The following is a 72,089-nucleotide window of genomic DNA, read 5'->3' on the forward strand; positions in this document are numbered from 1 at the left end:
GTCGCCCTATCTGGACAGAGGAACCCACTGATAACTCCTGCCAACACTATTGGTAGTGCTAATCCTGTCCATGTCATGGTATCCCATGCCACGTGTCCCACCCTCATCTCTAGTCCCGGATCCTAGAACACTCATCTAAGGGCATCCTTGTCTCCATCTCGATCGTATGGAATCAGCTCCCCATCGATCGGTATCCGCAGAATCCTGTATACATCCTCCAGGGTGACTGTCATCTCCCCCATCGGCAAATGAAAAGTGCAAGTCTCTGAGTGCCATCTCTCCGCCAGTGCAGTCAGCAATCCCATGTTCACCCAAAACTCAGGCACATGCAGAATATGTCTCAATCCCATAGCCTCAATCGCAACTTGGTCCTCGGCTATCAACTTAGGTCACAACCTCTGAGTTGATGGGAATCTCTCTCGTGACTCCAGCATAGGCAAATACTCCTGCAGTCACACAAATCAATCATCTCAGTCCTAGTGACACTCACTATTCATCACAAAGTGTTGCTTCTATCCTAGTGGTACTCCTCATTCATCACAAAGTACTACGTGTTTGGCACTCCCTATTCATCACAAAGTGCTGCTCACATTTGCACTCACTGTTCATCACAAAGTGTCTTGATCTATCTTATCCTAGGGCCTATGCTTGAGTGAATCCTCTTGAGTAGTTTCCTAATTGGCAACGTATGTTCTATCATAGAATTGTCAATCCTAGCCCTATTTGCTATCCTAGTCTTCCCTAGAGGACCTGCTTGAATGTATCCTCTCAGCAGCTTATCCAATCGACAGTGTATGTTCATCACAGAACTGCCGATTTGACCTAGAAGACACAAATTCACATTTTTGGACACAAACGTGCTTTCATGACATAAACGCTCTTTTAGACCGCATAAACGCGCCTGGCACCAACGCAGATGCGCCTACACGTTTTTGACATTTTTTGGAGCCTATTCTAAGCGCATTTATTACATTACCTAGCATGCATTAATGACAACAATAAATGCATCAAAGTACAAGGAGATTTTGTGGTACTTACTGGCTCTCCTGCCTCTGCTGGCCTCTGGAATCAGCGAACGCGGTCGAATCTGTGAACCAAAGCCATCGTTGCTGACTGCTGCTGCTCTTTTCTCTCTCTGCACTCTAATCTCTTGGAGGTGTAGATGACAATGAGGATGTATTTCCCTCGTGGTCTATCTTATAGATTGCCCTAGCCCTCATTTTCCAAGTCAGACTTCATTATCCCGTGACTCTGTCATTTTATCTGGTCAGTCCATTCTAGCCTTCCTTTCTTATCGAGAGATTGTCTGCGATCTTTTCAGACATTTTCATCCAATCTCTCGAGGGGGCATATCATTCCCATCTTGGGGCAACTTTGTATCAGTTCATATTATCTTCTTTGAAACAACGCGACAAGCCGCATTGTCTCAAAGAGGGGCAAAATGTAGACACCCAAAATTGTCCAGTCTAATTAAGTAAATATTTTATTTATTTTATTACCTAAGCTTAATTCTTCTATTAATTAAATAAATCTTTATTTATTTAATTAATTCATTTATCCTCTTCTAGCCTTATTTCTCATTTAAATAAATACATTTATTTATTTAAATTATCATTTTCCTAAATTAAATAAATATCTTATTTATTTAATTGATCTCACTCCTATTAATTAAATAAATCTTTATTTATTTAATTAATTCATTAACCTTTTCTACCCATGACACATGTCATTCATCTCTTAATTCATACACTACCTACCCCTTTCATTATTTTATTATTTTCTTTACCTACCCTCTAATCATAGCCGACCTCCTTTTACACCTCTCAATCTTATCCCTCCATTTCATATAGTGTCTTCTATATAAGGAGATGCTTCCTTCATTATCAAACCCTAACTACTTGATCAATTGACTACTTGGCATATGCGATCCTACTTGCAACCACATTACGTTCTTTGTTGAGCTCTTGTGCACATAAAATCTGAGAGCAAATATATCAAGCAAGATCAATGGAGATAGGAAGAATGGAGATTCAAACCCTATTGGACATGTGATGGTATAATATTTGTGATTTCATTTGATTTGCATTGTCTTAGGTAATCTTCATATGTTATGGTGGATCTATGTTGTTGTTAGGCTAGGGTTTTGTGGTTGAATTCATTTAGCCTTTCAATATCGTTATTATTGTTATCCATTTTCACCATATACAGTAGCACATAGTTTTGTCAAGTTTTCTTTCCTCTGAGTGTTGATGCACATTTTTTTTTCAATTGGGCCAGTTGTTTTCTTAGTTTTAGTTGGTTTTATTTTTGTTTACGAGTCTTACTAGCAATGTCTAGGTTTGATTATGACTCTATAGCCCAATAGATGTTAATAAGTAGCTGGTCTTTTGTGTTTTAACTAGCAAAACACAAGTAAAGGTCATCAATAATGTTTCCATTTTCTTTGTCTTTTTAGTCTAAATGATTAATTTCTTATTCCATGTTTGCGTTGCTTAGTCAAATGTTTGTCCCAAATTCATTGCCAAGGTTTTGAAGTCTTTTGTCATCATAAAGGGTAACCACCTATGTTGCATCCTTTTAACAAGTTTTTAAAGTTTGGACTTTGTCTTTTGGAAGGAATCTATATTTGGCTCTAAGCTTGTCAAAAAGTCATGTTGCAAAGCTTTGGAGGAAAAAGATATTTTGAATGAAAGTTGTTTTTCAATTGACCAAGTTGATCTTGCTAGGTTTTTCCCTAGTTTCATTCTTCTTGTGACATATTGAAGCTTTCATGGAATGACTACACAAGGATAATACCATAGAACAGGTCACGAGGAAGACTTTTGACACGTTGTAAAATAGAAAGAGGTATAGGGTACACTATAATAGAAATACATAGTAGTTTGGTACGTTGCATAGTTAGAGAGGGTTTCATGGCACACGACATGGAGAAGGAACAGTTTGCCATGTTTGGACCCTAATCTAATCCCATGAGAGTTTCTCGTTGTCAATACGAATGATGATTTCCCTCTTATAGTGCACAGTGTTTGAATACCATTTAGTGTTGTTCTGTTGAGACCTGCATGTTTTTTGTAAAGATCATGACATACTTGGAGAAGTCACGCATGCATAAGAGAATAAGATTCATGAAACTTATAACTATAGAAAAATAGAGTATGTGGGCATCACAAGGACAAGAACCATTATGAGTTTATGGGGCTATCACAAAGCTATGAGAAAGGGTACAACTTGTAGAGTATCATAATAGGTAAGTGCCAGGAGGGACAAATGTAATGAGAAGGGCCCTGGAGGGAGTATACAAACTATAGTGATAGAGAACAAGGAAATGTCAATGACAATGGATTAATGAGCACATGAGTATGGTTTGAAGAAGGACCCATGAACATAAAAGAGAACAATAGAAATTGATAAAATGAGGATGCTAAGTTGATGCTAATGAAGAAAGTGCCAAGAAAATGATAACATAAGAACAACAAGGTACCTTAAGAAGATGTAGTGACAATGTGGAAGATGGACATTCATTGAATGATAGGGGTATGCACTAAGACTGGCATATCATAGTTACAAAAGGGTAGACCATGATATGAAGGTGAAATAGAGAAATATGATAGAGCCAAAAAGGTGAGAAATAGGTATTGTTACAAGTATACCATGAGTGCCTGTCATATGACATACCTATACAACATCTTTAGCAAACAATCATCAATAAGTAAGTAAGTGGGCAACGTGAATGAATGTCATCATGAACACAGATATGGACATCGAAGAAGCACAGGCAAAACCAATCACGATTGTTTGTGAAACAAAATAATCTAAGGTACAATCATATAGGGTATGTATACTGAGCTAGAAGATGATCACGACCTTACATAAAAATGAAGGATATTTGCATCTGATACAACAAAATTAAGACATGCGATAATGATAAATGTAAAAAAGGAGATGGGTACATGAAATGTGATGCGGGAAAATATAAGCACAAAGGTCATAGAAAGAAGTATAGTAGTCTTATATAAGGCCAATTAAGTACATGAGATAGTCTTGACATACACAATGGCAATGGATAGTGACAATCATCATCAATAGAGCTCACAATCATAAAGAATCAATAATGAACAAAACAATAACAAATGATGCAAAAATAACATGATGATGTTGTGAAAAGGTGAGCAGTCCAATGAAGATAGTGTTTATAGGTCTAATTTTGAAATGATAGAGTTCAAACTAGAAGGGCAATACACTAGCAATGCAAAAATATTTTGTTACCACAGTTGTAATCTGATGAATCAAAGTTCTTAAGCCTACGAAGAAAATTTGTGCTATAAGAACTGAAACCCCTATAATAAACCATGTTATGACCCTTGTGAAATGAGTTATCAATTTGTTACAAGTATGAAGGCACATTCATGAAGGTTACAATGAGAAAATAACATAGGTATGCAAATCTTGTGGAATGTGAGGACCTTTGTTAAAGATCTCGTTGCTACTAATATTAAAATGATAAGTGATAGTCACTTCACATATATAGTAGTAGAGTAAATAAGATGAAATGAACAACATAGGAGTAGAAAAGAGAGATGCTTAAGGGAAATAACCCTTGTCTACAACAATAAAGGTTTTAGACCAAGAACAAAGGATATGGTAACAAATGAAGGTATTTGATGCAGGAGCATCCCTGGTTCTTAGTAATCTTGCATCAACCAAAAACAATTCTTTTCAATTTTTTTGTTGTTGTTGTTGCAGTTTTAGTATTTCTTCCTGCATTTTCCTGCATTTTCTCACCGGATCTTGCAGAGCTGGATTTTTCTTGTAAACATGATTATCTTCCTTATTCCTAAGCCACGAGATGTTTGGATAATTTTTCAGCAAGTTAGCGCTTCTGAATTCCGAGACAGTTTTCTGGCTTAGAACACCGAAACCGCTTGGACCTATTTGCTATCGGTGAATCTTGCAGATCCTTTCAGTAGCTTGCGGAGCTTTAGGTCATTGATTCCAATGTTCCTTGGCATGTGGCCAACCTTCCTTCTGATCTACACTTCTTCCTTTGGATTTTCTGGAGGATTTTCATTGGCGGAGGCCGACCTGGTGGTTTTACACGTTTGATCTTATTCTTTGGCATTTGATCACTTGCGGGCTGATGCAGATCTCTCTTGAGCATATAAATCAATGTAATTAAGTATCATAATTCATTCTAGAGAATATAGAAGACATATTTTAAGATTTAGAGGTGTGAAGTTGATCGATTTAGTAATTAAGCATGTATGTAGTAGGCCAGTGAGTTGAATCTTGTAGTCTGAATGTTACCGACCATTTGTAATCAGTCTTCATGATTTAATTCATTCAGTTCTGCATTGCCTCCATCATCTTGTTTCAGAAGAAATGGTGAATAAATCGAAGTTGGAAAGATTGAAACACCCTAAGCCTTACCAAATAGCATGGATTCAGAATAATCATAAGTTGTTAGTGAGTGAACAATACTTCATGAAATTAAAAATTGGAAATTATCATGATGAAGTTTTATGTGATATTATGCCCATGGATATTTGTCACCTTTTGTTGGGTAGACCTTGGCAGTTTGATAGATAGGTAATACATGATGGAAGGAAGAACATATACACTGTTGTAGCAAATGGGATGAAACAAACCTTGTTACCCTTGGAGGAGCCTTTGAAGAGTGAAGTCTGTATGATGCTAGAATCTATTTGGTGGATGGAATGAGACATGAGAACGTGTGTTATACCTTAGTTCCTAAGAAGACTAGGAAACCAGAGCATGAAGAAGAACAACTAGAGGAGATAAAAGAGTTGCTAACAGAGTATGAAGACATCATTTCAGAGAATGTGCCTGATGGATTACCACATGTGAGGAGCATCAGTCATTGCATGGACTTGATTCCCAGAGCTAGTTTGCCTAACAAAGTTGCACATCGGATGACACCAATAGAGAATGTAGAGTTGAATAGACAAGTGCAGGAATTATTAAATAAAGGTTTGATTGGAGAAAGATTGTCCTTGTGGAGTACTAGCCGTGTTAGCACCTAAGAAGAATGGAGAATGGAGGATGTGTACCGATTCTAGAGCAATAAATAAGATCACAGTGAAGTACCAGTTTCCTTTGCCTAGAATGGATGACATAATGGATTGTTTGAGTGGAGCCAAATACTACAAAAAGATAGACTTGAAGAGTGGATATCATCATATCAGAATCAAAGAAGGATATGAGTGGAAGACAACATTCAAGACAAATGAAGGATTTTATGAATAGTTGGTGATGCCTTTTGGGTTGACTAATGCACCAAGTACTTTCATGAGATTGATGAATGAGGTATTGAAGAAATTCATGGGTAAGTTTGTTATTGTATATTTGGATGATATTCTAATTTTTAGTAAGACAAAAGAGGAACATTTGCTGCATTTAAGACAAGTTTTGCAGAGGTTGAGAGAAGAGAAGTTGTTGATAAATCTTAAGAAGTGCAGTTTCATGAAGGAAGAGTTAATCTATTTGGGATTTGTGATATCTACGGATGGATTGAAGATGGACGCTAAGAAGGTAAAAGCAATTATTGAATGGCCTCCATTGGAAAGCATTGGAGAGGTAAGATTATTTCATGGATTGGCTAGTTTCTATTGGAAGTTTATCAGAAATTTCAGTTCAGTTTGGAGCCCTATGATTGAGACAATGAGAGGAGATAGGAAAGAATTCAAGTGGACAACCAAAACAAATAAAAGTTTTGAAATGTTGAAGCAGAAGGTGATTGAACAACCTGTATTAGATTTACCAGATTTCAATAAAGTATTTCAAGTGGACTATGATGCAAGTGGGAACACAATTGGAGCAGTATTAAGTCAAGAAGGAAGAGCAATAGCTTATTTCAGTGAAAATTTGAATGATGCTAGGAGGAGATATTCAGTGTATGATCAAGAATTTTACACTATAGTTCAAGCCTTGAAGAAGTAGATACATTACCTGTTGCCTAAGAAGTTTTTGTTGTATACTGATCATCAAGCCTTGTAGTATTTGAACAATCAGAGTAAGTGTAATCAGAGACATACGAGATGGGTAGAGTTCTTGCAGAGCTATACCTTTGTGTTGAAGCATATGTGTGGAAAGTCAAACGAAGTTGTTGATGCATTGAGTAGAGGAACAAGTTTGTTGACCAAGATGAGAGTGACCAGTGTTAGGATTTGAGGAATTGAAGACCTTGTATGATGATGACCCGGATTTTGCAGAACCTTGGAGAGCATGTAGAGAACCGATTATGCTAGATAGAAGTAAGTGCTTGGATTATTTCATTCAGGATATGATGTTATTCAAAGGAGTTTAGTTGTGTATACCTAAGAATTCTATGAGGGGGAATATGATAAAGGAGAAGCATAGTTGAGGATTACTCGGACACTTTGGTATTGACAAAACAATAGAATTGGTGAGTGAATATTACTTTTGGCCTCAGATTCAAAAGGATGTAAGGAAATTTGTGCAGAGCTGTAGAGTTTGTCAAGTTGCAAAAGGTAGTAGTCAGAATGTGGGATTGTATAAACCTTTGACAGTATTGGAGAGACCTTGGGAGGATATAAGCATGGATTTCATACTTGGATTACCTAAGACTCAGAGAGGAAATGATTCTATATTTATGGTGGTGGATAGATTCTCGAAGATGGCTTATTTCATACCTTGTAAGAAGACATCAGATGCAATGCATGTAGCTGACTTATTTTTCAAAGAAGTGGCGAGATTACATGGATTACCTAAGAGCATAGTTTTAGACAGAGATACTAACTTTGTTGGTTATTTTTGGAGAACACTTTGGAAGAAGATGCAAATAGATTTGAAATTCGGTTCTACTTTTCACACACAGATTTATTGATAGATAGAGGTAGTAAACTGGAGTTTGGGAAATTTGTTGAGATGCTTAGTTGGGAAAAAAAACCAGAAGTTGGGATTTGATTCTTGCACAAGTAGAGTTTGCCTACAATAATTCAGTGAACATGAGTACTGGAAGATCACCTTTTGAGATTGTTACTGGAGCACACCCTAGAGGTATATTAGAATTGAGGGATATCAGTAATGAAGACAAGTGGATTGCAGAAGCAGAAGAATTTGTAGATCACATGAAGGCTTTACATGTTTAGGTTAAACAACATTTGGAGGATATGAACAACAAATATAAGGAGAAGGCAAATGAGAAAAGAAGACACGAGGAATTTTAAGTTGGCGATGAAGTGATGGTGTATATGAGAAAAGAAAGATTTCCAGTTGGAACCTATAACAAGTTGTAGATGAGAAAGTTTGGACCTTGCAAGATCTTGAGGAGATTCAATTCTGGAAATGCATATGAAGTGGAGCTACCAGATAGTTTGAGTATTTCACCTATATTGAACATTGTCGATCTACATCAGTATCATGACTCAAAATTCAGTGAAGATAGTGTTGCAGACTTGGAGAAGCAGTTGCCCAGAAAGGAACTAGATCAGATTGAAGACATTTTAGATAGTAGGATTGGGCATAGCACCCAGAGCAATCAATACAAGGAGTATCTTGTGAAATGGAAGGACAAACCAATTGAAGATTCATTTTGAAATTCTTAGGCAGAGGTGAACCGCCTTGGTTTTCCTCTGACCCCAGCAAAGTGAGGGACTCACTTTTTCAACAACCCCATATATTTGATGCAGGAGCATCCCCAGTTCTTGGAAATCTTGCATCAACCCAAAATAATTCTTTTCATTTTGTTTTCTATTTTGCATTTTTTAGCATTTCTTATTGCATTTTCTTGCATTTGCTCACCGTATCTTGTGGAGTTGTATTTTGCTTGTAAATGTGATTATCTTCCTTATTCCTGAGCCACAGGATGTTTGGATAATTTTGTGGCAAGTTATCGCTTTCGGATTTCAAGATAGTTTTCTGGCTTAGAACACCGGAATCGCTTGGACCTATTTGATATTGGTGAATCTTGCAGATCATTTGTGTAGCTTGCAGAGCTTCAGGTCATTGATTCCAATGTTCCTTGGCGTGTGGTCAACCTTCCCTCTGATCTGCACTTCTTCCTTTGGATTTTCTGGAGGATTTTCATTGGTGGAGGCTGACCTGGTGGTTTTACGTGTTTGATCTTGTTCTTCGATATTGATCCCTCTTGGGCCGATGCAGATCTCTCTTGAGTATATAAATCAATTTAATTAAGCATCATAATTCATTCTAGAGAATATAGAAGACATATCTTAAGATTTAGAGGTTTGGAGTTGACCGATTCAGTAATTGAGCATGTATGTAGCAGGCCAGTGAGCCGAATCTTGTAGTACGAATATTACCGACCATTTGTAATCAGTCTTCATGATTTAATTCAATTAGTTCTACATTGCCTCCATCATCTTGTCTTGCTTTCGTTGTGTTTACTCTTGCTACATGATCCAGATATATCTCATTGAGGTCCCTCTTAACCGTGACTGCACCAGTATTCACAACAATAAATGATGTTAACACTTAATAAGATGGGAATACAATAATGTAAAATACCTAATGGTCTTTGATTACAAACTAGATAAAAATAATAATGTGGTCACATAAATCTGTCCATTTTAATTAAATGAATATTTCGTATTTATTTAATTAAAAATCCACTACTCCATTAGTTAATTAAATTAATATTAAATTAATTCATCTTCAAACTTTCTCCTATTAATTAAATAAATTATTCAATTTATTTTAATTAATTCATTATACCAAATTCACAATCAATTAAATGAATAAATTCTATTTATTTAATTAAATCCCCCTTTTCCTCTTTTAAATAAATTAAATAAAACATTTATTTAAATCATTTATACCCCCACTTGCATTTTCCTACAAATGCAACTTGCACCTATTAATTGAAATAAATTAATTTTATTTTAATTAAAATCCTATTTTCCCTCACCCACCAAATCCACTTGCACTCCTAAACCCCCTTCTAAATTCTTCTAGAACCTATCTAATCCTAATCAATTAACCTAATCCATCCCCTAATTATTTGTCACATTCCTAAGCAACTTGGAGTCACTTCTCAAAGACTTCAAAGTCTTTGAAAAGCATTTAATGCTTTGTGTGTTCAACAATCTAACCTCTAAAGTCTTCCAAAACCACTAATGGCTCTTACATGACCATTAATAGCTCTTACATAACCATTTATGGTTAAATCATCTTGCACTCATGTGTCTCCTCAAGCATTTATTGCTTTGACCATGGTTATCCCTTTTGCCTTTGCACAAGAGTTTATCCATTGGATAAAACTTTTATTATTCATTCAACCTAACCTTGACCTTAACTCCTAAGTTAACTCTTAGGTCATGTCAAGCATTTAATGCTTATTCCCTCTCCTCTCAACCTATCTCACATTGACACTTGTCATCCTGAGATTAGGTTGAAAGCCTTCACATGGATTGAATATCATTCAATCCTGACCCTTGTTGAGATTACTCAATCTCAACCATCCATTGCTCCATTTTTCCTATTAATAGAGCCCATTTCTTCATAATCCAGATCCTGAAAACTTGTGTGCATCTAAGTTATAGTAAATTCTAGAGAGCATTTTAGCATAAATCACTAATATCTTGTTATTTTGGTCTAAAATTAATCATTTTAGCATCACAACATCTAATATTAGCTTTCATTCACATTTGCATAGCATTGTAGAGTAAACATTTCAATCTTGAACCTCCATAAGCATCCATAGTGCAAAAAGCTGCTGAGAGCTACACTAGTTTGGAACTTGGAGAGGAGAGGAACAAAGGAGAAGGAGCTAAGAGCGTGTTAGGAGGCATTTGGAGATGTCTCATTATATTTACTTTCCTAGTTAAATATTTTTTCATGTTTTTAGTGTCTCTTTTGATATGCCTGCTTAGATTAGTTTTTGGTTGATTAACACTAATAGTTTCTTGGTTTTGTGTGTTATTCCACCACAGGTTCTAGTCTAACCTTCCCCCCATTTCACAGTGCATCAAATAGTAAAGGAAAGTGTTTTAAAAAATCCTATTGAAGGGAAACTAAAAGAGTGAGAATGTGATGTGAAGAGCATGTTATATAAGAGCTAGAGGTTTAGGACAATCATGTGACAATCCCTTATAAGGGGAAGAGAATATAGTAGTTAGTGAGGTTAGTAGTGCAGCCAATGAAAGAGGATTGTGATGACAACATAACAAGGGATGACAAAGAAATGGAGGCATGATAGAGTTGTAAGTTATCAAATACAGTGATATATGACAGTCAAGATAGGTCTTGTGACAATCATGACCATAGATAAATGGTTTGTGGATTTGAAAGAGTTGATTGGCCTATACAATCATGATTGTCTCTGATTAAGGAAAATTAGGTTTTAAGGGACCCAAAACCCGCTTACACAATGAGAAGATAAGCAAAAAGGAAACTAGAAAGAACATGTCATAGAAAGAAAAACTGCAGAAGAACAACAGAGAAAACAACAACTAAGGAAAAGAACAGCAAAAAGCCAGTGAGAGACTGGAAACCCAAGACCAGATTACATGTCAGATGAAAATATTTATAGACTCTTCTGCATCCTTAACTAGCATCATCATAGCATTAGCTGCTTCTTTCAGGTCTTTGTTTTCCTGCATCTGATGGGTGTCTTTAGGCTTCATCTCCAGTTCAATGGTAGTTTGCCTTGTTCTCTATCTGGAGGGTTGAGGAGCATAACTGGTGGCTGACACATCATCAATGATCACCATATCTTTGTTCTGCTTGTTCTTCTCTAGACAAGCAACCAAAGCGTTCAAGTTTTGAGATGACACCTTCAAAACCTCAAGGCTATGCTCCATAAATTTCTTCAAGGCCTTCTCAGTTTTTGTAATCTGGTTGATAATAATTTCATTATCAATCTCTCCCTTGTATTTGATGATTCTAACCACATCTTCAAGATGCTTCAAATCTCCCTTAATCATATCTTTTTCCGGCCAATCCTGAATTTCTTCTTCATCCTCTGCTTCACTGGTATCCACCACAACATCCTCTTTACCTTTAGTATTGGTATCCTTAATCAATTTCTCAATTTTATAATCCAAATCTCTTTGTTTATTCTGAATACTGGAGATGTTATCAATCACCCATTTCTGGAAGTTGAACATTTCCAGAGTACTATTTCTGGCAGCATTCAAAATGGAATCCGTGTTCTCCATAACCGGAGTAGAACCCACAGACCTAGGGTTTCCCTCCTTCGTACTGTGTTGAGCATCATTCTTGCTATCCGAGACATAAACATACTCTTTTCTCTGCACCTTCTCTTCCTTGCCCTTAGCCTCTTTCTTCTGCTCACTCTCCGCTTCATCATCTACCTCCTTCCCCCGTTCCTCCTTTGAACCAGCATTCACTTCCGTGTCTTCTTTAGCTTCATCACCAACCCTCAATTTCTTATGCAGAGGAGGATTAGACGAATCTTCATCAGACTTAGAGCCATCATGACCCTAAAAAATGTGGGCATTTTCCACCAAAGGATCTTCCCTATTAGCCCTAGCTTTACCCTGCAAATACTCATAAATTAACAATATAAGGCCTTGGTGAGTAATGGGATAGGATTTAGATTTTTTGGCATGGTCGGCCAGGCTATCATTAAGGGAAGAAGCTAAATATAAGGGAAACAAAATCTTCAAGCCATGGCGAAAATGGTTTAGGATGACAAAATGGTAATTGTAAACCTTTGAAAACCTACCATCAATCGTTAGGTGTTCCATTAAAACTCTTAACATTTTATGCCAGAAAGATTTTACCTGATGAGGGAGGTAGTAGGACACATTATCCTTCTTAGTGATTCGAGCCCTTTCCTCACCACTTTTAGGGAAATTCTTGGTAGCTTCCACCGAGAACTTGTGGTCTCTGTACAATTTGGTACCTTTCTTCTGTAATCCTATAACCTCAGCCACCAAATCTTCATCCACCTTCCATGTTTGTCCGAACAGAGTGACTTTATTATTGCTCCATCCCTTGGCAAAACCATGAGACATCGACTTTTTACTCCCGTGCAGTTTTTCCATGTAATCAATGAAACCATATATGTGCAACCTTCGCCATATTTTCCGTTCGCTTTTCCAGTTATCACAGCTAGAAGGCTCATTGTGATTAAGATTACCCCCCATAATGTAATGGCTATTCAGGTCAAAACCCTCAACAAAGCATGAGATACTCAAATGCTGAAGAAACAAGATAACAGGAATAAAGCTCAGACTCTGGAACAAGACGCTGGAATCGAAAAATAGGGTTATTTCCTTATTATTCAAATAGTCTTTTAAGACATTCAAAATGAACTAGCACTTAATATGATTAGGACCGTCACACCGGTTATCATAATCACAATGCCTTAAACAGGTAATCAACTGACACTTCACATCACTCCAATATCCGTCTTTGAGATTCGAACCCAGAAAAGTAATAATGAAATTAACTTGTACCATGGACTCTATCAAATAATAATTTCTCATGGACTCCCTTCTTATAAGAAACTTCTCTGATATATTTAGTGTCCTCCTCTAAATAAACCCCCTCATTAGCTAATAAATTAGCTACCCTGTTACCTTCCCTTAGGGTATGGGAAATAAACACACTATCATAGACATCTAATAATTTTTTAGCACTCTCAATGATTTTATAAATGTTCCAAGAAGGGGAACTAGTACCTTTGATAGCCTGCATAATATTGAGAGAGTCCCCTTCAAGCCATATTTTTTTAAAGTTAAAACTCTGAGCAAGCCGAAGGCATTTTAACATTGCCCGAGCTTCTGCCACATGATTGTTTTGAACTCCAAAGGGAGAGGCAATTGCAACAACACAAAAACCATAAGAATTTCTGATGACTCCTCCCCCTCTAGCCTTCCCAGGATTGCCTTTAGCTGCACCATCAAAATTCACCTTAACCCAATCATGAAAAGGAAATCTCCAAACAACATTATCTCTCTTGCTCTTTATATCAGATTTGTAGACCTTGTGAATCAAATTCCATTAAGTGAGGATGCTTTTCTCATTATCAGTCATATTAAAATAGTTCCACTGCTTGTTGTTTTTATGAATAATATTTATGTTTTCTTTAATTGCCCTGCAATTCTTTTCAAAAACCACTTGAGATGAACACTTTGCCTCCCTGAAAATTCTATTGTTTCTCTCCTTCCAGATGTACCAATAGGTCATAGGTAGGACAAAGGACCAAAGGGTCTTAATGAGAGGAAATTTGGTAGGGAAGATCCATTGCAAGATGACTTCCTTAAGACCATTGTGCATAACCCAATCAACTTTCCATTGCATCTAGACTTTAGTCCAAATTTCCCAGGTAAAAGAACAATGGATAAACAAATGATCTATATATTCTGCCTCTTTTTGACATAACTCACCCCTGTTAGGAAACATGAATCCTCTACGAGCCAAGTTATCAATGGTAAGAATCTTGTTGTGAGTTGCAAGCCAAAAAAACATGTTAGCTTTAGGAATGAGGAATCTATTCCAGATTTTAGTCCATATTGGGTTGCAGGCTTGAGTAACAAATATTTTATAAGAAGAGGCAACAGTGAAGTTACCCTTGGGATTGCTCTTCCATAGAAACACATCATCTTAATCTTTACTAACAGAAAAGGACAACAAATCCTACTGGAGCAGCGAAAATCCAACATAAATAACATCAAGTCTAAGCCATTTATTCTCCTTCCACTAATTACAAACCATAGAACCATACCTCCTTTTGCATTCATCAATGAATTGGCTGCAATTCTGATTAAAGAGAGGTTCATCTTTAATCCAAACATCCTCTCAGAACCTGATTTTATCACCTTTGCCAAGGACCCATCTAGCTCCAGCTTTGGCAACTTTTATAGATTTGATCATACTATTCCATATGAAAGAACCAACATGGATATCTTCAGAGTAGATAAGAGAATGAATTGGCTGGTTATGAATATATTTATCAAACCACACCCTACTCCAATCTTTCTTAATACCAAAAGCCCTCCAAATCTGTTTAGCAAGCAAGGCTTTGTTAAAAGTTTTGAGAACTTTAATACCTAATCCCCCATTGCACTTAGGATTAAAAACTTTATCCCAGGAAACCAAAGCTATCCTTTTCTTGTCTTCTACCCTTGACCAAAGAAATCTTTTCAAAATTCTTTCTAAAGCTTCAACAAATTTAACCGGTATACTAAACAAGCTAAGAGCATAAACAGGAAGATTCTGAAGAGTAGCTTGAAGAAGCTAAAGCTTACTAGCCTGAGATAGCATAGATCCTTTCCAACCTACCAATTTCTTGTTGAGTTTGTCAATTAACGAGTTCCAGAAAGAGTTTGGAGGAACCAAACCAAGAGGGAGACCCAAATAAGTAGAGGGGAGCAGCTCCACCTTACATCCAATAATGTTAGCAATCCTCTACTGCCTCAATATTGGGGTGTTTACGAAGTAAATAGCAGATTTCTCCCAATTAACTTGTTGTCCAGTAGCTAAGGAATAAGAACTAAGATCACCTTTGAAAGCAACAACCTCACCAACAGAAGAATATCTCATAAAAAATGTATCATCAACAAACTGTTGGTGAGTACAGGAAACATTAGTAGAAGAGGGTTGCAACCCTTTGATGGTTTTATTCACTTTCAACTTTTGAATCAGTCTGCTCATACTTTCCTCCAATATAGTGAAAATAATAGGAGAGATAGGGTCTCCTTGCCTGAGGCCCCTATAAGATTTAAAAAATCTAGATGGAGATCCATTTATAAGAATAGATAATTTGGAGTAGATATCAACTCTCTAGTAAGTTTAATTACCTTCTCATCAAATCCAAAGACCTCCATAACCCTGAAAAGAACCTGCCATACCACTCTATCAGAGGCTTTTGCCAGATCCAATTTTATCAAGAATCCCTCTTTGTTTGCAGCATTAAGAGAGTGGATATTCTCATGCACAAGAATAATAGAATCCAAAATCTGCCTACCTAGGACAAATCCTTTTTGCTCCTCGGAGATAACAAAGGGGAGAACAACCAACAATCTGGAAGTCGTGACTTTTGAAATGATCTTGTAAAAGGAATTACAAAGACTTATTGGCCTAAACTTTCCCACGGAATCAACTCCAACCACCTTAGGAATTAGAGCAATAAAAGTAGAATTGATTTCCTTGAGAATTCTTCTGGAACCAAAGAATTCTTTGACAACATTGACCGTGTCTTTCCCAACAATATGCCAATATTCTTGAAATAAAATATGGGAAAGCCATCCAGCCCCGAAGCCTTATCCCCTTGAAAGGAAAAAATAACTTTTTTTATTTCATCAGTTGTAGGGATAGCAGATAATATCTTATTCTGGTGAGGTTCAATAATCTTAGGAATGTTATCAACTAGGTCTTGTTGCTTAACAGTGTCAATATCCTTACTACCAGTAAGGAGGTTAGAGAAGAACCTAACAACTTCATCACCAATGTCATCATCTTTGAGAAGGATTTTGTCATCAGCAATTAATCTAGAGATTCTGCTAGCAGCTTTATGCTTCATAGATGTCACGTGAAAGAATTTAGTATTTTTATCACCGACTTCCAACCAAATAGCCCTAGATCTCTGCCTCCAGTAGATTTCTTCCCAGATATATTGTTGTGTAGTTTGGCTAGACTCTCATCTTCCTTAGCCCTGCGAAACATATTATAGCAATCTTTCTGAATAGAGTTTTGAATCTGTTCTAATTCCTCCTTCGACTTCCTTTTGGATTCAAATATATCTCCAAAAACCTTCTTATTTCGAATCTTAATGTTATCTTTGGTATTTCTTAAATTTTTAGCAACTTTGAACATGGCAGAACCATCCACATTAATATTCCACCATTTGGCAATGGAATTTTCCAAGGAAGGGTGCGAAATCCACATTTTTTCAAATTGGAAAGGAAAACATTGATTGCTCTTAACAGACTCAATAATAAAAGAAATGGGATAATGATCTGATCCTATTCTGCTAATAATAGACAAAGAACATCTATACTTAAGGACCCAGTCAGGAGTGATAAGGGATCTATCAAGCCTTACCTGAATAAGATCTCCTCCATCCCTTCGATTAGACCAAGTGTAGGAAGCTCCAGTAAGATCAACATCAATAAGGGCATTGGCGTTGATAAAGTCCATAAGGTTAATCTTGCTATCTAGTTGAGCTTGAGTTCCTTCATATTTGTCAATTTCTTGCAACGAGGTGTTGAAATCCCCCATCAATCTAGCCACCTGTCCTGAGAAAAAAACCCCCTTTTCTGTTGAATTTTGTCCCAAAATTTACTCCTAGTAGCTTTAGAATTTGGGGCATAAATGTTCGTAACCACCCATTCCTGTCCTTCAGCAATACATTTAACTCTCATAGAAATAATATTACTATCTTCATCAATCATATCTCAATCAATAGTTTTCTTATTCCAAAATATGGTCACCCCACCTGACGCCCCATTCGAACTACTACCACAAACACCTCCCTGTTTGAAGAATTTTAATTTTTCAACTTTTTCCTTACTCATTTCAGTTTCCTGAACCAGGATGATGTCCAACTTATGATCTTTGATAAAATTCCTTAATACATCCTTTTGTGGAGACCATTTAGGCCTCGAATGTTCCAGGAAATTACCTTCATTTGGAAACCTGAGAGCAAGATTCCTGGATAGTTCGCTGCCTTCCATCAGCTATGTTCTGTTTACTCTCCTGGTCCCTGTGCCACTTCATGGTTTTACATCCCTGCGGGGATTTGGAAAGACCAATATCTGCCTTAGATCTGGTTCTAGTTTTAACCCCATTAGAACAACCTGTCTTCTTATTTTTCTTTTTTCCCACTCCTATTATCTCTTCGTCTTCTTCATCTTTATATGCAGGTTGCTTATTATTCCATGGTTCTCCTATTTTATGAGAAGAGGTGGGCGAAAAGTACCAACACTCTGAAATAGAGAGTTAAGGTTAACTTGAGGCGATCCAAACTTGATCTTTTTTTCAACAATAACTTCTTGACCTTCAAAGTCCTTAGGGCAAACTTTATTACTTTTCATTTCTATTTCTTGTAGAGCCTCATGTTGTGATTCATTTATGTCACCAATCTCACCCTCTTCAAGGATTTATTCTATGCTTACATTCTCTTCCTCCTAAATCTGTAATACTTCAAATCCATTGATTGTTTTGATCTCAAATCCATTATATTTATTATCTCTATCTTCCTTCTGAAGACAATTCTCGAAAAGACTAGCTTTCCTATCATCTTTGTTATATCTTTTGGGTTACTAGGAAGTCCACTTCCTCCTTCCTCTTTACCCTCCTCATTTTTGTTAATCTTCTCTTTCCATATCTGTTTAACATGATTGTTATGCTTTTGAGCATTCTTGGGGTTACTTGGGCAAGCCTTTGCCCAATGTCCAACTTTCTTACAAGAGAAACACACAAAGGGGAGGGACTCAAACTCTATGGCTTGTTCCCACTTCCCTAGTTTGGAATTTATTTCAATAGAGCTAGGTAGGTCCGTATTCTGTGAAATATTGACACATATTCTTGCATACACCAGCCTCTTTCGTGTTGCTGTCATAGAATCTATAGCCACAATCTCCCCAAAGGAGTTAGAAATACCTAAGAAAACATGCTCCAACCAGAATTCAAGTGGCAAACTAGGTAACTGCACCCAGACCGGGGTAGATTCAAAAAAGGAGTCATTGAGCTCCATATTTGGAGACCATTTCCTTAAGGATAATGAATATTTCTCAAACATCCATGGTCCTTCACTCGGGGCCATTTCCAAATCTTCCCCACAAGAGAAGGAAAAGACAAAGAAACCCCTTGACAGGGCTGAAACATCAACCTGTCCTTTCAGCCTCCATTTTCTCTTAACAAAAGACCTAACAATCTCAATATTAGGTCTGGGTCCAACAAATTTTCCCACTAGAGAATAAGCCATCAGAGAGATACTATGGTCTATTACCACATCTGGTACTACAATTACTAGTCTACCTATTTTTCTATCAGAAATATCTTCCACATAGGGAAAGGACGATTTACCAATGGGTTTGTTTGCAAATAGATTATTCCAGGGTTTGAGAGCCTTCTTCTCTGTCGTCTTTTCCAAATTGACATTCAAGATCTTGGGTCCCAACTTTGAAGAATCTTCATTATTTTGAGGAGGGTCCTGATGCCGTGGGTCCCCATCATTTCGACCATCCTCATCATCCACCGTAGATCCCAAAGAGACAAGTTGTCCTTGAGCTGCAAAGGAATCAAAACCAGAGGAACCAGCCGCGCTGTTCCCTCCATTCGTAGAATTCAAATTTCCCTCCAGCTGCGCTATTCCCTCTGTTTGCATTTTTTTCCCAAAGGGGGAGATTGCTGGCATTTTCTATACAATCATGATTGTCTTATGACCTATCTTGACTTTTTATTAGCCTATTACATGACTTCTTATTGTATCAAATAGCCATGTGAAGCAATAAATGGTTTGTGGGTTTGAAAGAGTTGATTGGCCTATACATAAGCATAACTATCTGATACAATAAGAAGTCATGTAATAGCGAAGAAGAGGGAAGCATTGTGGATGAAGCTAAAGAGCAATGTCCAGAGCAAGTATGACCATAGATAGATAGTGCAATGATATTTTGTGAAGACGTTGTTGACTATGTAAGGACATAGAAACAAAGAGGGAACTAAGAAGAAAAACATATAAAACTTTTCAACAAAGAAAAACTTTAATACTAAGTGTTGTTGAAGCATGTAAAGAAAAGATGAGCGGGTTCACAAGAAGATAATATTGGAGGAAGACAATTCAAAGATGAGAACATTTTGAACCAAACACATCTCAATTTTAAATCTATCATAGCAAAAAATGTGTATGACACATGGCAAATGTGTTGTTTGATGCGTTATTGTAAAAACACAATGAACAACCATATTCATGTATGAATGCCAATATTGTTAATGTTGTGATAATCAAATGTTCAATGTAACAGTCACAAAGGCCTTTGCAAGCATCCAAAAAAAGCAATGAATATCACATTAAAGATGTAAAGAGTAACAATAACCCAAGGCATGGAGTTAGTGCATTAATTTTAGTGACAATGGAGGTAGCTTTGGACTCTCAAGTGTCTTTTGAACTCTGTAAAAGGTGTCTATTGGGTAGATATGCGTTTAAATATTGGTTTCAAGCATTAATCACTCATTTTGGAGAAGTTATAAAGTACTTTATTGCCCAAAATTAGTTTCATTTGATCCCAAGCAGATTGGAGGGGGAAAAATCAGTTGTTGTAACATAAGGAGAGCATCTAGGAGGAGATGGGTGAATTGATCAAGTGATGGAGTAGATATAGGGAGGCAATTCTTTTCAAGGTAACTTTCTAGGAATATAGGAGCTGATTAAGGAGCCTCATCAATAGAAGAGTCCACCTTTTTGCAGCGGTTTTGAAGGCTGAAAAATAGCAATAAAAAGTCTGGATGACAAATAAGTTAACTCAACAAGTAATGTAATAAAAAGGTATTATCTTTTAGATACACACATGTTCCTAAGTGGTAGCAAGTTGTTGCGCAAATATAAAGCACAACTTTTAGGTCTTCTTTGAGATAGTTCTTGATCTCTTTTGCAAAATATTGTAGCTGTTTCGAGCTCTTATAACAAAAGCTAGTATTGTAACTCAAAGAAACAATCATCTAATGATTGAAGAATTAAAATGTAAAAGCTTATTTTCAGGCATATTTCAAGTTTTTCCAAATTTGTATTGTTGTAAGAGCTCCTTACTCTCAATAAAAAGAGTGAGTTTTGCCTTCAATATGGATTGTTTCATTGTGTGTTAATGTTATGATCCACGTGTTTTCTTGAGTTTTATTATAAAACCTTCAAAGTATGTTTCAGATAAACACCTATAAGCATAAAACATATATTCACAAGTAGGTTGCATATTGAGAAATGCAAGTATAGGGATTTTTTGTTGTGAAAAATGTATTCTTTTCTTTCAAAACAACAAGATACAAGTATCCTAAGGAAGGGGCATAATGGCGAGCTGGAGTGGGAACGACGGTAGGAGTGCGGCTAGGGTTTCTTCGGGAGAGACAAATGAATCAAGGGAAGGCAATGGCGATGGCGAGGAGGACGTTTACTACCCTCTTGTTGTTCTGCTCTCTTGGCAATGCCCTTGTTCCTCTGTTGTTTGTTTTGTTGTTTGTGGATTGTGGTTTGGTGTGGAGACGACAAAGGGTGGTTGCATAGGCGACCGAGGGGTTTTTAGTTGCGGATGTGTTGTTGGGCGGTGCTTGGGTGTTGTTGCGAAGACCCATGTATCATCTGTATTTTTTGTAGCTGCTGCGACTGTTGTGCTGCATCCGGAGGTGTTTGTGGCTGATGAAGACATCGCTCTGTCCATTATGGGTGCCCCAATGGTCATCGATTTCACCCCTATTTATGTTGCTTACAGAGGTGGATGCGGTGTGAAGGGTCTTGTTGTGGGAAGAGTGTAGAGATGGAAGTAGTGTGATGGGTTGCGCTGCCAGGTGGTTCTATTGTGATGGTATTCTATCATGTACAAGGTCTAGTGCTTTGAAGGTTGTTGGGAGGGTGATCCTCTGACTCTTGGAGGAGGGTTTTCTTGGGAGGTCTGGTGCCTCTGTGTTGATGGTGTTGCTGCCCAGCCTTTATCTAGTTGTAGAGGAGGTGTTTGGGATCCGATTGGAGCTTCCTCGGCCTAGCTCAACCTTGATCTTTTGGGCTCTTCACTCCTTTCAAGCTATTTTTGGCCCTTAGAGTGGTCTTTGTTATTGTAGGGGGCTTTTGTGTGTGGGGTCTATTTGTTCTTGTTCTGTCACCTTTTGGGGTTTCCTCTCGATGACTGTGGGTGCTCCTCTTTTTTTATCTTTTTGAAGAGGATCTTTGGTTTTGTTCAAGGTTTCTTTGTTTTTCCTTTCTCAGTCTTTCCTATTGAGGTGGATCATTCTTCTACTGAGGGGAAGAGTTGTAGGTTGAGTTCGGTGGGATGAAAACTATTGGGGGTGCTGGATGCCCTGTTGTTCGAGGGCGGATGGTTGACTGCTGCTCTCTTCTTGCTGCTGAGTTTCTGTCCATTTTCTCCTATAGAGGTGGAGATCTTGGTTAAGCTTATCTGCTTGGAGTTGGATTGGTCCAAGCCTCTTTTTCAACTATTGGTTCTAGGAGCCTTCTTAAAACCCAGCTGTCCAATAAAGCGTTGTGGTTCCGTCTCTTGGTTGCTGGACTTTGGTTCGTGGTTTGAAGCTTTGTCCTATCTGCTGATGGTTTCCATCTTTTCAGCCCCTATTGAGGTGGGTCCCTATCCTATTAAGGTGGAAAGACACTTTGCTGTTAGAGGTGTGACTATCAAATGCTTTGAGGTTGCTGGCTTCATTCTGGTGGTTTTGGGAGCCATTACAAAACCCATATCGAAGGTTAAGGGAGCCTTTCAAAACTCCCATGTTTTTGTTCAGTTCTTAATGCTTATCTTGTGTAATCTTGTCTGACTGGATGCTGACAGTTTTCAATGGCCCAATATAGACTGTGGCTATTTTTGGTTAAGGTCTAGGCTAGCTTTTAGCTGCTTGGAGTTTTTGTCACAGGTTAAGGGAACCATGAAAATCCCTACTGACTGGTTGAGGGTGCTTGTTATACCCTCGTCCTTTGCTTTTATGAGCTATAGTTTGAGGCTGTATCCTTGCTGGTGATGCTAGTCTATTTTGTAATGTTTATCTTTTGATTGTTTGGTTGGCTCTTTTTGCTTGTGGCTACGCTGGAGTTTGGCTGGCGTTTGTCAGTTTAGCTGTGTTTGGGCTACTGATTTTCATTGTTTGTACCCTTTGGCAGCGTAGTGTTGTGGGTTCCAGATCCTGGTAAAATATGAGGGTTTTGGGTCCCTTCAAAACCCGTTGTAGGGGTTTTGGGTCCCCTCAAAACCTATTTTTTCCTTAATAAAAAACAAGATACAAGTATCCTTTATAGAAATTATAGGTGCATAAAATGTATAAAACTTGAAGTTGTGCAAGACAAATAACTTTTCTTGAGTTATTGCGAGTCTACAACAACAAAGTACAAGTTTGATATAAATTAGGTGCATCACCATTATAACTTTAGGTTCAACTTTTAAGCATTTAGAAGTCATTTTTAGAGTTTTCCTCCCCTTTTCCATAAAAAAATTAGTTTAGTGTGAGTTTAGGTGATTAGGCATAGGAACCGACCTTCTTTAAAGGTTGATTTCTACCATCGAAATGTACACTCTGAGAGGTCATCCCACATGTCAATAGGTAACTAAAACCTAGCCAGGGTGCATACTTTGTTGATAATATACAGTTAACAAGTTTATTCACTTGTTAAAACTCTAGCCTTGCCTATAGTTCTAGGTAGGAACTAACAAGTAAACAAGAAAACAATACATGTTTTTTACATTTTTCTAAATTATGCGTGGATTCCTCAAATTTCTATCTGCTATGGAACGTTTGTGAAATGGTTTATGGAGTAGTCTATTGCAACTCTTTATAGACAATTGGACAATGATCTACAATATAATTCTTTTGCTAGCTCCATAAAATGCATTAAGAAGAAATTTAAGACAAATCAAATTGTATCAAATATTTGCTTTGAATTATCAAATTGAATGGTCAAATGATTTGAAGGAACATTTGATATAATATTATTTAGCTATCTACACATTATTAATTGTCAACTTCCCAAGTGAAACCTCACACTAAATATTCTAAAATTTCATCCACTTGAAACTATTCTTCAATTATGAAACCAAATATTACCAACCTCCTCCATATTTAATTTCCTAATTATTCAATTATTCAATCCTAAATGAATTTATTTTCTTATACCAAGTATAATCTTCCATATATTTTTTAATATATCCTATTTAACTTTACATTATTTCATTTTCAATACCGGAGCTGCGTGACTTTTACTTCCACGGCAAACGAATAGTAGGAGCCTGAGGCAGGAAGGCAGGATTCACAAATCACAAATCAGAAGAACAGAAGAAAGATGATAGGGAGATTCTGGTGTCTGGGCACAGGGCCTGTTATCATTCTCGGCGGCGTGGCTGCTGTCATCACAGCCGCTACATTTGCCCTAACTAATGATGTAAGACTCTCTTTCCTTTCAATACCTTGTTGAGAATGAAGACGATTTCTTTCCTCTTCAAATCACCAATATTATACACAACTGCGCTTCGATTTTTTCCTAAATGTTAACTAATAGATTGGTTAGGGTTTCCAAACAAAACTTCAAAATGCAAGAGCAGTTAAAGCTTTTTCGTAACTGCTGTTGCGCTGATCAAATCAATTATTACCATCTGAATTTATGAGCTACTGTGTTAGGAAGCCGAGAGCCAGCGGTGTGAGGAATGCATAGTCAAAACAAAACAAAAACAAAACAGATCAGCTTAAATATGAAACTACTCAGGCAATTTTTGTGATCTCACTATCCGCTTCTAAATAGTTTTTTGTTTTGTTTTTGTTTTGTTTTTGGTTCCAGTGTGCAGAGGATGCCATGATGGTGGCTAGTTTTAAACACCAAGCTCCTGCCCGTTATACTTATTTGTCTTATATTAATTTTTTTTTTTCCCTCAATTACAAGTTAAATCTCACGATATGATTTTCTTCAAGCATAAGAATAGCGTTTATTGCATAGATTGATTGGAGACAAGGCACTTTGGGCAAATACCCTAGGAAAAGACCAGAATAGGCGTTCTGGGCAAGTTTGCTAGGAAAAGACATAAATGTGAGTCTGATTTGAACGAAAGAATTCATCCAATAAACATAGAAGTACTTAAGAAGCTTCTAAAGTTAATTGTGGGTAATTTGGTAACAAAATCTTTAGTCAGTATCTAGTTACTTAATTTCCACTCATCAAAGGTGATCATAGGACATCTACTTACCTGATAAAAGAGTAAAATATTGTCCGCACCCAAGATCCCCATCATGTGATATCCATTATGTTTGTAAATAACGAGCTGTGCATTTGGCCCACTTTGCTTGGTCCCTTCGAGCGATATGTGCATATGACTAACTGTGGTGTATTCGTATGCCTAGTTCTGGGATTTCCGCATATGCTTGGCATTATTCTTGTAGCATTATCCTTTCTCTTGTCATTCTGAATAACATTACAATGAAAAATGGAAGTCCAACAAATCTAGCAATTGTTTTGTATCTTTTTTTCTACTGTTTGCATATGAGCCATATTATCCGGTTTTAGAGCGTTGTTTCTTCCTCTCAGATTCTTCATGCTTCTGGCTAGTAAGACTGGCCTCCTGCACGAGCAGAGGAATCCGAGGGAGATACTTCTAGCTTGCTTGTTGGCAGGGTTAATGCTGCTGTAGTGACACGTAATGGTGATCCATTTTATGACTTAGACAATTAAAATACCGTTGGGAAAAATGGGAAAAAATTTGAACTTATAAATTTATATTGTTATTATTATTTTTTTTTCTAGGTTGCTGGTTCGGGTTCGAAGAACCGGTACGGCAAAATTTTGAAAAGGGGTTTGGGTTTGTTAGTACAAAAACATGTAAATTTTTTTTAATATATATATATATATATATATATATATATATATATGCGCATGAATTAAGACTAGCATGTCACATAGCATTATATAAACAACAAAACAAACATAAACTTGTAATCATAGCATCATGATCATACCATAATAGCATCATATACATCATCAAAATGACAAAATATTCAAGTATCATTGTTTCAATTTTCAACAATTTAAAGTTTAATCATCAAATGGATTCTCTAAATTTCTAATTTATCCTCCTCCTCCTCCTCCTCCTCCTCCTCCTCCTCATCATTGACATTGACATTAGATGAGCGAATGCCACTTGCACTTGCACTATAAGTTTGCTCGGTATCTGAGTCATCAAGTGTTAATGCAAGAAGTTGAGAAGCGGGAGCATCCAAATCAGTATGCTCTGGCTCTATATCCCACATCTTCGTTTCCCCTTGGGTGCAGTCATGTTGTTTGTGTGAAAGAAGACGTAGGTTGGAATGCACATATACTAAATTCTCCGCTCTTTTTGATAGCAACCTATTGTACATTATTGAGTGGATGAACGAGTATGTGCTCCAATTTCTTTCTGAAGCAGATGAACTAGCAACCTATGAAGACAAAGTAAACAATTAAAGTTATACATTTATAAAATTAAAATTAAAAATTACTAGCAACCTATTAAGATAAAGTAAACTATAAATAAACTTGTGATAAATTTTAATTAATTAAACCTCTGTGATAAAACTTTGACAACGAGGGTTTGTAGGTGTTGGAAGCATGCACCATGGAAGTACCACCAACTATGAGCATCCTTCTTGGATCTATGGCGAAGAGCATCAACACTTAGACCATTCCCATTTGCAAATTCTATGAACTCATTTGTAATAGTATCTCGCAAATCATCATCGGGATATAGTCTAAGAAATGTTGCCTTGTACCCATCAGATACTTCTAGATCTCTCCATGGTGGAATCCTTCTTGGTTTATCAAGAAATTGATTGCTACAATACTTTGGTGTCAAGGCATAGGCAAGAAGATGCAAAGGAGTGGTCATCTTATTCCACCTTTCAAAAACAATTGCTTCCACTTCTTTGAAGAATTTCTCATTGGGGTCTTTCTCTCTTGCATTTATAGTGGACTTCATTTTTTCAAGCATTGAGTCAATGCCATCATAAATCTCACCAATGCAAGGCCTATCTATGTCGGTATAGCAAATCATGCTCATAATGGGCTCAGTGATACTAAGGAGATATGTCACAAGATCCCACCATTTCTCATTCAATATTTGGCCCCTAATTTTTGCTGCCCTCTCATTGCTACTCTGCTTCCATACAGTCCAATTGGTGCTAATCACCATATTGCATAGTGCCACTCTAACTTTCACATGTCGTCTTAAGATGATTGTGTTTGATGCAAAACAGGTCTCAACAACCTATAACACAAGTTAATGCCAAAATGATTAAAAAATAAAGCCAAACTTTAAAGAAGAATACACAATATAGCTTACACAATGATATTATGAACATTGAAAAAAAAAAATCAGAAAATGTAAAATTAAATTACTATTTCACTTACCTTAATAGCTCCAAATTTGAAAAGGATCTAAAAATCCCTTGAGACATGTGGTGGTTTCTGATGAACATCTGGATGTCCTCAACCTTTGTATACACATATCTGATCCATTTTATTTTAGTCCCAATCCTTTGTAGCATAAGATTAAGTGAATGTACCGCACAAGGTGTCCAAAAGATGTGATCATAGCGTTCCTCAACCAACAAACCAGCAGCTCTACAATTTTTTGCATTGTTCGTTATGACTTGGACAACATTGTGGGGTCCCACTGACTCAATGACGGAGATGGGAATATCTGCAATAAATTGGCCATCTTTTACTTGGCCCTCACAATCCACAGTTTAAAAAAATATTGCCTCTTTAGGGGACACCGCTATGACATTGATTAAAGGACAATTTTTAGAATTTTTCCACCCATCTGAAACAATTGATACTGTATACGATGAAAAGTGATGATGATAAACTATTGTAAAACCATAAAGATTGAACTACAAACAATCTAGGTCCTACAATGAAACATTCACCAATACAAATAGAGATACCTAAGATCATACAAATCAACAAAATAAAACAATATTACCATTCACATGTCAAGTAGTGTTTCAATCTCCATTGTCTTCTATCTCCATTGATTTTGTTTGGCATATTTGCTCTCAGATTTTATGTGTGGACAAGAGTTCAACAAAGAACGTATTGTGGTTGATAGCTAGATTGCAGGAAGGCTTGATTGGATATGATTGTTGGTTGAAAATTTTGTACACTTGGGGAAATATACAAAATTGTGGTTTCAACCACAGCACATGAGCAAAAAATCTCCTAATTAAGGGAAGGCTCCCCCTATCTAACTACAACTTGGAAAATAAAATGGGATGGAACAACAATCTTTCTTCTTTTTTCAAGAAAGACAATATCCTTTTCTCTTCACAGAAAAGGATAGCGATTGAATAACAGCAGTAACCACTTTCAAGTGAAATAAGAGAAAGGAAATGAAGTTTCCTGAAAGCACAAAGACTTCCGTCACTTCTTTCGGGACGGGACAACAATATCAAGCTCAAAGACTTGACTATTGGAAGTCCTATCTACCCTTTGCTATACTAAATTTTTACAATGAATAAAAGATAACAACTCAAAGACTGAAAAAATCTATTCTTTTAACACAAAGACAAGAATTAATGCAAGCTCAAAGACTTGCTGCTATTTCTTATCAAACAGTAATTTTTCATCAAGAATAGACGCAAGCTCAAAGACTTGCTGCTCCTTCTAGAGATTTTCCTATTTTAATTAATCTTCTCTACTTGTAGCTCAAAGACTTCAAATCAGATTGGACTAAGCTCCTTTATAAACACTTTGCATAGAGGAAATAAAAAGATTCAAACTCAAACATGTAGCTCAAAGACTCAAAACTTGAGTAATCCTTCTTTCTTATTCTTCAAAATCTTCAATTCACATACATAAGCTCAAAGACTTCTTGCTGTAACTTTGGCAGAGTTTTTGCTTGCTTTCCAAAAGATAAAAATTACAATAGACTCCTCCAGTATTTATAGAAGAGGAGCCTTGAGAAAAAGGTGGGAGGATCCTAACTAACTTGAGAGATTCTCTCAACCACCAAGACTCATTCAATAACTAACTAAGACTTCATTAACTAACTAAGACTTATTCCAACTACAGTCCTAATTGGACACAACTTGTAGTTGCCTTACATGTAATTACAAAAGTGCAAGTAATGTGTAACTTGCATTTTACAAAAATTACTTTTACATGTAACTTGTCAAAACAAAATTACAACTAAAGATTACAAAAGAGGGAAAATTCAACTAAGTGTTGAAAAACACTTAAGTTGCCTTTTGTGAAGACACGAATCCTTGAAATTTCTGGATGCTCGTTTGTAGTTCCTCGGGATTTGGTTCATGGGTGTTCTTAGCAACAACCATAGTCTTCACAATAGTGTCGTGACAGCGGAGGAGCGCAGAATTGTCTTTATCCAGGATAGACTGGATCTCGTGCAAAAAGGCTTGGTGTTTCATCAATGCTTGAATTGAAGCCGCCGAGAATTGTTCGCTCCTCCATTCATTATGAATCCTCATTTGTAAATCAGCAAGAACCTCTTCTTCTGGAATCAGCTCTCCATCCTGACTTACTATATTGCAAGAGGCCCTTTCACAATGTGAGACAATACCTCGATAGACTTCATCCCAGAATCTCCTTGCATCACTGATCTCTTCAATGAGGGATTTAAGAACAAGGGTCTTGTTTTCCATGAGTTCCTCAAATTCCAAGTACATGACCTTGGAAGAGATGATGGCGTGCTCCTGCAAAACACTCAGCTGTTGTTGGGGCATGGTACGCCAGATTGCCAAACTTTTCTCAACACTTTCCAGATTCTTTTTGAAAGTGTTAGAAGTCTGATCTAGTTTCTCCTCAATGGTTTCCATCTTAGACATTATTTGAAAAATGTCTTTTACCACTTGTATACATTGATCATGAAGCTGATCAACCCAGGAATCCAGTGCTTGTACTTTCTGAGCAGCCCTTTCCACTCCACGAATCGATTCTTGGGAACCAGAAGAACCTATGGAGTTACTCCCTTCAGCAGCAGGTTTTGTGATTTTATGAATGGCTGCCATGAGCTGTCGGTTTTCTTCTTCTAGCTTGTCTTTCTTTGCAAGGAGATCGTCACACCTTTGCACTAGTGAAGCAACAGAAAACTGAGCATCATGTTTAATGACCTCATGTGTTTGCTTGCCCAATTCTACCCTTGTAACCTTATAATCAGCAGCTGACATTTCATCAAGTGGTTTATCTGCAATAGGTTCCACAATTTCAGCTACTTTCATCTTGTTGCTATCAACAGTTACCCTAGAGATAGTCTTTGCCTTCTTAGCAACTTTGGATCTGGACTGTTTGAGTTGCTGGTAGTCAAAGGCATCAGGTGAGATCTCTTGCTTCTTTCTTTTCGGGGTGAAAGAACTAAGCCATGGAGGCAAAGTCATCAACTCACTTCCAGTAGTAGCCGTAAGCAAAGGAGAAGCAGTTTCTGTTTGAATTACCGTGGTAACCCTGGGAGGAATATTTATTTGAATAGCGACCACGGTTTGCTCAGTTACCAATGGACACGAAGATTGCCTCATGAATTCTTCAAAACCAGAAGTGGAAGTATCGATTTCTGATAACTGAATGCAAGTGGGATTATCTTCAGGAACTTTCAACACACTTTCTGGTTGTTGATCAGGAGAAGGCTCGTATGCTGAAATGGGAACTGCATTCTGAGGAGACTCATCTATGAGCAAATCAGGAGGAGAAAGAGGCGTCTCAATGGAAACTGGAGGAATGACCTCGTGAGGTGAGTCTGAAACTGGAGACCTAGGCGCATCGTCAGATTGCTGCCCCTCTTCTGGATTATCCAGATCGATCACCCGAACATGGAACCATGATTTCTCCTTCCCACGAGTAGTCGTCTCCTCAGGAGGAAGCACTACTACACGACTAACTCGTAACTTGATCCTTGTGCCTGAAGATGAAGCACCCTCCTTGTTATCAATCTGAATCTCAGATTTCGGTCCAAGAGGCCCTGTAGAATCATCTTCTTTACCAACCTTGATTTTGATAAGTCTAACAGCATTACTTTTCAGCCATGCATTAGTGTTGGCCAAGATAGGCTGAAATCTGTCAAGGATGGAGACGCACTCCTTGTGTGACCATTGGATCAAAGGAAGTGGAGCTTCCTCAACCCTTCGTGAAATGTATTCAGGATCAAGTATATGCCCGTCATCGATCATCCCTTGTGGGATATCCGCCAAGTTCAAGTCAACAATTTGCTCAACAGTGAGCCTGTAGTAATCCATCTTCAGAACTTCGGCTTCCGTGCGGAGATCTACCCAGATGTCTTCAATGCGATGAACATGCATAAAGGATTTCTTGATCTTCTCCTTCATACCTCTATAATCAAAATCAGCTCTAGGTTTGAACCTCTTAAGCTTGATTTCCTGCAATTCAACCTCCATGGCCTTAGCCTTCACAGATGTGACAAGGGAGTATCGACCAATTTTCAATGGGTTTGTGCTAGAGATCCCCATTCTAACTTTGTGTCTAGCAGACTGAAAAGTATGAACAACCATGATCTGTCTTCCCAACTCCATAAGAATTATCTTATCGGTTGGGTATCTTGGAAGCATGTATGGCTGTCCATCATAGCATCCAATCCTCATATAGGTGAAGGTGGGAAATTGCAGGAATAAACACCCATACTCAAACACCTTGACCCATGCCTCATCTGATACTCTTTTGTTTCTGAGATCCACGTCAAACTGACACATGAAATATCCAAAGAATGCATCTTGGACTCTTCTGAAATGCAGTCTGCTAGGTTTCAATGGCAACTGATCATAATATTCCCAAACTGGTATAAGCGAACGATCACCCTTGGTAGAAAGACCTGGAAAGTGTCTAAGTGACGCTGCTAAATATACCAAATAAGAATTTATGAAGAAGGTCATAGTGGTAGGAATTGCTGCAAGTTGTTCGCACAAAGCATCGCTGATGATTTCACCCCATGAAATGTGATGCGACTGCCGTATGAACATAATGAATTGATACATCCATGGCTCAAAGACATTAGAGTGCTCAAGGCCCATCATCCTGCTGAGAAGAGTGATGGTGTCTCCTATCTCCCACTTGAAATCACAACGGTACAACTTTGCCCATCTTGAGAAGGAAGGACGAGGCTCTTGGATCCATCTATTGATGTGTCGCTTGCAATCTTTTTCCCTTTTCACATAATACTCTGCTGCACTTTCTTTGGTGATTTCCATATAAACAGGTGCAGGAGGTATTTTGAAGACCTTCTCGATTGTATCCGCATCAAGACGAATTATAGCTTCACCATCATCATTTTTGATGACTTTTGACTCTTTGTCAAAATGATGGGCGCATGTAAGAACAAACTCAGGTTCTAGGGCAGCCACTAGGAAAGAAGATGCATGATGGATATGGCTGTCCAACAGCCGCTGCAAGTTGTTATCCTGTGGATCTTCTACCCTGTTGATGAATTCTGCCATATCAACATGCCTTATTTCCGTGTCCCTAATGCGATCCAAAGGAGAAGAAACCTGGGAAGGTGCAACCTCATTCTGGTATTTGTCATATTTGTATTTCATTTTCTTTGGAGTTGGCGATGCTGGCAAATCTGACATTGATTGTGAACCTGGAATGCTGTGATGAAGACTTAAAAGAGTTAAGGCAACATCATAATCAGCTGCAAATATCATTTTTTTTTGATCTTTGAATTTCACGGTTTTGTGAGAGGAAGGGGGGAGATATGTAGAAATGGGAAAATCTTGACTTTGACCAATTTCGGATCTTGGGAGAATTTTCGCAAGTATATAAGTTGGAAAGGACATACATGCAATCGGGGTTTTAAAACCCGAATACAAGTATACTTGTAAATTCGAAAATGGAGAAATGGGCGAAAAATGAGATTCTGACTTGCGGGAAATGATGGAAATGGAAAGTACGGATATGGGGAATGTGAATGAATAGAAATGGGAATATCCGGGAAAGTCATTTTCATGAAAATGGGAAGAACTTTTCAACATGTAATCCGGTTTTTAAAACCCGAATTTGCAAGGGAAGGGTATTTCACACTTTTCAAGCTTGGAATTTAACCAAAAATGGTTAAATTCCTTAACCGTAGGGGAAGAACAAGAATTTCCAGTGAACTTGTAATCGAGATTAAAAATCCCGAATACAAGTTTAAGAGGGAATTTTGGGAAGAACAATGCAATTCAACAATTGCATTTCAAGGGGAAGATTTCTTTCACACAAAAACCAATTTTTAGGGGAAGAACATCACATGCCAAAAAATGCAACTAATAACGAAAAATAAAGAAAACAAGAAAATAATAAAATGAAGAGAAGAAAGGAAGAACATACCTTTCTTAAAAATGCAAAATGCTTCTCCAACAATGCAACAATTCTTGAAATGAAGAAGCAAAACCGGTGAAAAGGAGCAATCCGGAATACCAAACCCTTATCACGTTTTTTGCAAAAATGTCTTATATGGAAAAACGTGGCACCAAGCAAGAGCAAAATGTCATGGAAAATGCTTGAATGCTTCTTAAACCTCAACGCCTTGGTACTTCAAGCTAAAACGATCCATGTTCTTGAAGATGCGTGGCATTCAACACTTCTAAAATGCAGCCATACGTGGAGGAAAAAACGTGGCACTTGTTGCATATTGGAGGGCATCATTAAATGGCTCAAAACTCCTCCCAAACTCCATGCCTAGGTGAGAAAGGGCAAAACGATTTAGGAGTTTGCAGTTTGTTAAAGATTTAACTCCTTAAAATGTGGCATTAAAGAAAAACGTGGTTGCTGATTTAGGGCAAAAAACCAGCAAATGTATCCTCCAAATGGCGTGAAAGATGTCCAAGAATGCATGAAGATAGGATGCAAACCAAAACGCCTCCTTCCTCCAACAATTTCTCCACAAAATTTGCCTTGAAATGGTCAAAAATTGTTTTTCCCTTGCATTTCGGGTTTTTTGGAGCAAAAGACAAGTTCGATTTGTCAAAAATGAAGCAAATCGGGTTTTAGATAGAAAACAACAAGTTCGATTTTCACTTTTCCCACTTTCATGTCAAAATCGGGTTTTTTAAGACAAATAGCAAGTTTAATTTTTCACTTTTTCAATCATCAAGCCAAAATCGGGTTTTTTTGGACAAATGACAAGTTTAAAATTGTCAAAAATGCACTTTCGTGTCAAAATCGGGTTTTTTGGAGCAAACTGCAAGTTTAAAAATACTTGTAAAAGGGAAATAAAATCCCTACAACAAGTTAAAAACACTTGCACATATGTAATGGGGATTAAAAATCCCTATTACATGTGAAAACCATTAAAGTAGGGGTCTTTTGAACAAACTGCAAGTTTACTTGCAGTTGAGCCAAACAATCCCTATTTTAACTAAAAATGACCAAAAAACAATAAAAAGATAAAAACATTAAAGGGGAAACTTAAAATAAATTACAAGTGACATATTTAAAATAAAAGTGCACATGTAATTGATCAAAAAATCCCCTACAAAGACCATAACAATGAATATCATTAAAACTTGCAGTTTGAAGAAAATTCTCCACCTGCAGTCTGGGTTTTAAAACCCGAAATTGAAGGAAAGGCATAGCAAACGAACCCAGAATTGGACGAAATTCGAAACGTAGTTCGAGAATGGAATGAGGATCAAGCCAGTCCAAGGATTAGTCGAAATTTTGCCTCGGGAAAATTTCATTTTTTTCATAAAAATTTCACCGTAGTGGTCCTTCATTTTTGGAAACAAAAATGAGGACAACAATGATCGAATAGACGCATTGATTAGACGAGTAGGGTTGATAGTGAAGGAAGCATCCTTTTATATAGAAGACACTTTAGGAAATGGAGGGATAAGATTAAGAGGTGTAAAGATAAATGGTCGGCTAGGATTAAAGGGTAGGTAGAGGAAATAATAAAATGATAAAGGGGGCAGGTAAGAGAAGAATTAAGAGATGAATGACATGTGTCATGGGTATAAAAGACTAATGAATTAATTAAATAAATAAAAGAATTATTTAATTAATAGAGGAAGAGGTATCATTTAAATAAATAAAATATTTATTTAATTTAGGAAAAGGAGAATTTAAATAAATAAAAGTATTTATTTAAATGAGGAAAAGCTTAGAAGAGGACTAATGAATGAATTAAATAAATAAGAATTTATTTAATTAATAGAAGACTTAGGATAAAATAATTAAATAAAGAAATATAAGACCATTTTAGGTGTCTACAGATACACTTGGCTCAGCCCATGAATCCTTTATGGGTTTCAATGCATCTTCAACCCCCTTCACCTTTTTCTCCAATAATGTTCCACGTACCTTCTCATAACCTGGGCCCTTATACCCTCTTGGTGCTTCATTAACACTTTTCAACATTTGCTTCCAATATGGGGAGCGAACAACATTGAAAGCCAACCCATTTGCATATATTCACCTTGCTACATCTGGTTAGCAATGTCTTGACTCTCATTTTGAAATATGGTTTCTAAAGGCCCCTTTGTTCTTTTGCGTGTCAAGGGTGCTTCACTTTGAGGTTTGGTTGTGGAAAAGAAGGGGTCGTTTTCTACTACAACATCGGGATTAGATGGGGCTTGCATTCCCCTTGTTTTTTTTGGTGCGGTTTGATTCAATCTGTGGGCTTCTCTCTCTTCTGCCTCCGCATTCTCCCTAATATATTTCATCACCGTCTCATCTGGTATAGGTTTACTATCTTTTCTAGGACATTTTTTGATGCCTCTTCCTTTTATTCCACACAAATGGCCTACCACTCGATAATATGAACTATTACATTCTAACATCTTTGGCATCTCCAATGGAATCCCCCACCTCTTGGAAGTGGTCTTATAATGTCAACATACTTCCATAGGGGAGAATTTGGATCATTTCTTTGTTTTGATTGTTCATTTGTGCCAATGGAGGAAGAGGTAGATGCTGTTCTAGTTCCTATGGCAAGAAATAATATGAACATATTCAAAATCAAAAACAAAAACAAAATAATGAAAAACAATTAATGTTTCATGTTTGACAATTTGTGAAACAAAAATAGTTGAAAAAAATGTTCAAAAACCTACCTCTTGCTGCCAATGGGAGCTTGCAAATGTGTGGAAATGATGCTGCAACACTTGTTGAAGCTTAAAAAATTAGTCTTCAACTCCTATTTGATCTTGGAAGTCAAATTTTGTTCACTCTTTCTTCAACCTGCTAGCAAAAAACTTTTGTTTGCAACACAAATGAGGAGAAATGAGCCAAGTTTATGTTTTAGAAGTCACTTTTAGGGTTTATTTTTCACTTTTTCACTGGCGGATTTCAGAAAAAAATTAAATTTTGTACATAAAATGCCTTTTTGGGTTGGCCGGCCGTCCGGGTTCGAATTGGGTCTGACCGGGTTCGACCTAGCTCGAACCCGGCCTGTGGAAAACGGACCCTGTCTGAACCACAGCCGGACCGGATCCGAACCTAGGACTTGGACTAGGACCAGGGGTCTGAGTGAACCCGGTAAGCTAGATTTTTTTTAATTTTTAAGTGTGAATTTCTAGGGGCTTCACTGCCTTGAGGAATTAAAATTGCATATAACATCTTTATATCACTTAAATACCATTAACAAGCTATACGAAATGACACTAGTGCCATAAGCACACATGGTGTTAAACTACCCACATATCACAGATTACTATAATATTTAACAGATAATATTTGTCTCTACTGATGAGAGTGCCATATATCTCATATCCATATCCTTTCTCTAGCAACAAAATAGAAGGAACAATTGCATATGACATAGACGAAATATCATGGTCAAAAACAACAAGTAGCCATTTTCTTAATTCGACTAATCCATGCAGTAACTAGCTCTATATTTATGCCCTGACCTCCAGCATTTCCTGCATCTTCATTCTGTTGTAACAATTCTTGCTTTCTTATCACATCTCTATTCACCCTTGTTTCTTCAGTCACAGGGAGGAATACCGACTGGTTTCTGTTGCACATCCATCCACATGAGATACCTTACAGGTTCTGCAGAATAATCTCTGTGTCCTTGCAGAACAAGCTAATATCCTGTACCTTTCTCATAGTCTGTTTCAGATCTTTTATTAATGCTCTAATTTCATCTTTGAAGACATTCAAATTAACCTCATTAATCATATGAGGCTTCCCATCTACATCTTCCATTACCAACAATCTGGCATCTGGACAGAGTTGATGCACAGACACCACACCACAATGCTTGGATCCCTGCCAACGTTCTTCTTATGTTTTGGCATTGTTAACTCATCACCTCTCCTCTCTCTGCCAATTAATCTTTCTACTGTTTAAATGCTGCTGAATAACCAATTATATTTCCTTTTGTCAACTTTAAAGCCACTGCACACATGCAGTCTTAAATTCCAACATGCTTCAATATATGCAGCCTTTATAAATTATCCAACACAAATTGATTCATTACTTTCTCATGATTCTTGATCATGGGGATACCATCATAGAAATTTGCATATTTGTACCTTTCACAGTAATGATCATTTCCATAATTACATCTCTTTTTGCCATATAACAAATATAATTTCACTTTATAGTTTATTATATCAACATTCAATAACTGCTCTATGTCAATCCATTCCTCATGCATTGAGCTGACTTTATTAAGAATGGGTCTCTCGAGTCTTTGACTGATGCCATAGTTTTCTAAGCTATTCGTGACACCATCATATTCTCTATAACATGCATATAAAATATCGTCAAAATATTACTTAGCTCCAATGCTTCTTCTAGCAAACATTTAAATCTCCAATCAGGGCACACCATTTTTTCCAATTGTTGTATCACTATGGCTGAGTCTCCTTTGACAATTAACTTCTTTCAACCTATGAATTTCGCCATTGTTAGACCTTTCATTACTAGCAACCAAAAAGTTTGAACTATCTTTTACGAGCTTTCCTCTATCTTTCAACACTACTCCTGCACTTGCTTCGGCCAGATTACCATGTAAAGCTCCATCAAAATTCGTATAAAACCCCTGATGTGGTTTCATGCATTTTATCTTTTTTCTATCATTCTGCTTAGTGATTGTCCCTTGAACTTTCTGATGAAACTCAAAATGCCAAGATTCTGTTATGCTTGTCCAGTGATTGAATAGCATTTGCTATAATTGAAATTTGAATTTTATGCATGTATTGATCCCAAGTTACACCCCTATCTATGAATACTTTATTGTTTGATTCTAATCACAAAGCCCGTAGAGAATATGCTAATGCTATCTTCCGTATGAGTTATACCCATGGGCCAGCTACTTATATGTCGACTCACTGTTGCTGGATACACCCAAACCATCCCCATTATTTTTGCCCCTTGAGTCCATATTTGTGACAATGAATGAATATGTGATCCACTGTCTCTTCATTCTTGCTGCAAAATACACATTGAGACAGACTACTGAATCCTATTTTTATTGAATTATCATATAAAATTTGTTTAAAATAGAGTCCATAGAGTTTCAGAACAGGGTACAAGGGGAGCAAGGACCTAAATTTGGGGATGGCTGTGCATATATAATATACTATATAGTACTTGAAAAATTAGTTATAAAGAAAATTTATAAGAAAATAACAATTAAAATGGTAAACTACCTAATCTTAAACACAATTGATTGCACAATGAAAATGTCAAATATCAATATACTATTATATTCAAAATATCTATATATTATTATATTCAAAATGGATACACGCAAGCCATCCCCATAATTTTTGCCCCTTGAGTCCATATTTGGGACAAGGAACGAGTATGTGATCCACTGCCTCTTCATCCTTGCTGCAAAATACACATTGAGACGGATCACTGAATCCTCATTTTCTTGAATTATTATATAAATATTTGTTTAAGGCAGAGTCCGTAGAGTTTCAGAACAGTGTACAAGGGGAGCAAAGGACCTAAATTTGGGGATGGCTGTGCAAATGTAATATACCATGTAGTACTTGAAAAATAGCTATGAAGAATATTTATAAGAAATAACAATTAAAATGGTAAACTACCTAATCATAAACACAATGGATTGCACAATGATAATGAAAATGCTAAATTTGAATATACTATCATATTCAAAATGGCAATATGATGATTAAATTCAAAATTGAAATATTATTGGCCAATGCCTCTAATCATCATCCCCAAAGGTTATGGCAAACTCCTCATCACTTGAACTGTTGGATCCATCTGGCTCAAGCTCCTCCAAATGGACACCGACCAATCTTGTGCAATATGTACAACTACAAGCATCTGTAATATACCTAACTAGGGGTAATTGAAAAATGACAAAAACTTCTGCAAACTAGGGCACAGAATATCTGAAAATTTACTTGCATAAAAATATTTTCATAACAACCCAGAATTCTGATGAGATCTGAGAACTGATTTAAAACTAAAAGATAGAGAGTTCTGATTAATGCTGGGTTCTGAAAATTTACAACATAAACCCTTATGACTGCCCAGAATTTTCAGAAAAGCATTTGACTGATTTTTCTTTAATTTTTCCTGAGATAGAGACAAATAAATAAGCAGATCTACTCACAAAAATACCTCAGAATTATTTCTGGGTTTTACCAAACCCTAGACGTCCAGAGATGGCAGCGCTAGGCTTCCAAAATGACTGCAAAACAGTCTGGCCAACTGCTTCTTGATAGCCGTCCCACATAGCGATCATTATTTGGGTAAAAACAACTGAAGATGATCACCAATCTGAAGCTTGTTCGCTGTTATCTTCCTTTGTTTTGGCCTCTAACCTGATCTGTACTTGCAGCTCTGAATGATAGTGAAGCTAGGGCTTCACAAACCTGAGGTTATTCTGCCGAAACACACTCTTCTACCTAGGGCGAGCCCGTGTGTCACACTGAAACAGGGATACTCAAGGTTATAACTCCTCAAGCCAAGTTGCTGTAGCAATACTCAGAATAATTCATCACATAATCCTCTGAAAATGAACGTAAAATGTGCACCAATAAGAACTCTTGTAGTTGGGGGGCCTACCTTGGCTTTTGTCACGTGTTTTAATTAAGTCACTTGAGTACATAAAAGAGGGGACAACTTAAGTCCCTTGGTTAGGCATCACTTAAAATTGCCTAAAAAGACGTGCCCAATTTAAAATAACTTAAATTCACTTTAGTTGCATCAAAAGACGTGCACTCAACTATAAATTAGAAATTAGAACAAGCCAAGGACCCCATATCTCACCCAATGATGCTCTACGTCCTCTTCCTCTTGGGCAATCCAAGGAAAGGAGAACCAAATTACAGCTAAGCGTCTTGATTTGAGTTGGGGACATTACAGCATCTCTATACTTCTAGAGGTAAGTCTATTCCTCTTGATAGAGTGGATGAAGTTGTATGTAGATTAGTTATTCCTAGCCAAAAAAGATCCAAAAACTTGGGACAAGAGGTGAATGGCTAGTGTGATTGTCAATGAATGAGACCCATACATAGGCCACCATACTATTGGATCATTCTATGCCATAGTCTTTCTATTGACATTTGCCTCTTTTGGATATCACCCAAGTGTGGCAAATTTGGTTCACTCAGTACAAATGGTGCTGACATTTTTACCGCTGCACCTTCACGAGCCTTGTCTTTATCTCAACATCTACCATAGGGGAAACTCGACCAGGTATTTGCATGTATCACTTTCGGTTCAATGCATAGGCAACATTGTGCAAGGGAGTGTTAAGCTTCTTCCACCTTTGTTGAATGATAGGCCAAATGTGTTTATTATGAAATTGTAAGGTTGGGTCTTTTGTTTGTACAACAACCTTCATTTGGCCAAGCATGTTGTCAATGCACTCATACACCTCTCCAAGATCTGGGGCATTAGCATCCCCATATCTGATGATCGTGAAAATTGGAGATATGATTGAGACAATGTATTTGGCATTGACCCAAAAAATGCCCCTCTTCACCACTTCCTTCACCCTCTCACCCTATTGAGACTCAGAATTAGGCCATCAATTCCACTTTTGTGTTATTACTATAAGTTGCAATGGCCTTTGCAACTCAAGCATTCTCTCCAAGATGATGAAGTATGCTGCATATATGGTCTTTACAAGTTTTAGAAATTCCTTCTTGGAGAAGGTTAAAGATAGCGCATGTGATGTGTGAGGTGGTTGTAGATAAGAATGTCTGCACATCTCTTGCATCAAGAACACCCCGTTTGATCCTTTCTATTTTCTTTATGTCTTCAAGTGCATTGGTCGTGGCATGCACACAACAAGAAGTCCAACATACATGTTTTTAAACTGCCTCAACCAACTTCCTTGCTACTCTACACACGTAGGCCACATTTTGCATGACCTGCACCACATTTTGAGGGTCAACCTTCTCAATTGCATCTCCAAGGATGTGGAATTGATAATTGACATCATTGTGGTGCCCTAAATAATTAAGACTCTAAGGAAGTAAGGGTTCTCTGTACATGCCACCATGATATCAATGAGTGGATGATGCCTAATGTCTATTCATCTGTCCTTGACATTGCTACATCCACTTGTGACCCATGTAGCCTTGTTTTTCTCCATAAGAATATCAATTTTGGAATAGATCTTATCTAAGATTGTGGTCCTTAGCCTTGTCTTTGTTGGTGGCACATATGAAGGTCTTGCTCCTATAATCTTAGCCACATCCTCCTTATAATTAGGAGAGCAAGCACCATGGAAGACCATTGGCAAAGAAGAATTTGCCAGTGACATCATTTGCCTCATCTTTCATTGTAACTTCCCCTATTTATAAGCTTTCAATTCCTAAAGGAAAACACACATTACTACCTAGTATATTACATTAATTCGGAGTAGATAATTACAGCTGTCCATAATTCAACTTAATATTGTCATTACTTCAGTCCCAATTCCTAATCCCTTCTCATTCTTAATCCCAGAAGAGGGCATTGGCTAGTCTAGGGCACTATGACACCACCTCCCTAATTCAGCCCAGATGTCAGGAACATCAGTCCTTTCATCCTTGGGGCCCTTCTATCTTGGAGTGTATTTACTCTGCCTCTCCTTAACAGCACCCGTCTCCCTTGGGGAGTAGAATTAGAATTGATTAAGTTCTTAGACTGTGAATCTATCTGTCTTTCAATTATTATGAATGTATATAAAATTAAGTATGACTGTCATACATATTGCAGTCTATATGAATATTTATAGTAAATTCTGCATAAGAACATTATCAAGCTTCATTTATTGAGCACATCCCCATGCATACCACCAAGAACAAGGATGTCACTGCCTGTAACTTAATAACAGTTCTGATCTGATCTGATTGACGGTGTTGTCATTGGATGCTTTGATTCCTTTCCTTTATATCTCTCAATGTGAGGGAGAAGTCACAGCTCTTCATCATGTATGCCCTTTGGCAAGAGACACACCCTTTCCACCATTAGCACCCTTTGAAAGAGTGCAACTCTTCATTATTTCTGCCCTTTGAAAGGGACACAACCTTTCACAGTCAAATCTGCACTTCTTATTTAAATCAGATCTGCACTTCTGATTCCCAAATTCTCCCCTCTTAAATGAGGTTCTCTTCTCCCTTTTATTACTCATGTTTGAGGGAGTCACAAATTTTCATTCCTTGTCTTTTGATCATTCATTAACTTAATTAAATTTTACTTATGTTTAATTATATTCTTTAATTTTTTTTAATTCTTTTGAATTTTAATTTTATTATTATTATTTACCATTAAATTCTATTTCAAAGCGGGGACATTACATTCATTTGAACATTAAACATTTGTGCCATCAAGTTGAGAGAAGAACCTATATACTATTAAAGTTTACCTCATCATCTGCCTCATCTTTCATTTGAACATTAAATATCTCTGCTATCTATGTTTACCCTTTGCCTCTGTTGCAATGGACGGACAAAGAGGAAATTGTGTGGCTCTTGGAAAGTGCTCTTACACCTTAGTGACATGGTAGTAGGTAGTGCGTTATGGTCATCACCAATACCAAACAATCTTTGTGTCTTTGGCCCTTGGTTTAAGTGGCAATCGGCCACTTATTCCAATGTCTTTTGCTTGAGATGTGGAGGAGATGCACATTAACTCTAGTAATGCTGCCTTGGTATTCAAGGCCTAAAAAATGGCATTTTCCATAGCCTAGTGCCCCTTGATGCGTTAGATTTCTTTGTTTCTAGTTTGATAGCAATGTTTTAGAGAGGCCTTATTATTGAAGGGACACTTGGCAATTTTATCCAATGATTTGGAATGGCAATTAAAATGCCTCTCTCTTTTATCTTCTCTTCTTGTAATTGTATTGAAATCCCGTCCTACTAGAACATTTTTGTTTTGTAGAAGTTTCAATTTCGAAGACATTTCTTTTAATGTTCATCTTTTCCTGATTGGACCATTGGGAATTGGGACCATAAACATTGAACAGAATGCCAGCTATACCTTCTTGATATGAAAGAAAACAGCATACAATCCTATTTTTATTGTCTTCTATTGAGTGTATATCTATTTTAATTTTTTTATATGGATTCAATAAAATACATAGATTTCTAGACTTTCCTGAAGCATCTACAACTATACCCCTCATTATTTCTAATATCTCTAGCCATCGTTTTCGTTATCTAAAATTAGCACTATATTAGGATTGATTAAACCAATTTGTTGTTTAACCAATCATCTTCTGTTAGGAGCATTGAGTACCCTAACATTCCATAATAAAACTTTCCTTTCAACTTTGGTGGTTCAATTTCCCTCTGCTTTGAATCACAATCTTTCATTGTACTTCATATTTCAGCTTCCGTTTCTTGTTGTATGTATTCCTCCATTTTGGCTGCATCTATTTTTCTCTCTACTTTCTTCTTGTTATTTTTTCTTGCCAATGTAAGAAGCATTTTTTGTTGAGGAAAAATTTCTTGTCTTCTCATATCTCCTCCATTGCATTGTTATCTAGTTTTATGAAATCCTATGCTACTTTAATAGTAAGTACAGATATTTAGACTACTTATCTCCTCTGACTCAAGCATATAATTTATTTTGCTCACTAAGGACTCTGCTTCTGATGCCATATCTCGATTGCATTTGGGAATGCTCTGATGATGTGCTGTCAGTGTACACTGTTCTTACCAGCTATTTTGAATTCTGGAAACAACTCCTTCTGCGATTGGCTATCTTTGTCCTAATCAATAGATACTTCATTAGCTAGATTATGCTATGAATTATTGTCATATTCTGCCTTGGGGTATCTTTTTTCTTAGAATGCGCCCTTGAAATGTTCTCATGAAATGTTCTCATTTTTACACCTCACGTTGCTTAATAATTGTTTGTTCCTGCATTCTTGTGCGTTGTCCAATTTTATGACATGTAAGACACCTGAATGGCATGTCTTCATAATCTAACTCCTTTATGAAGATCCCCTTTCCTGTTGCTGGTTTTATTTTCTTAGAAAATAGTATATCTAGATCTCTTCTTATTTTCATTCTAGCTTATACCTTGCGAGATTGTGTTAGTGCTTTGCTATCTGCTTCTACCACTTCCTCAATACATTTTCCTATCTCTGCCAAACGTTCTTTACTCTAGTATTCCAAGGGTAACCCATACACTCTTGTCCAAATTTCTGTAAGGGATTTTATATAAGAACAGTTTAACTGCTCTTTTTATTTCTGTTTTTTTTTACTTGTGCTTTTATAAGTCCTCTGCAAGAGTTTGTTGGTGTTCCTCAGGACTGGAAAATTGTATTTCAAAAATCCCCTTTTGTTAAGAATGTTGTAGTTTGCTTCTTACCGCATATCTGAGCTATCCATTCCTCAGCATCTTTAGGAAAATTTCTCAGACTCTTTAAAGTTGATTGGCTAAATAAGTCCAAAATCCATAAGGGGGCTATCAATCAAGCATTATTGACACAGTAAAATGGGGTGCCAACAGAATGTAAGAAAGCCTTTGGGACCCGCCTTGCACCAGTGGCTGATCTTCCTTGTTTATCATGGTCCCCAAATTTTTAAGAACCCAAAAAGGAAGAGTCTGAGAGGTTTTTCTAGCTTGGAATTGGAACTTACTAGAGATAAATATTTGTTGTTGGATGAGCAACGGGGAGATTTTGGCAGTGATAGATTCTTTAACACAGTATAATCCCTCTGGGCCAAGGAAACTGAAGAGAGGGGATACATGTCCAAAGAAGGGAGAAAGAGAATGAGCATGGGTTTCACTTTTCAGTAAGTCTTTCTAGAATCCTAAGGCTAGTAGTGTTGGGGTGGAGGGCTCAACGGAGTAGGGGAGTTTCATGCCAGGGCTCCTGGGAAGGACACTGGTTTCAGCTCACTGCAAGAAAAAGGTAAAGCCACAATGTTCTCGGATTGAAACATGTGGGAAGCTTTCCTTGGTTTTCTTGACCCTTTTCCTCCTTCCTCTAAGGCTTCTACCCAGTCTCTGGGCAACCTCAAAACTTTAGAAGATCTTACTGGCCGTGTTAAACTCATTAACACTAATATTGACACCTTGTTTGAAGCTTCAAAGGTTCAACATAAATTGATTAAATTGTATTTTACTGAAATTAATAGGATGAATGCTAAATTTTCTATGCTTAGAAACCAATCTCCTCATGATATGAAAACCCCCAAGGTTGTGGATGAATTTATTTTTAAGATGTGGGAGGCCTTGATGCAAACAAGCTGATTTCTGAAGGTACGAATCTGAAGGAAAGAATAAGTGATGTTGAATTATCCTTGCCGCAGGGCTAGGTACAACAAAAGGCCAGAATTGACAAACTTGATTAGGACATCAGAGACATCAAGGGATCCATAAACCAGTTTATATAAGTCAGAAAAAGTACCACTGAGAATAGCACTTTGGTTTTGAAGGTCTTCAAAGAGAAGCCGAAAGAGACTACTGACAAAGGGACAACTACTGCAATGCCGTGGAAAGAAAAGCTGGAGGCTACCCCAGCCTTGAATAATCTGTACTTTTAGTTGTTCTCAGTGTTTTTTAAGTGGTAATGTTTTGTTGGTTTTGCTGCTTTTTGCCTGTTGGTTAGCTATTCTTTAGCTGGCGTTCTGTTTTTTGTATAAGGTTTCCAACTGCGCACAACTTAGTAACTTATAAATAATATAATATCACAGAGAAACAAAACTGAGTTTATGAGGCCACAGTCTAAAGGCTACTAAATGTTATGTTGAATCTCAAGGTTTTGGCTTGCTGGCACTCAATTGCACTTATGGTCATTGGCACTCAATTGCACTTATGGTTATTAAATATCTTATCCAAGCTAAAGGCTACATAATTTTATGTTGAATCTCAAGGTCTTGGCTTGCCAGAACTCAATTGCGCGTATGATCATTAAATACCTTTTCCAAGATGGTCAAGTTCTCATTGTGAAACATTGGCTCTTCATTGTTTGCGATCCATCTTAGTCAAAATCATAATTGTTGTGGTCTCAAATTGCATCTCTCAACATATATGTTCTCAAGGGTCTTTCGTGAGGGGCCTGTGAAGCTATGGCCTGCAACTATAATTGTGTCAACCATCTTGCCAGTAATATTGACTAATAAACTGGATTATACAAAGAATCATGAATGCATTGCTGATTTTTCAGCCTTGGAAACCATGCCTAGGTAAGTAGAAAAAATTGGCAATCTGATCTGAATAAGATTGCAATGTTGTACAGAATTATTTGTTTGATTCTAGAATCTTAAAGCTTTGGTAAAAAATGATATGTAGGCATGAGTTAGAGTATGGCAGACTTGCCCAAAAGCTCATAATGCAACAGTTACAATCATCATAATAGAGGATCAGAAGTTTTGTCCTTGCATACACTCATTGGGAATAGATTGGCTTACTTTGTAGTACCAAAAACGACTGGTTTTAGGAAGTGGATATGTTTGTTTGCAAGATGCCTATACAGCTAAGGTTCAATGGTAAAAAGACTGGTGGCAAACAAAATTATGTGGAGATTGTGGCAAACAAAATTATTAAGGTTCAAGGGTAAAAAGACTGGTGGCAAACAAAATTATGTGGAGATTGTGTATGTTATTGCTTAAGAGGGTTTGCGAATTCTTTGTTAGATTGATATATTTGCTTTGTAAATAGCCATGACAGTATCATTAACCTAATAATTCTAGTTTTCATGTAACCTCTGTTCATTTTTTTAGTATTTGGTCGTCAAGCTTTTCATGCTTTTCAGTTTTTTGAGGCTCATAATTACTAAGGATGGTGTCAATAGCATGATATACAACCATAGCACACTTGTTCATTACAGTAATGAATTTTGCAACATAAACTTTCTAGCAGTATGGACTAAACCTGCTGTACGGTAGCTTCAGCATGTGTTCTATTTCTATCATCTGCTTTAGCTTCATCATTTTTTGGCAAAAAACAAGGAATAGGGTGGGATGTTGAGGGCTTGAAGAGGCAGCATACATTTGGACCAATTTTTGAAGTTTCTTATGCATGGGTTTGCTAAGTCCCAATATTGTTCTTGAAATAATCTGTACAAACCCAAAATTAAAAAACAAGAATGAAACACAAATATGACCTAAGTTGCAACTATATGGCAGAACCAATGCACCATTCAATTTATTTGTGTGCTTTATGTCTGTCTACGTAACTAAATTTAAATGTCATGTAATGCATAATATACACCAGAAGAATGTGCAAGACTCAAATAATCAGTAACTTGCTGTTGCTGACATTTCACGATTACCAGTATAATTTTGCTCTCTTCTTTCATTTTGTTTTGAGGATGGATTTTTTGTTGCATCTATGACATTTGGTGCAGGCTATTATGCACTGGAAACCCCTTTCAATGATGTGACATCTAAGGATGTATTGGGCATTACCAGTTTGCATATATTTAATTTGCGGATGTAATGATTCATATGCTTCCCACAATTATTAAGGAATGCGCTTAAAGCTTTTGTACAAAATATAGGCGAATTGAAATTTTTTTCATGTCTTATCCTAAATGAGAAATATAATCTACAAAATCTAAATATAGGTATACCCCAGGTTCTAAATGAAAGAGGATAATTTCAATTAACATGATATAATAGGCTTTTTCCTCAACTAGATAAAGTGACATGTTTGCTCAGTTTCCTGCGTGCTTTATGCCGACCATGACTTATATGTTACGAGCTCTTCCAAAATGATAGTGCTGGATTCTACATCCATTGTGAAAATTTAAGACTTAGAAATAAGATTCATTACATGCTCTAAATTTAAGAATGAAGCATTCCATATGCCTCAATCAATTTGGTTTCTGTTTTGGTTATTTGAAGTGCATGCATCAATAAACTAATATTTCAAGCTCTCTCCAGACAGTGTTGCTTATAGCTTTTACCTGTCAATTAGGCTATTGCTTCCTGTTTCCATTAGTAAAGAAGTTACATCAATCAGAGATTGTCAGATTGTTACAGTGACATTTAGTTTGGATGACTTGTTTTTAATCTGAATACTACAATTAATTTATCTTATAATGGAAATACTATAAAAAGGGATTGAATGAATGACAGAATTGATAGGATGGTGGTGTACTATGTGCTTGATTGGCATCCAAGTTGGTGCAAATTGTTTTTCTTTTTTTTGTAAAATCTGTACAATAATGAAGAAACTTAACTTTTATTCAGTGAGATTGTATGGATGTATAATTCTTGTCAATGTTTGGGTTCTAATCCATTTTCCTTTGTCACAGTATCCTTTCAAGGACAAGGGACAGAAACAGCAAGAGAAGCCAAAATCATGACCTGAGGTGCTGAAGTTTGATTAAAAAATGCAGTTACAGACTTCTTACCATCCTTTGTCAAGTGTTTACATATCTCGTTTTCTTTAATAATGCATATTGAGAACTATGCTAGAATTGGAAGTTAAAGCCTTTTGTAATTTGAAGTCTGATATCTCTGCTACTATGTCTGAATCTTATATGAAATACTGGTGTAGACATGGAATAGGTGAGTTATTATTTGTTATGATATGATGGCCCTTCATTGTGCTAAACTTATTGAAAACTTGGACAGAGAAAAACATTGGAAAGCATAGGCAATATGATATTTTGTGGGAAGATGTGTATAGTAGTGTTAAGATGCCAGGGCTACCATATTTGCCATAAAAAAATTATTCTTGCATATTGAGTTTAGGTTGTCTTAGATGACTTAGTTGCTCGGGCATTTTGACTAATTACAAATAAATACATTAGGCATTTACTGTTTCAGAAACTAACATGGACTAGTGTGTTCTAAAAGTGCAATACTAGCAAAACTCGTAAATATTATGATAAGCGACTTTTCTCCACGTGCCTTAACTTGGAGAAGTTCCTGAAAGGAATCACTTGCCATTTGAACGTAAGCTATTGAATCTTTACGAGTAGTTGGACAAGCAAGCTCCAATGTCAGACATTGCTCATTCCCAATTTTCATAATAGCTTTACATTTTCATGTGCTTTAGCTTGGTTCAGGAAGCAAGACCAAGTCTGCAGGATGAACTGCTAATGGATGAAAAGTGGCCAATAATGCAGGGTCTTAATGTGCACATTGATAACAAGTTTGCCATATCTGAAGGACTGTTTTCCAAGGCATCATTCAAAACATTATTTCTTTTCTGACCAAATATTCTGATAGCTTCATCTTACAATTTGTGCTCCAGAGGGCATATACATGACAGAAGGAATTGAGTCTTCTCCAAAAGGCCTGGATAGTGTTGAGGATCTCTTTGAAATTTATCCCTACCTACTTCATGAATTAATTCTTAACAAGTGAGGAATTCTCCTAGAGATGCCTGACTTCAAGGTGGGAACTAACCATGGTGAAATGGAAGGCTTTGCTTGTTGCTTATTCCTTGCCAACTCCGCCCCATTAGTGAACTTTTGTCTCTTGGCTTTACTATATTTTAGCCAATTTAAAATGAGAAGCCACTTAATTTACACCTGAAGTTCATGGTCTTTTGGAGTTATTTATTTATTAATCTGGTTGTAATACCCTTATTTACTATCATAATATTTACCTAAGGATTGTTTCATACACTGACATTCAGATCTAACTAGCATTTGGTTAACAGTGAACTATACATCTACCCAACAGAATGCAACCAAAGGGTGTGGCTCAAGAAGGGAGACTTCGACAACCAGCAGACAGGACTCCACAAAATTAACACCTGATACCTGATTGAATTTAGACAACTCAAGAATCTATATAAGTTGCAATGATACAACTGTTTATTGTCAAAACTTAGGGTTATTGTATATGAGGAATTCGGAATAGCTCAAGAGGACACCCTTAAATGCCCTTGTAGACTTCAATAAGTTGACAAGAGGCAAGGAAGGCAATGTGAGGCTCAGTAATAGTTATTTTTACGGAAAATTAAGCAGTGTATTCTTGATTGGACATGTCTTCAAAAGTTAGAATGCTTAAATTTGCCTTTTGTCTCTAATCATTGAAAACTATACTTTAGGGAGATTTTGCCTAAATTAAATAAATTTGAGACTAACCAATACTATTGTTTTACGCTTGCCTCAAGCACTAGTCTTGGTGAAGAGGCACCCTCACGAAGAATTTATGACTAAAGTTGTCAAGTAAGGACAGGAAAGTGAGGAAACAAAAGAAAACACTTGATATAATGTAGAGAATGTTAGGCAAAACCTTCAAATTTCATAAAAAGTTACCAAGTGACCTGTGCCAAATTGGTATGTTTGAGCATGTCAAATAACATAATGCATTGTGCATTGGTGACATCATATTTTATATTTGGAAGGCACAGAGAGAATAGCCCTGATACTGTATATATATAGTGGAGTGGTGGGTGGCGGCGAGCAAGCAAGTGTTACTACTAAGAGGGTTGAATCCAAACTGCAAATGACTGTCCTGGATTGCTGATGTGTGCCCCTGACAATCGAAACTAGGCTAGCTAATCTATCTCATGCAGTGTTGGTAATGGGTCAAATGAGCTACCAGCTAATGGACATGCATGGTACACAACAAAAGAAACACGGGATGTTGTCAGGGAACAAATACTTGATTATCATCTATTTTTCATCATTATAGTTTTGCTACCTTACTGTAGGGAGATCGCAACAAGATATGCATAGTCTTTGCAATATGAATCCAATCCTTATTTTAACTTTCAGAAATCCTTAACATGGTAACGTGAGTAAAAGTCACTAGCCATTAATCATCATTAGATCTCTAATACAGTCTTTCGATTGTTTTCCAACCTTGATTTACAAGCCTTGCATTTGCTTGATGACAATTAACAACAGGCTGATTACTCTAGTGGTAATCTTAATGCAGTCAAGTATATACAAACTGTCCGATCTCTATGGCCCTAGCCAATCCCCAATACCAAACCTGTACCACCATCCAATGCCAAACCTTTGTCTTCCACTACGGGGCATACAAAATAGAATCTAGAGAACATGGTATGATCCTCCAATTCGCCTTCCAAGGTGAAAACTGGTTATTATGCTCAAGGCAGTTTAAGTTACAAAAAATCATTTATTTACCAATTGCCACTTGTCAACATCTTTATACTTTTTTTTTTCTATTGATGACTTACTGCATTTTCAGCACTTTAGTTGGTGTTCATAGAAACATCCTTTGCACAAAGCCAAACCATGCATGTAGACATGGGATCAAATTGTGCCTTCTCCTGAGTTTGTGCACAGGTTGGAAACCACATCTTTGAAGTTAATTGCATATGTAATACAAACTTGTGTGCATAGGATTTCACATCAGAATCTTCTATGGACCAAAATCACACGTGGCTAAACAATCTTGGCCAAACAAACACAAACAAACAAGCAACAAGATAAAGTATGTGCATAATCAAGTGACTTTTCTGTCAAAACATTTTTTTAGGTGATGCAAGATTGTATGACTCGTAAGATACTCTTGCATCAGGTTTGGCACCAAATGTAATGCCTAATAAATAATGTCTATTTTTTTGATACCTACGATATTGTTAATGTTTTCTTTTGTCTGGTTCAACAAAATAAGAATCTACCATGATTGATATGGAAACCAATCTTTTTTATCATAAAGGAAAGCTTCCTTTATCCAAATAAAAGGAAACATGTTCATAATTTTTATACAATTTACTATGTACAGAAAGCAATTGAAGCTTGATCTGCTTAAAATTAAAGGATTTAAGATTTAAGGAACTGACTTTTTCATAACAAAGAATAGAATAGTAACGAGTGAAAATCATTTAATTTATTCAGGCAAACTTCAAAGAAATCGGAAATGCCTCTCTAGTTTCAACAGTCTATTTCAATATCTATAAAGATTTCTAAACTTCGCAAATTAAATTTACATATTTTCATAAGTTTATTATTTTTTTTTTGCAGTTGCACTTATTCACAATAAACCCAAAACATTTTTTTAAAATAAAAATTATGACAAATTTACTATATTGATTTCTCAGTTATAACTTGGCTAAAGAGAGAAATAATATTAACACATAGCAAAATTCATTGCATCTTTTACTTGTCCTTTCCTCGTTTAATTCATAAAAAAATTTGAATGGATTTTTTACATCTTCAGCATTTGGTAACTTTATTGTCTTAATCCTTACTTTATGAATGTGTAATATATCATCACAGAGTACTATTATTTTTCTATAGTTAAAGCTTTTCTTCAGCTGCCATACTTATAGAACATGTAATAAAAATCATCTCATCCATTTTTATTTTTGCTTGAACTGGTAGCTGCACCTAGGCCTGCCTTGATTAACTTAATAGATTCTTCTAAATCTCTGAAATATCTTCTTTTCTCATATCATCTTTATAAAATAAACATGGTAGAACATCATAAATTTAATCCTGTGATTGTCTTGGGTATTTGACACCTATCTCCGATGTTTCGATAGCAAATTTAAATGTTTCATTCTTCGAGGGGATAATCTTCTTTTTCATCTTAAAAACTGCAATTTGTATTGTTTTTTGGATGTCTAATCATGTCCTCAAATTATAACAAGAAATCACTTAAGAAGTGATGTCGTCGAGCATATGACGTTCCACTTGGCTGACTATAGCTAAACTGTTTTAATTCTTGCAAAAGATTGTAGGCCTTAACAAATGGTATATAACCGTTGATCATTAGTTGATCAATCTAATGGCAGCTTTCTAGATATAACAATTTGATCTAATTGAGATCTTTAGAATTCTAATGTTGATTTCAAAGATGATGAAATCTCAAGAATAACTTAATCAAATGATCAACGTAGGCTTGTAGCTCATTAATTTCAACTTTCAATATCGATTTATCTTCACCATCCTTACTCATTTTGTTCTTTATTGCATAAAAAACAAATGGTAGCATTTCTATGTCCTCTTTCATATATGAACCAAATTCGAGATCAACATGTTATAGTTACCGACCACAACATGTTATGGTCACCGGCCACAACATTTGCTCATCTTTATGTGTAAGAATAATAGTAGTCTTTGCCTTGTTCTTATCCTACTCATTCTTTTTCAATCTTTTCTCTCTTTGACTTTTCACGTACAAGCCTTTATAGGAGTAAAGAAATAGTATTAAGGCCCAGCGAAGTACATGATAATAGTTTCTTCTTGAGTGATTTTTTTTTCCCATCTAATATTTTATGTTTATCGCCATTTCTTGTTGCCCTCAAAAGCTTTGTTGTGGAATCTTTGAATTATCTCGTGGAGAGCAAGGAGATGAGGGTACAATAGGAAGACTAGTAGAGGTGTAGGAGGATGGGATGATGCCAAAGGTTGATGTTATTGTCGATGAAAAGTATCATGAGGGAATCATTGTCAAATGGAATAATGAGGAGCAAAAGAAATGTGAGCTCATGAGGTAGTATCTTGAGAAGATAGACATTCTAATTCTAAAATTTGATTTGGAGAGATTTTACCATTTGGGGTGAATATGTACAAAATAGAGAGTCCAATTTATTGTCTTTCTTCTTCATTGTCTCTAGTACTTTTAATGATAATTACATTAATTGAAGTAGGAACCTATTAGAACACAATAACATTACTAGAGATAATGAAGAACAAAATAACAGTTAAAATTGCATCAACCTGTAAGTAGGTGTTCACCAAACAAATTTATACTCTTTTTTTGTTGATCTCAAGATCATGTGATGTTTGGGTTTTTGAAGGGGGGATTTCTTTCTCATTACTTTTGTCCATACGTCCCCATCTTGAGGAGAGGCATTGGGATAATGGTTGGTAATTTCATTGGAAGTGCCTTCTTTGTCTTTAAGGTCCATCAATGATGCCTTTGGTGGGAGAGGAGCGACCACAGATGAAGCTAGCTTAGGGACTATTAAATTGATTCACTTTGAGTTTCCATTACAACATTACCATCTATAGAGGACTTGTGAAATCACCTTCGTTGGGGATGGGAGGCTAGGAGAAGAAGAGGAAATAGATTTTAGAGACAACTTTGAGAGTAGTGTGGATCAACCAAATCAGATCGATCTCTAGGAGATTGACATTATGGAGCTTACAACTAGTGGCCTCACCTCTTTGTGCTGACATTGAAGGGCATTATGGTTTGTTGCGAAACATTTCCTACATTTGAAAGGAATTCTTTCATGATCCAATAGTTGATGCCAACATTTGTTACCCACCTTCAAAATAATTTCTATTGGAAGCCCTTTGGATAAATCCATTTCCACACATAGATGTGCGCACATTCAGTTCTCATAATTGATTGTTTCTTTTGAAATACTATGATACTTACCAATATCATCATCAATAGCATAGAGACTCAATTTCCCAAAATTGTATGGAAGATAAGGTAAACACACCCAAAGAAAAGTAGAATAGAAAGTCTCAAATATTGGATCAAAGGAGGGGAATTGGGGGTTCATGCACATAAAATCACCATTGAAATACACATTTTTTGTGAAGTTATGTGACAATAGTCACAACTTATTTCTATCATATCTTCATTATTTATTGCTAAGCTTATCTATATTTATATCATTTGTATTATAATTCCTTTTCATAATTTTTAAAATTCAAATTAGATAATTCATCATCTAGATATTTTGCTAGCTACACATTCATAAGTGTTAGCTTCAATGTTGATAGGGAATTTATTTCTAGTTGCTTTATGTTTTGATTTTAACCTATTATGTACCTATACCACTTGATACAAATACTCCACAAGAATCACCCAATCATTCAGAAATAGGTGAAGGATGCAAGGTTGATAATCGTCTCATTGAGAGATCACTTTCATGTCTCCCTAAGAGATCCTTTCATGATAATTTCTTTCCAAGGAATGAATAAAAAAAAGGAAAAGAATAAAATCATTTACGTCTTAAAAAAGCTCAAGGATTTTTATTACTTCAATCATTTAATGCACATAGACACCGAATTCATAATATCTAGATTGCCAATATTTATTAACCTGACAAATAATTTGGTCTTTATAATATTATACACTAGGTATGATATCAAGTTAAACTTACTAGTATCATTCAATTCACATAGCTATTTATATGTGTAGTCACCAATGAAGGAAGCCCAATCCACACTATTTGCATGCCTTGGCCTCTTTTTGTCCAATAAGTTGACTCAACAAAGTCACCTTGATAGTCAGATCTTCTTCAAATTCATTTTTCTTAACCATTTTGGAAAGTGTTGTAGGTGATCTACATTCTTTGCACAAATAATTGTCTGTTTGCTTATGACAATTCTTGATGTTTTCCTACCATATGTTCTTACATTCTTTTAGATTAACTCATTGCACTTCTTCACAAAATAGTAACCAAAAAAGTTTCATCACTAAATTTTATATCATGTTTTTCAATAATCTCATTATTGATGGTAAGATTATTTTATTCATCATTACAATTGCTTTTACACTAGAAAATCCAACTAAGTTTGTGGTCGATTTAGGCATATAGATGAAACCGATTAACAATCTTTTAACAAATCTAACTCATAAAGAGAATTATAGCTTATGTTTGATTTTCAATTACCAACATCACCCTTGAATGTCTGGCAATGTACTTTTTTGTATTTTGATTGTTTGTACATAATTGGGCTCTTTACCATCTTCAACACACTATGATGATAGTAGAACAAATTCATGGGTTGATTCAATGGTATGACCATATCACTCAAGATTTCATTTGGCCATGTTGTTTTTCATATAACTCTTAGTGGTGCTTTGTACTCTATTTGTGTAGATGAAATACTAATGGCTAGCTATTATTTTTTAAACCAAGAGACAAGTCTTGAGCCCATGGAGCATATATCTAGATGATTGAGCTATGATTATCAATAGATCTTTCCCAATCTAAATCCATGTATTTTGTCAAAAAGTAATTACCATTTTGTATATACTTGATATACACATTTCAGAGTATCACACACACACACATCTCAACACCCACATAGTAACTTCCCATTATAAAATTTTAGGTTTTTCCATGAACCTCTAGAGACAATTCACTAACAAAATCCAAAGTTTTTCTAGTGTTGGTGAGATATATGAGACTAGTGGGCTTAAGGAGCTTTCTTTTATTTAATTTCCAAATGTTGTGTATTTGTTGCTAAAATGTTATTTATTTTTGTAGTAGTTTACACTCTTTGTTCTTCTTTTCTAATGGAGTATGGTCTTTTTTTGTTTTACTATCAACGCCTTGTGTTTTTTGGAGCCTTGTTACATAGGTTTTGGACGCTTTCCAAAACCATTTTACCAATAATGAAAAAATATACATGTTTAAAAAGATACACGAGACTTATTACCAATTTTCTCTAGTCTGATTTACTTTCTCTAATTAATCAAATTTGAAAATATTGAGGCCCACTTCCATGGTTGTGGTCATTGTATTGTATTCAACCATCTTGGGCATCATATTTTATTTGTGAGGTAAAAATACAAACTTGTATTTTTCATACCTCTAATCCAAGGCAATCGTACAACACCCCAAGATTTCTAATCTCACATGCCTTATTTAAATCCTCTTTCACTTGAGAGATTAACTTCTCACAACTTGAATGGTAAGATCATCAACATATGCAATTATTCATGCTTTTCTTGGATGTATAGGTTATAATTTGAAAGTTAATAGAAAACTGAACTTGCATAAATTCTCATTAATTTTGATGCACCATACACAGGTTGCTTGCTTCAAACCGCATAAGTCTATTAACTTACATAGTTTTATTTGTATTTTACTACAAATTCTTCAAGTTTATGCATGCAAAGTTCCTCTTGAAGATCTCCATTTAGGAATGGACTTTTGACATCCATTTGATGGACACGCCAATCAAGCCATGCGGCAAGCTAAAAAAACAAGCTTGATTTGTTTTCAATTTTGTTGTTGGAACATTTTTTTCTTCATAATTACTGACTTTCTTTTTCAAACATACTTTCCCTATCAATTGAGCTTTATATTATTGATAGTTCCATCTTCCTTGCACTTTATTAAGCATATCTACTTGTCACTTATGGGATTTTTCCTATTGGTAAATTAACAAGCTCCAATGCATTTTTTCTCATGATATCATTATAGTTTGTTTTCATTGCATAAGTCCATTCTTTTAATTCTAATGTTACATTAATAGATTGTGGTTTTGAAGATTACGCCATCAAGCTCATTAAAGCTAAATTTACCTCTTATTGACATGTGTTTTTGACTGCTTCATATTTTTCACACTTTCTAGGTTGACCTTTGAATTCTTGCTGACTAATCTACTTAAAGAGTATCTTCAACACTACACCCTCCTTTTGATTTGCATGCCACGAGATCTATCGTTTTTTGAGTATTAGGAGTGATTTCCTCATCTTCTTCCTTAGGATCTACTTTCTTGAGGTCTTGTCGTCTTTGATATCTCTTGATATCATTTCCAAATCTAGTTGCAAGTTCTTGTTTAAGGTCTCATTCAAAGGTTACATTTCTAATTATATATCTTTTGATTTGTAGGATCTACTAGCTTGTATGTCTTAGATTTTTCACTATACCCAAGAAAGATACATATGACTTTTTAAAATCATTTTTAGTTTATGTACATAATTTATGCTTTAAACAATATTGAGATGCTTTATTGCCAACTCCCTTCCTTTTTCTTATTTAACGTCTTATTCAATGGTAACATTTCTAATTATATATCTTTTGATTTGTAGGATCTGCTAGCTTATAGGTCTTTAATTTTTTACTATACCCAAGAAAGATACATATGACTTTTTAAAATCAATTTTATTTTATGTTTGTTTAGGAATATGTACATAACCTATACTTTAAACAATACTGAGATGCTTTATTTCCAACTCCCTTCCTTTCTAAGTTTCTTCTAGTGTAAAATCATTCAATATTTTGTTGGTACCCTATTGAAAAAGTACATTATTGTGGTTGCAACTTCATCCCACTTCTCCATCATTGAGCATGAAATACATAATTTCTTATTTGACTCTATTCTTTTGCTCAACCACTCTTATGTTGTTTTGGAGTATAAGTAATGTTTAGTTAACTACTTGATGCTTTATATGGAACAAAAATGGTCAAATTATTTTAACTTGTACTCTCCCTTGTTCTATGTCAAGAATTTTGATGGAACAAATTTCTTCTTTTTCAACTTTAGCCTTGAAACTTTCTAAGTATTTAAATATCTTAGCTCTATTCCTTGAAAGATATATCATCTTTTTGGAGCAATAATCAGCATAGAGAAGAAAATATTTATGCCCACTAAATTATTCCTTAAAAGGTCCACAAAAATATGAATATGAACTAACTCAAGGATATTTCTTGCTCAAAATACGTGGCCATTCCATAAGGAATCTACATATTAAATAAAAATCTTGCAAAGACATAACAAATACACTTATATGAAATAAGAAAACAATGTAGATATATGAGCAATACAATGTAATTATATTAATGTTCATGGCAACACTTCAAAGGGCCAATCCTATAAAAGATTACCAACTACAATATTTTCAAGATTGGTCTTTTCAAAAACATCTAGAATACTTCTTTATGATGTGGCTAAAGTGATTCAACATGATTGCGTTGTTGTTGAGACAATTAAAACCTCCTAGGCATAATATCCCTACATATGAGTCTTTTGATAATTGTATTCTTTCCCATATTTTTAGGGAGGTCAATTGTGTGGTGGATTGTTTTGCTAATGAGGGGGTCAAAATCAATGATAAAGATTATGGGTTAAAGGGGATCCGTTGCCATCATACGCCTCAAAGTTGATGGCTTATGACAAGATACACACTCTTGTGGAGGGCCTTGAAGAGTATTAATGACGAATTTATTTTCATTGTGTCCTTCCTGTCAAGCCACTTGGTTCCCACACTTTTTGGGTGTTATTTTGGTTTGTTGGTCTTTGCATTTTTTTTTGTATTGGAGGGTCTCTTGGTGCCTACATTGGGAACAAGGGTTTTGAAATGGGTGGTGATAGGTCTTGGGTCATTGATTTGGATGATAAGGGCAAACAGGTAGTCGCTGATGATGATAAAGGACCCTACACTCACACTAGGGTTCACCTAAAAAAAGCTATTGATCAATTTGTTTAGGATTTGCAGGATATTAAGAAGATTGCTTAGGATGTCTCCAACTTGAGGTTGAGGCAGTTGAGGCTTTGAAGAGTCTTAATTAGCTCTATGCTTTAGTGTCTTGTTCTGTTCCTATTCTTGTTTTTCTTTGTTGGCTGTTTGTTCTCAATTTGTTGTTTTGTAGGTTGGCTGCTGGTTTATTGATGGTTTGTTAATGACAACACTTTGTAAATAGGGTATTAGGTTCCTTCAAAACCTATTTGACCCTTTAATAAAAAACATCCCTACACATGAAGGGAACCTTAAGAATATTAACCAACAATAAGGACATTGACATCACTTGAGAAGACAAAGGGAATGATAAAGTGATCATGAACAAATGTGTCCGTGTTTCCCAAATATTAGACAACCTTAACAACAATAGAAGTTGCAAATATTTGGACAACAACGTTGAAACCAAAATCATGAGAATACTAAAATAAACTACTAATCATCTTAGTCATTGAAAATAAAGTTTAAAAGAACATCTCATTCCCAAATAAAAAACCATCCTAAAATTTAATAGTGCACCCAAAATACATGATAATGTTGCTCCTTTAAGATCTTTTATTGATACTAGGAACTCTTTAACTTGGACACCCTTCTCAACAAAAAAATCACTCTCTTCATAGGTAAGACTAGCTCTTTCATCAAGGACTCCTTACACTTTGATGAGTTCATTAGAGGTAATCTTTTTGATGAGGTTAATATCTTACTTAGTTTTAATTTTAGTTATCTCTTCACCAAACTCCCTATTGATGTGGCTATTAAAATTGTGAGACAACTTCCTTAATGGAGTTATTTCTTCAGTCCACATCCTTCGCTCCCCAATGAGTCATCTATGATCATTATTATGGTGTTGCCATAAAATTACCTCTTCTTCTTATTGTTGCCACTTTTCATGGAGTATGTAGAAGAAACAACTTGTAAGTCATTCCTCTTTAGACCTAGATGGTGGAAATGCTATGTAGATGATGCCGACCTTTGTTGACAACATGTTGAGAAATTAATTCCCGCTTAAGCAAAAATTATAAAAGCATTAAGTTCATTGAAGAAATAAAACATGATAAAAACCTCCCCTTCCTTAACTTCCTTCTCCTTCCAAAACCTATAGTGTCCTAAATCACACCTAGTGCATTTATGACACTTACACATGGCACTCAATGCATTAATGACAAAGTCATGATCAAAATTATACTATTTTGGCATCATGGGATCAAGAGACAAAGTTCCTTTGTACGCCTCAAAAACCCCTTTGGGCTTATCTTTGGTTGGATGCAGGTGCGACGCGTGGACGTCCTCGCACCGTGCTAACGTCCCGATAGACCCACATAATCTCGAATTTGGCAAGGACTCAGACCCTGGTTGACGCGTGTCCTTTGGCTCGTGTTTTTCTGTAATGTCTCTCCGCACTTCCTTCGAGTTTAAAAACCCTCCCGAGCTCATTTGGAGGGGTTCACTTTTTGGGTTCTTGGCTCGTGGCTTTCATATTGTACTCTTGCTCTCATATTGCTCTCTACACTCTCTTGGACACACTTTTACCAACATTAAGATGCAATCATCTTGTAGCAAAGTCTTACAACCAAGCACGTACCAAGGGCTTCGTCACGGTCGTATCTCGAATAAGAGGGGTTTGGCTACATGCCTTGTCTTCTCTTTATCTTTTATCATTGCATGCAACATATATTTTTCATATTTTGATTGTATCTATTATCTAGGTGCATTCGTATTTGCAATTTACCAATCTTTACATTACATGCAATAAGGGTTTGCTTGTGTTAAGCAGAGTATAGTTTCTATTTGCATTTTTCCAATTTTTCAATTTACCAAGTTTCCAATTTATTTTTCTAATCTATCTATCTAGCTGTCCATGGCGGTAGAAACACCTAAACAGGGGTCTGACTGAGGCATGCCCCTATACAACCCCAAACATTTTTCCCGTCTCAGTGTGCGCAGGTGGTGAACAGGTCCTGCCCGTTGGAAAACATACACATAAGCATTTCTGAAACTTTTTGTTTACGGGTCGTACGGACTACAACGCACCGTGCTTGCGTTCGCGCCTCGCGCTGAAGTCCAGAACCCGAGAGATCTCTGATCCAGAGGTTTATGCCACTTTCGATTCTGTTCTATTCTATGAAACTAGTTTCCTGTGTGTTATTATTTCTGCATTATAAATCTGTTATTTATTTTCATATAGTTAGTTTAGTTGTTTGTTATCCCCTAGCTCATCTTAGCGCCAGTTCAAAGAGGTAGCGGTGGACTCATTTGTCCTCCAAGATTCATCATCTTGGAGCGGACAAATCTCCTCCCCTACATTTTGGTAAACCTGACGTGAATGCCTTATGTCAAATCTTTTCCTCTTAGAATTTGATGCCTTTGATAAAGCATTTTCTAAGGACGACTTTGACATGTTGGATGAAGTTTTAGATGACTTCCTAGAAGCATCTCTCCCCAAAACAGATGTAGAGGGAGATTCATCCTCTACGACATCCTCTTTCAAAGGTGAAGAGTTCATGAATGTTATTGTTGTCTCTGCGGCTCCACAAAGGTCTAAGAAACCTTACATCCATGTGTCTGCATTAAGTCCTTCTCCCAAGAAAGTTAAGACCATTAATGGGAAGCCTTTCAAAGGAGAAACTTCTGACTTGTACACTAGATTCATGCAATCCAAGCAATCGTCTCATGATACCATTGCTTACACGTACAATACTTGAAAGAATAAACAAGTTCTTGAGCAACCACACGCTTCTTCACCTCCTTCTCAGCCTAGCCTTCCTAAGGCACCTTTGCCGATGAATAAGCGACCTAGTGACTATGATCTTATTGAGCAACTGAAGGTTACTCTGACTAAGATGTCACTATGGGATTTGCTTCAAACTGCTCTGGTGTACCAAGGTATGCTACAAGAAGCCTTGCAAAAGAGTTTTCTACCTTCTTCTACGAGACCGACTTATGTGAATGCATTTATGGATCATATTCGTGCTTACTTTCTATCGGCATGAACTCCACCTCCCGAATTAAGAAGTTTAGTGGATCCTTTAATGATAATCATCCATGTAATTGACATTGGTATTAGACGAACACTTGTTGATAGAGGTTTTGCATTAAATGTTTTAGGTTTAGATTTGTTGCCAAAAATCAAGGTGGACCCAAATTCTTTGGTAGCCTCCTCCTTGTTCTTTCGAGGATTTGACAACAATGGTAAAACCACTGTAGGGACTGTCATACTGTCCTTGAAGGTTAGCCCTGTCACTATCTCGACCCAAAGGCACATAGTGCATGAAGTCTGTCATGCCAAGGCAATGATGAACTTGTCCAAATAATCGCCTTGGCACTAAGGTTGGAAGATTGTCTAAGCCATACTAGCATTGGCTTCATTCTTTGGGAACAGTTTCATCTACGCTTCGTGGGTCTGTGAAGTTTGTAGCCAATAATCAAGTTGTCACAGTTAAGGCTGATCGTGAGGCTATGCAGTTATGTCAAATAGCGATAGTTGGTCAAGCCTCTGTTGCACCTTTGTTTCAAAATTATGTACCCACTTTGTCTTCGGTGGTAGCTTTCATCTCTATTTCATCCCCTAAAAAGAAAGAACAAAAGAAGTTATAAGTCACTGAAATGCAAGATGTTGTGAAAGAGGGATCATCTGAGGAGCAATATTCTTCGAAAGGAAAATCCCTGAAGGTAGATCCTCTTGAAGTGCAAACGCTGGAGTCTACTTCTAATAAGTCTCCTCTAGTTAAATCACCTTCTCCATCGAAAATGAATGCATGCTTAGGTGATGATTGGGGTTCTTTGGATTTCACCGACTCTCATGTTGGTGGGTATAAAGTAAATCCTGTCCATCGAAGTTTTCCAAAGATCTCATTCACCTCGGCTATGATGGAAAAGGTTGTGGACCTAATGGACAAGGTGTTCAAATTCCTTTAGAAGCCGAACCTTGTCACCACAACATTGGATTGGGATACCGTCATACAAGTCAAAAGGCGAAATCATGGTTAACTGTTAACATGCTTTCAACCGACCCCCTTCCTCTCAAGTTTGTTCATCTGAAACTTATTGATAGTAATGCGTCACCTAACGAAATTCCCTTGGACCTATTACCTTCAGAAGAATCCTTGAAGGAATTTTTAGGAGCATATGATGAGCTGCCCTCTTATCATCATAAATGACAATTCTGTTTGAATATCCAGGCGTATTTCGAGGAATTCGTTATGCAAGGGGTACCTTTATCCCGCAATGAAGAACAAATATTCACATCTCATCCAGAAGACCATAGCACACTCCTTAGTGGGGAATTTATTGACTTCATCATGAGTGATAAGACTCTTGACAAAGTTATTAAAGTTAGGAAATGCTCATCTCTCGAGGAATTCAAAGAATATTATGATCTTTTACATCAGTTTCCTGACATCTTTGCTTGGTCTTATGAAGATATGCCCAACATTGATGAGTCAATTGTTGTACATAACATTGTGCTTAGTCCTGATGCTAAACCGGTGACGCAAAAGATTCGAAAGATGAATCCTAAGGTGACCTTATTAGTCAAGACTGAGATAGAGAAGCTCTTAAAAGATGGCTTTATCCGTCCCATCGACTATTCACCTTGGAACTCGAACATTGTCCTAGTAAGTAAACCCAGTGTTCGGATTCACATCTGTATTGACTTTCGGGATGTGACCAAAGCTTCCCTCAAGGATGACTTTCCACTCCCAAACATTGACATGATCGCGGATTCAACTGCGAGTTATGCTCTACTTTCTTTCACGAATGACTTGTCGGGTTATAATCAGATTCATATTAACCCGGAAGATCAGTATAAAACTGCTTTCACAACCCCTTAGGGAACCTTTTGTTATATTGTCATGCCGTTTGGGTTGAAAAATTGAAGAGCCACCTATCACCGAGCCATGACCTTGATATTCCATGATTTCATCCATAAGATCTTAGAAGATTATGTTGATGATATCTTGGTAAAGTCTTTAGTGTGTAAAATGCCTATCGAAAATCTTTGTCTGGTCTTTGAAAGGCTTCGACTGTATAAGATGAGACTAAATCCCCTCAAGTATTTTTTGGTGTTGACGCCGCTAAACTTTTGGGATTCATTGTCTCCCGCCGAGGGATCGAAATAGATATAGATAAAATTGATGCAATCATGAACATGCCTCCACCTAAGAATATAACTCAACTTTGTAGTTTGCAAGGGAAGATTCAGGCCGTTTGCTGATTTGTAGCGCAATTGGCTAATCGTACTCTCCCCTTTATGCAACTACTGAAAAAAGATACCCATTTCAAGTGGAATGAAGAGTGTCAAAAAGCTTTCAATTCCATCAAAGAATACTTGGCTAATCCTCCCATCCTGATGCTAGCTATGTCTAATAGACCTTTCTTCCTGTGCATCTCTGCTTCATCTCACACTCTAGCGACTTTGTTAGCTCAGCACGATGATGAAGGTCGGGAAAGAGAAGTCTATTACATTAGCCATACTTTGATAGAGTATGAAACCCGATATTCCGCTGCGGAAAAACAATGTCTAGCTCTTGTCTTTGTGACTCAGAAGCTAAGACATTATATCCTTCATGCAGAAACGCGGGTCATTGCTAAGAATGATATCCTTAAGCACCTCTTCGCAAATTCTGATCTCTCAGGAAGGTTGGCCAAGTGGGTGATGTTGCTCTCTGAATTTGATCGGAAATTCATAACTCAGAAGTTAATCAAAGGGCAAGTCATCGCTGATCAATTGGCCAGCGCTCCCTTAGAAAAATCCTTTCTTACCTTGAACCTATTCCCTGAAGAGGATGTGTTGGTCATTGATCATGACTCTGTATGGGACATGTATTTTGACGGGTCGAGGTGTCAGACTAGCTTAGGAGCGGGTGTAGTCTTTGTTTCACTTGAAGGAAAGCTAGTTCCTCTCTCGTTTCGTTTGGAATTTAATTGTACCAACAACATTGTTGAGTACGAAGCCTTGATTGTAGGGTTTCGTGCCGTGATTTCCATGGGTGTGAAAAACATCCGTATCCATGGAGATTCAAAACTTATCGTAAACCAGGTTATAGGTGCTTATCGTGTTAAGCAACTGAAGTTGTCTAAGGATTTGGTATTAACTATGCTAACAATTCACTACTTACACGATTGACAGTATCTCATGGAGAGAAAATCGTCATGCAGATGCAATGGCAAGTGTCGTTGCCCTTGTAGGCCCGAACTTTAGTCAGGACGAATATCACTTTGTAATACAAGTCCTCCTCTCTCCGACTGTATCTGATCAAACCCAATTTGATAATCTCATGTGTGCCCATGCTGACTCAGGAGAATGGTTCGCACACATTTTCAATTACCTAAGACTAGAAGCTTTCCTGATGATGCCAGTAAAAGTTCATGTGTGTGGATTCGGAAGTTGGCGACTCGCTACATGTTCTTATCTAATATTCTTTATAGGAGATCATATAACGGTCTTCTTTTGCATTGTCTGACAAAAACTAGAATTCTCCTTGCCCTTCAAGAGGCCCATTTCAGCTCTGGAGGTGGACATTTCAAAGAAAAATCTTTGATTAATAAATTAATCCACATGGGGTATTGTTAGAAATTAGGATCTTAGGATAAAATATATTCTATCATAAAATAGACATGAACCTGGGGATACTCCTCCAATACTTCCACATGACCAATAATACCTCTTGTGCATAGTGATACAACTCATAATAAAGCTCCAAATTATACAACTCTCAAATGAGAGAGAACCTCCATAAATATAGGAGGAAGGGTGGCTTCACTAGTCACACCTTTTCAATAACCCCCACTCATAAATAATTAATAATCTAATAATTATTAGATTATAATTATTTCAAATGGGATATACTTATAAAGCATATAATATATAAGGTTTTAACCTTATATTAGAACATTATATATAAATGTTATAAGGATGTGATCCCTAATAACATTATGTTCTAACACTCCCCCTTAATGTTAATAGGGGATCACATGTCAATTTCCATAAAAGAAAAAATGAAGTACCCCAGTAATGTAGGACTTCTTTGACAGTGATAAACATGGACACAAATATATGCCAACATGAAGATCACGCATTTCGGACTACATGAAAGCCATCTTGTCATAATTTATAATCCCAGTGTTTTAAAAATAATGCTATGAGGTCTTAAAAAATTATATTGGAGCTGTGGTCTCATAGGACTTAATACAATGCTTTTACAAGTGGAAGATTTACAAGGAGAAGAATTTACAAATGCCTGTAGGACTTAAGCACAAATGTGCCTATAGGACTTACTAATGCCTACTTGTAGTAATTAAAACAAAAAAGGACTTACATATGCCTATCTGCATGCTTAAAGGACTTACTAATGCCTATATAGGTTGTATTCCATACCTATTAGGACTTATGCATACCCGTATGATTAAAAACTAGGATTTAGCCACTAGGTGGTGTCATTAACATGCACACTCCCCCTCAATGGCATCACCTAAGGCCAAGCATTGTTTTAATTTGGAGCATATAATGCCTAAAGGTCTTATGCCTATTAGGTCTTAAATATAGGATTTAGCTAGTGGGTGGTGTCATGTACACCCCCCCTTAATGGCATCACCTAAAACCAATCACTGCACAGAGGATTTCAAAGTGATGGCTAAAATTCCAATATATAGAATGTGCCCATGATCTTCAAAGTGTCTTTATTATAGAATGATTTCACTTGAGTGAGGTGCCCATGATCTTCAAGGTGTCTTTATTACAAAATAATTTCACTTGAGTGATGTGCCCATAATCTTCAAGGTGCCTTTGTTACAAAATAATTTCACTTGAGTGATGTGCCCATAATCTTCGAAGTTTAATTTGAACTTTAGAAATGATATTATTTGGAAAGAGTAAAATAACCTCAAGTAAGAAGGTACTTTTACATGTATCCAAATCGACCTCTTCCATAAATCTTCAAGGTCATATTGATTCTTCAGGAGCTACACTCATATTTTGCCCATTCGATTCAAAGACGGATAGAAGATATTCTTCTTATTAAAGTATTGCATCATCCATGTAATAACACTTGCACCACCTCGCCATAAAAGAAACAATATAGTTAGTAACATAGTAATATTATGCGTTTGTCATTTGCCAAAGATCATATAATATTCCTCATAAATGTAAAATATCATCCAATAACTTGTAGCAAGGAGATCAAAATATAATTTCATGAGAATAACATGAATAATTAGTTTTTTTTGTTTAAAATACAAAATAGTCATGCTACTACTTATAGTAATGATCCAAAAAAAAATTAGGCTCTTAGGATAAAATATAGTCTATCATAAAATAGACATGAACCTGGGGATACTCCTCCAATACTTCCACATGGCCAATAATACCTCTTGTGCATAGTGATACAACTCAACATAAACCTCCAAATTATACAACTCTCAAATGAGAGAGAACCTCCATAAATATAGGAGTAAGGGTGGCTTCACTAGTCACATCTTTTCAATAACCCCCACTCATAAATAATTAATAATCTAGTAATTATTAGATTATAATTATTTCAAATGGGATATCCTTATAAAGCATATAATATATAAGGTTTTATAACCTTATATTAGAACATTATATATAAATGTTATAAGGATGTGATCCCTAATAACATTACATTCTAATAGGTATTACTGGCAAACAATGGAACAAGATTCCTTTTCTTTTGTCAAGAAGTACCCTCAATGTTAACAACACAACAATCTGATTCGAGCTCCTGCACAAGAGCTCCATAGTCAGGTTTCTCCGTGGCCTTTCTAGACGTGGGGGTTGGATATCATTGGTAAAATATCTCCCCCTTTGTCTAAGGGTCATGTCTTCATCATTACGACTACAAATGATTTCACGAAGTGGGTCAAATCCGTACCACTGAGATCAACTACTACTGATATGATCTGTGCCTTTGTTATGGACAATATTATTTCTCACTTTGGTTTACCGGCTACTCTTGTCTCTGATAATGGTACACCATTTAAGAACAAAGAAGTTAAGCAGTTTCTTGAAAAATTCCATATCCAACATCATTTTTCTACACCTTATTATCCTCAGTCCAATGGTCAAGCAGAATCATCTAACAAGACCATCAAACAGATCTTACGTAAGACCGTTACTAAACATCATAGGGACTGGCATGTGCAATTAGTGTATGCGTTATGGGCCTATTGCACAAGTGTTCCTATGACCACTGGAACAATGCCCTACAACCTCGTGTATGGTGTTGACACTATCATGCTCCTCGAACTGGAGATTCCGTCCTTACACATCTCCTTAAAAGGGGTTATCAATGACGACATTGCACTCTTCATCTAAATTGGATTGATTTGTTAGATGAGTGCCATCTAAAGGTCCTTCAACACCTCCAATCTTACCAAAAGTCTTTCTCTAGACAATATAACCAAAGTGTGTTACCCCGAACCTTTAAAATAGGTGACCTGGTTCTTTATGAGAATTAGAGAAACATCAACGTGCCACCTGATCAAAGAGGGAAGTTTAGCCCGAGCTGGTTAGGTCCATACATCATCACCTTTGTTTATGGTTTAGGTTCCTATGGTTTATCCTCCATGGATGGTACTCCTCTGAAAGAACCTATCAATGCAATGCACCTACGTAGGTACGATGCATAGAAAATGCACAGTATGTGTCATACACGTGATGCCTAGATCTCTATGGTAGTCACATCATGATACGTATACTTTTGTTAACACGACATCTATTTTTGTGTTATGGAGTGACTATGCATTTTTACATCCACGTGTGTGTGCATGAGCATGTATTCTATTTATACAAAGATCATCTTAAGGTTTAATCATGCATGTGTATATAACAATATGTAACTTAAACCACGATGTCCATCTAATCTACATCATCTAACCATGATGCCCATCTAATCTACATCATCCATCACATGAGCATACATAATGAACATATAAAATAGCAATAACATCCATCCATGATAACACAAGGCAAGATAAAATGGCGAATCTCATATATATATATATGTTTGTAATTTAGAATGTCAATATCAATGTACATATATCGCATCACTGCAAAAACATGTGATGCTGTGATATGTGTCTCTGAACTACATAAATACATCTATGTCTATATGCATCAAAACAATGCTATACACAAAGTAGATAAAAAATGTCTCATGACCCCTCTGGTGGGCACGTCCCTAAGGTCGCTGGTGCTGGAGGATCTTGACCTCGGCGAGGGGGCTATCTCATTGAGGTGGACTGGGATCCCGTGGCAGTGGTTCTCTGTGATCGCATGCCCCTTAGATCACCTCATAGCTCTACTGCGGTCTCTCACTACGTCATCAAATCCTCCCGCACAACCATCTCTCGCTAACATGATGCCTCTAGATCAGACATCAATTGATGCACTCGGGGGTGGTCCAAGTGACCCGCGACACCTTGTTGGGTGGCATCTACTTGTCAACGGAGGTCATCAACTTGGCTCTGTAGAGCCTTACGTGGCCTCTTGACACTCTCGTCTTGCATCACCGCTTGGTCTCTCTCTTCGAGGACAACACGAACCTCCAACAAGGCCTGGTCCCGCTGTCCTGTCACGGTGGTTAGTTGCACTGCTCCCTGCACTAGGTCCACCTTGCCCTCCTTGTATGGTGTACGCAACTGTACTACAGGCTTGAACAACAAGGCATGTTTCCCTGTCGTGCAGATGGGCAAATAGGTTTCTAGCATGGGACCCCGAGTCTATACATTAGGAACAATCTCTGCGAGCGCCTGGTGGATAAAATAGCCACTTGAAGACGTCCTCTACAAAAACAAAGCATTTCTACGTCAGCATCGATAGTATTAAAAATCTCTCTATCTATACACGTGCGTAAACATATGTGCCAAAAAAGAACTAAAGTACATCAACTGAAATCAAAGCACATACCAGGATCACCCCTTTGCTAGTCTAGCTTTCGTGGAGGCACCCTGCTGGTGGATCCCTCCACAACCACTGCTGATCATGCTGGTGGCACGAATGACAGTGCAATTGGTGATGGTGGGAGCCTCTTAGCAGCATGAATGGGTCTGTCTGGGCTCGGGCTTCCCACCCATTGTCTCCACCTCGGCCTCTCGCCCTCATTGCTCAAGGACGCCTGATCATCATTGTTGCCTCCTAGAGTTCCAACATCTCCTCTTGAGAAGATCGGTGCTAGACCTACTTTGCCCCACTAGCCTGCAAAACTTGGTGTGACTTCGACATCGTCTATGTCCAGCTGTGGAGCGATGTTGTCATCGTCGCTACCCTCAGGACTGTCCTGTACATATCCTAGGGTAGCGTGAGGCAGGTCTTGCAATTGTAGTGCACTCCTAGCCAATGATGCGTATTTGGGTGCAACATGTGGGATAGTCTGCACCTGTCCAAACTGCCGCATGCATCGCCACTAGTAGTAAGGCATGACGACATGATCCTGGCGGCTGAGTAAGAAGCAGCCCTGCTGCATCTGAGGGTGTTGTGTGCGATCTGTAACCTAGACCCCCATGTCTCAGAACGACTACCAGACGATGTCTCCGATCTCGATCTGATCTACAGTAACCCTCTAGTATGTAAGGTCTCCTATCCGCCATCCACCACTAAGCAATGGGTATGCATGTGCTCGTGGCATGTCTAATGGCATGGGCGTTGGAAATCCAACTGGCCACGTACAAGTGATGTGCTCAAAGGCCTAGACCTATAAGAGGGTGCATGTAGTGAGACTTTGGTACTCGTGGTGCATGTACCGAGAGAGCTCATAGTAGAGGTCGACCAACATGCTACGACCCCACACGTACACTGTCTGCCTATCCTCCATCTCTCGTATCAGAGACATGAACCTCACAGTTAGCTCCAAGCCTCGACCGTCTGTCAACACCCGCCGTGCCATGATCGCTATCATAATACGCTGTACCAAGAGAACTGGCACTCGTCTGTGGCTCAACTCTCGCAAATACACATGCCCTGTGGCATCAATCCTCCACCCTAGGGCCCACTCGTATTGTCTTCCCAACTTCACGATAGATAGTATGGCTGTTGACACCTACTCACCCTAGATAGGAAGTCGAAGGATGCGATACATGTTGATCCAAGTCACATTCATCTTCCCTGTTGGCAACTGGAATGACATGGTGTCTACATCCCATCTCTCCATCAACGCCCATAGCATTGGGGCATGGAACTGAAACTCGGTTAGAGTGAATGTCCACCATAGACCTACTCTTCGGAGAAGTCATCAATCGGCCACCGACAGCTCCTCTACTCGACCGCATAAAGTCTACAACAGATGCCCCTATTGGAATCACAGATCACTGAGAGGGGGGTGAATCAATGATCTGCCGAAAATCAAATTCACAAACTTATTCTTTATCCACCAGTTAGCAATGTATAACAGTAAAGAACATAAACAAGTAATAAATAAATCACAGATCAACAACACTAGAATTTTTACGTGGAAACCCAGAAAGGGAAAAACCACCGTGGGTTTGGAACCCACAATATTCATATACTATGGCCAGGAGTGCATAAATATTACATAGATGGGGAACGCACTTGCATTCAGGCTCACTGCTTAATTACAATGACTCGAAAGGCTACAACCTTTAGGGAAGTCTCACTGACTTACAATTTGATTATAATGAGGAAATACAATTTAAAGAACTTTGAAATAACATCTGATAATGCAAGAATAAGTTCCGGTTAAGCACAAGATCTCTGATTGTACTCGCTCTACAATATGCTCTGTTTTTGCCTTAGTCAGCTACCACATCACCTGGGAATCAAATGCACTTGTGAAACTGCACTCAATCGCACCAAAATGGATCACCACAATAGTTATATATCGAAAACCAATCGACAATCCAGTCTTTATATATCTGGTCATATGAAAAGTAATCTCCTTCAAGTCGGCTATCAAAAGTGTAACGTGTAGCTTCAAGTCGGCTTCAAT

The 72,089-nt window shown here is 36.9% G+C and overlaps 1 protein-coding gene and 1 long non-coding RNA gene across 2 annotated transcripts; both read left to right on the top strand.

The window, feature by feature from the left end:
- The first annotated feature begins 23,773 nt into the window (after positions 1-23,773).
- On the top strand, positions 23,774-48,656 carry LOC131060145 (uncharacterized). The gene is made up of 2 exons (XR_009110289.2): positions 23,774-24,061; positions 48,291-48,656. It is a non-coding gene; the product is annotated as an uncharacterized LOC131060145 (long non-coding RNA).
- A 15,830-nt stretch (positions 48,657-64,486) lies between these two features.
- Positions 64,487-65,254, top strand: LOC131856833 (uncharacterized). Its single transcript, XM_059208770.1, has one exon. The coding sequence runs from the start codon at positions 64,487-64,489 to the stop codon at positions 65,252-65,254; it is 768 nt and encodes a 255-aa protein (XP_059064753.1).
- The last annotated feature ends 6,835 nt before the right edge of the window (positions 65,255-72,089 follow it).

This window comes from Cryptomeria japonica, chromosome 7 (assembly GCF_030272615.1).
Source record: "Cryptomeria japonica chromosome 7, Sugi_1.0, whole genome shotgun sequence".
Taxonomy (NCBI): Eukaryota; Viridiplantae; Streptophyta; class Pinopsida; order Cupressales; family Cupressaceae; genus Cryptomeria; species Cryptomeria japonica.

Bases quoted from the DNA above. Each gene is read 5' to 3' on its own strand.
- LOC131856833 (XM_059208770.1), top strand. From the start codon at position 64,487: ATGTCTAATAGACCTTTCTTCCTGTGCATCTCTGCTTCATCTCACACT.